This window comes from Mustela putorius, unplaced genomic scaffold (genome assembly GCF_011764305.1).
Source record: "Mustela putorius furo isolate JIRA1106 unplaced genomic scaffold, ASM1176430v1.1 tig00000281_pilon_pilon_pilon, whole genome shotgun sequence".
Classification (NCBI taxonomy): domain Eukaryota; kingdom Metazoa; phylum Chordata; class Mammalia; order Carnivora; family Mustelidae; genus Mustela; species Mustela putorius.
The window spans coordinates 16,151,335-16,215,635 of record NW_025421343.1 but is presented as its reverse complement, the minus strand read 5'-3'; the positions used below and the strand labels follow the sequence as shown (position 1 = coordinate 16,215,635).

Sequence of the window (64,301 nt, the reverse complement as noted above, 5' to 3'; positions counted from 1 at the left end):
GCCCCCTTTCCCTGGCACCAACCGCTAGTTTCATCAGCCTCCTCCCCTCCTTCTTAAGCTTTTCTCTTTCTCTTCCCTTCCTTTGGGGGCAGGGAGAGGGTGGGGGAATGAGTTTCCCATTCAGTCCATTCAGACCAAGCTCGCCCTTTTATGGACAATTTGTGTGTCCTGCTTGGGTGAAGTCCCCGGGGAGGCCTGTGGTAGACAGAGAAGATTGGGCCCAGGGAACCTTCTGCTCTCATCTCCCCAGGGGGGATATATCGGGGGGGGGGGGGGGGGAAACCCATGTGGGGAGGCAGGGGCAGGCCTGGAAAGAAGGCAGGAAGGTGAGAGGGTTTGTATGTGAGCTCCCCATCCACACTCACGGTGAGGCTGAGGTGGGGAGGGGCGCTGTATGCCTGGGGGCTGGAAGTTACAGCTTGCTACCAATCCCCTGTCCCCAAAGTAAACAAGCAAAAACCAAACAACAAAGATTTATTTGCCAGCCAACTGGGCTCCCGTTGGAGGCCGGCTCCGGGAGTGGGCCGCAGGCCGCAGTCCTGTGTGTGCGATTGTCTGTGTGCAGTGGGCTCTGCTCCCTGACGTGGGGGAGGGGGCCTGGGCTGCGGAGAAGGAGGAGGAGGTGGAAGTAGGGGGTCTCCGAGGGGGTGGGGACGGTGTTGGCTTCATGCTGGTACTAGTTTGATTTATCCCTAATGAGTTCTCAGCACATGGCTGCTCCCGGCTCACTCCAGGGGCCAGCGCGGCCTCCCGCGGGCCCCAGCCCGCCCCGACTCCAGAACAGCCGCCGCTCGCTCAGAAAAGAGCCAATTTCCACACTGCACAGTCCGCTTCACTCAAGGGGAAATCACATTTCCCTGGGAGAGCCGCAGGCAGCGCTCCACTCCACAACCTGGCCGGCTGCCACCAGGCACAGATGCGGAGGAGCTGGGGCCCACCTCCCCGCTCCCCTTCCCCTCACCCAGAGAGCCCTGCTTCCCGCCACCGCTGCCGCTGGGGAGCCCCTACTCCTGGTCCCCGAATTCCTGAATCCCCTTGCGCAGCCCTTTGCAAGAACAGGAGAAGGGGTGCCCTCGGGGGAGGGGAGAGGATGCTGGCCAGGAGGGGCCTGTCTTGCCCCTTCCTCCAGCTTCTTCGAAGGCCTGGCTGTGGGTTCTGTCCCAGGGCCTGTGATATTGCAGGTGGGGCGGAAAGGTGGTGGGGTGTGTGAGGGGGCTGTCAGCTGTGGGCCTGTGCACCCGCTGGGAGAGGGAGCCTCTACGCCTGTGTCCCTGAGTCCCCCAAAAGCAAGAGGAACAGAAGGTGGTAATGAGAAGAACAAGGGGCTGAATGGTGAGGAGACGGAGAGAGGAGAGTTGGTGGCATTTGTGGAGCCGGATGCAGGACCTCTAAGCCCTTCCTGAGCATTCGCCCACTCTCTCACAGGTCCACACCCCTGCGGACACCCACAAAGTGGGGGAGGTTCAGAGGCATCAAAGGAATAATTTCATCAGACCCCGAGGAGAAGGTACTGGAACAAAAACTAAGAGATGAAAGTGTCAGGACAAGGAGGTGAGAGAGGTAGAGGGACTTGACTTGTCCCAAGATTCACCTCGGTGGTGACTCCGCTGGCTCACTCCCTCTGGAGGGTGACTCAGAAGCTGCAGCAGAGGAACAAGGAATTCCCCTACCTACGCAAATGCTTTGTGACCCTAAAGGAAGGAGAACAGCAGCCAAGGGATGGCCTAAGGAGAAACTCAGGGCCAGGGACAGAAGGGAGCCGGGATCAACTCGGCCCTGCACTCCTCTACCTGTAGCCTGACGTCCAGGCTTTCCATCAGGGACTGCTGGCCCCGTCAGGAGTGCAAGGCAGGGCCCTAGGCGGTCACGGACCTTCTGACCCTCTGCACAAAGTCACAACTGCCTGAGGTCTCTGCAGAGGCCTGGCCACATCTGGGTATCCAAGCCTTGGATTCCACCCCAGAGTTGGCCTTGGACGAGGGGTTGGGCGGTGGTCCCTCCTCCTCTGAATGACATTGAAAAAGTTCAAGAAATCTTAAGTTCTCAGTTACTCCAAGTGCAAAATGGAGCCAATGTTCAGAATCAGGGACACAAATTGACACGAATGAGCTTTTTTATAAGCAGAAACTAAGCCTTTGTGAAGGGTTAGGACTCTTACTGAGGATGAGGGAAGATGAAGGTCGGAGTGAAGTAGGGATTGAGGGGGGCTGGGCAAGGAGCCCCAATCCTCATCGGCTTCCCTCTGCCCCTGAAGCTCAGTCCCACCCACTAGGGGCCTTGAGGTCTCTAGGCCTCTCCTCCGGCACCCCTGAAGGACCAGGACATCAGGAATCACCTGATGAGGACCCAGATAGGTACACACCTGAAAAAGTACGTGCTTTGGGGGAAGGAAGCAGGAGGATGAGGAGGGAAGGCAGGAGAGGGGCAACCCTAGCAAACCCCTCAATCTTGCTGGTCCCCTATTTCCTATCAGTAGACTGGCCACTGACTCCTCTTGCCTGAGCTTGTTGCCAGGATGGAGTGTACCCCCCTCCCCCATGGAAAACAGGCTCTTTTTGGTAACAACTCATGGCAAGAATATTGGAGGAGCCAGGGAGGTGAACCAGCCTGGGGCGGGCCTTGGAGGCAGGACTCCCAGCTGCCCCTGTCCCCACTCCTAGAGGCCTGAGGATCACACCAGCTCCAGCCCACCTTGGAAAGATGGGTTCTACTCCATCTCGTGGTCCAGGTGGTCTGAGCTGCTCTGGCTCCTAGCAGGAACTTTTACGGCCACCTGCAGGGGCTGCCTGGCCCGCTCAGACTTCTGTGAGCTCCTGACACTGGGCAGGCCTGGCCATGTTAGCAGGGGCAGGGGGTAGAGGTCACAGAAGGGGATGAGTGAAGATAAGGGAGCAGCAGGGAGAGCTGCCGGGAAAGCTGTGGAGGCCTCCTCACACGGGCTGTGACTGGGATTGTTGTAGCTGCTCTGCAGGGTGGGTGATGGTGGGCCCGTGGTGCCTTGGGAATCCTCAGGCCCAGGCCCCATCCCCCATTATCCTCCCCACACACTCAACTCCCTTCACAGAAACCTTGCTATGTGGTAACCCAACCCCTATGTCCCCCCATCCTCTTCATAGTCCTTTACCAAGCCCTGCCAGTGTGGCCCCGACTTCTCTCAACAGCGCCTCGCAATGCCGGGGGCACCTCAAATGGTCGCTTTCCCAGAATGCATAGATGACTGCATTTTCCAAAGGGGGACCGTGGTTTGACGGTCGAATTGACAGATCGAATGTCTGGGTAGGTACTGGCCAGCCATGCTGCCCTTGGCCCACACCACACACCACTCACCACACACCAACACTTGCTTGAGGCAAAGTGCCCAGGGATGCTCAGAGCACCTCAGAGAAAGGAAGGGGAGGTCTGAACCATGGTCACCCCGTAGCAAAAGCACAGCCTAAGTCCCTTTGCTGTTTGGGGTTTGGAGGAGGCCTGCCAGGGGCACCGCATATCTCAAAGTGATCTTGGATGGGGGCGGGTGGTTCGTTGCTCCTCAGAACCAGGTGGGGGGCTGCCTTAGGGCACTCAGGGACTCAGAGGTTTGAGATGATGAGGAGCCTGTGGCTAAGCTTGTTGTAGAGGGAAGCGCTGTTACTGGAAAATGAGCCTCAATTCGGGTCCTCTCAGACACGAGGCTGGTTTTCTCTATGGGATGGTCCCACGGCTCTACACTCATGCCATCCTTGGTGAGCATCCCCGGCTTCTCTTTAGGGAAGAGACGGGGGAGGGGGTGGATAGTAAGAGCCATATGTCTCTTCCTCAGCCCTCCTAGTCTTGGAGTCCATGGTGGCTGAGGAGTTCTCTCTTCATCTGACTCAACCTGAGTTGTCTGCCCTGCTGTCAGCATTCAACAGGGCGCGTTGCCCCTTGTTCCCGCTGCGCCCCACATGGAGAAGGTGCCTGCAGGCCAAGCGTCCTGGTGGGGGCAGAGTCCTCACAGCCACCATTTTATGTTGACCCATGTTCTCCTGCATTTCTCAGACAGGGATTGTCTGCAAGTCCCCACAGGCTCCCTCGGCTCCTCATGGCCCTGCACACCCAGGGCCTCCCATCACCCAGTCCTTCCAAGAGGACTTGATTGAACCCACTATTTCCCCCTTGAGCAAGTTATTTCATTTTGTCTGAGCTTCAGTTTCCTCAAATGTAAAATGGAGCTAATCCCAACTTATCTATTGGATGCCCTTCGCACCGACTCTGGCACACAGCACTGCCCAGGAGACGTCTTCACCCCTCCTCCTCTCCCGCTCCAGGAGGCACGGGAGCTGTTATGTAGGCCCCAGGTTATTGTGTTTCCAGAACCTTCTCCAGTCCTCCCTGCAGCTTTCTCTGGCTTCCTGTGAATAACGAGAGCGACTACTTGTGGGAAGTCTAAGACTGGCCCCGGGCACCGGGCCATGTGCTCATTTTGTCCTGGTGTTCACTCACAGTGGAAATCAAAGTTGAGGAGATGGGACTGCCCGGAGTTCAACGTCTAGCAACAGAGGGAGAGGGGGAATGCGAAGTCAGGGCTTCTGGGCAGCCCACGGTCCTTCAGCTCCCCGCCCCCCACCCCACAGTGAGCTCGTGGTCCATGGGGGCTCTGAAGTTCTCCGGAGAAAGCCCAGACCCAGGCTGCTTCCTTCCCCAGCCAACCCCAAAGCCTGAGACGAAGAGTAATGGTTTATTGAGTTATGTGGTAATGATGGGTTGTCTTTAAAAAAAAAAAAAAAAAAAAAAAAAAAAAAAAAAGAAAAGAAGCATCAAGGAGAGAAGCCCAACATGGCAGGGAGACAATTCACTGAGAGGCCAAAGTCTGGGGGTGGAATGAGGGAAGCTTGACCCAAACAGAGCTTCATTTATAGTATTTACAGTCAGGCTTTGGCGGGGGCAAGGGTTGCAGGGCAGGGAAGCCGGAGAGGGCACCTCCATGCTGGCTTGGGGGGTCGCCACGGGGACTCTTGAGTTGCTGTGGGCTGGGGCTGCAGGGGGCACACCTGGCAGGGCAGGGGCTGTCGGGGAAGGGAAGCGGGCCCCCAGCAATTGGGCCTCGCTCTACCCCAGGGCTGCAGGTGACTCCCCAGGAGCCAGGGTTGGGAGTGGGGTGCCTTTGGGAATGGTTGTCTCCTGCTGGAGTGGGCTGATCTGGCTGCGAGGGGGTGATCCACCGGAGAACTGGGGCGTGCTCACAGGTTCTCAGCGGCAGGCGGCAGGAAGGTCCCGGTGACCATCAGGAGGAGCTTCCGGCTTTGACCCAGCCCTCAGCCCTGGCCAGGAGGGAGGTGCAGAAATGCCAAGCAAGCTGAGCGGAGAAGGTGGACAGCCGGAGCCTCAGCTGTGGGGCAGGCGGGAGGCGGCTCTCCGAGGGGCCGTGACGGGAGCATTGGTGCCTGGCTGCGGGGTGTGGGCCGCACCTCCGAGAGCCTGTCGATGGAGGAGCCAGGGGGCCCCCATGGGGTCCTAAGCCCATCGTGGGGTCCTAAGCCCATCGTGGGCCCCTGTGCCATCCCTCTCGAGCTCTTCGACTGTTCCTTCTTCTCTCCGCATTTTTTCCGTTCCGTTCTCTTTTGGAACAGAACCTTTCTCTCTTTCCCTGGGACTCCTGCCCCTCCTTATGGAGTCTTAGAGGACAGTTTCGCCTTCTCCAAAGTTATCCTGTCTTTCATGGTTCATTAAAACAACCACACAGGGAGTGCGCCACAGTGCTGGACTTGTGGTTATTTTTCATGTAATAAATAAAGATTCCTTTGTGTGACTCTCTGAGGCCTGTCCCAGGCCAAGTCCTCCTGGTGCTCAGTTGCTCCCACTGTCCCCATAGCAACTACAGATGGTCAAAGGCCGTGGCGGTGGTGGGTGGCGCACTTGGCCTTGATGTGGAACTGTAATAATACGGGGAACCTGGACATGTTTAAAAAAAAAAAAACAACAACAACAACCACACCGCTGGTCAGAGTGGAAATTGCACCACACAGTCTCTCCTGCATCTGCTAACCTTGAAGACAACATAAGTTAATCATCTACTCCTTAGGCCTATCTGATCATCAAAGATTAACTCCTCTCTGGCCCTATTTCCTCCTTCTCCGGCCTCACCTTCGGGTTTCTGGCCAGAATGAGAACTGTGGCTTCTTGCCTCTCCTCCCAGGATCGCCTTGACCTTCAACACCCTCGTCTCAGGGAAAGGGCAATTGGCAGCAGTTACATCTGGAACCCCGAAGAACCAAGCACACTGGGGGATTCCTGAGGCCGTCCCAACCCTTGCCCAAACAGTGAGAGGTCAGAGAATCTTCCTCTTAGGGCCCAGAAGGACTAGAATCCCGAGTGCCCAGGGGAAATGTGCCTTTGAGGGCCTCCCTGGGGAGACTGTCCACCTGCAGGATAGGCAGCCCAGGTGGGGTTGGCAGGGAGGTGCCCTGCCCCCTGGCCCAGCTCAGCAGCCTCATCCTTTCTGGTAAAATCGAACAGAAAGGTGGCTTAGAGTTGAACCCATCTGGCAAACAGAGCCCAGGTGAGCCATCCTTCTGGTCGCTTCTGGAATGCCAGGGGGTCATGGCAGGAGAGGGAGACTTGGAGATGGATGGTCCTGCCAGGCCTATGACAGTGCCCATGGGGTGGGCCACACTGGCCTCATCGCTTTTCCTGGGCTCAGGTTTGCTCTGAGACCCTCAAGGTCATCGTTCGGGGAGACTCTAGCAGAATCCCTTGAGTTTCCATTTATGGGGCCTGGTTTCCTAAAAAGCTTCTGTATCTAGCCCATGGCCCTGGGTCAAGAGATGGGTGAAGGGGAACCCACGGCTCACTCTCTGGACCTTCCACGGAAGGGGGCATCTGCCTCTCAAGCCAGATATTGGGAATGTGAACAAAGGATCCCGTGTGAGGGTTTTGATCTGGAGTCATGAGCCCCCGTGCGACATTGAGATGGTTTATGTGTACAGCAGGATGGCCTCCGTTTGCCAACAGCGCACTCCCAGGGGCCAGAGGGCAGCTGGCATCCTGCTGGGCGCCCCTGTCTCAGAGTCACCGCGGCTGGACGCGGCTGCACTCTGAGCCCCGGAAGACGGGAAGTCCACTCTGAGACTTTTCTTGAGTCCACCCCTGCCCTCCCAAGGCCTGAGCTACGAATCTTACACCGGACACATGGCCTCAGGCGGCAGGAGGGAGCATGACAGGGAGAAGAAAGCCTCCCGCTTCTGTGCTTTCCCTCCAGACAACCCGGGGCTCTGGCTTCCCTCCACCCGCTTGGCCTGCCAAGAGCACCTGTCTCCCCAGACCCTCCATCTCCTCTGGGCCTCCGGCTGCCTTTCAGACGGATTTTTGGCCCAGCCCAGCCTTGTACCCCCACCCTACCCCATGCAGCAGAGGGCCTGGGAGGCCCCGAGCGGACTTACTCAGCAAGCTGGAGTTGGGGAAGCGCCAGGCCTCGCCGTAGGAGGAGTACGGGGTGTGGCTGTAGGCATTGCCAGAGTATTCGCTTCCTGTTGGAGGCACACAGGTGAGAGGCCTGTGAGGTGGACACACCACCGTAGGCTTGGGGGTGGGGAGAAGGGTCTGCAGGGCTGCCATTGGGTGAGCCCTGGGGCACAGGGGAAGCCGGGGCAGGACAAGGTGAGCTCAGAGGACCCACCTTTGGGGGTCCCTAGTCTGCATCACTTTGGACAGAGCCCTTTATTGCCAGGTACCAGAGGCACTGCCCTGACAAGCTCAGTCCTCCTGGCTACCCCAGGAGGGGCGTGATATTTTAAGGCCCATTTTTCAGGTAAAAAAGCTGAGGATTGGAGACCTGCAGAAGCACACGCAGCTGCAGGGCTTAGTGGTGTTTGGAAGCTGCACTGGGACTCTAGGGCCCAAGTTGTAGCCGCTTTTTCTGCTGCGTGGACCTCCGGCAGAAGGCCATTCCAGGAGGGGCCTTAGGGAGTGAGAGGGGCCAGAAACAGCCACAGAAAGAATCCTCAGGTCATACACTTGTTAGCCTCCCTAGGTCTGAGTTTGTTAGGGGCGGGGGTGAGGTGGCGGGGAGGGGAGGGGGTCCCGAGTGAGGATTAGAGGAAAGAGCAGAGGGAGGGAACGCCCTGTAGGGAAATCTGTCCTGGGACTTGCTCCGTGCATGAATTGAAACAAAGTTCATCAGATCACCTCCTTCTGTGAGTGGATTCTTGGCTTTACCAAAGGAGTGACTGACCAGAGAAATCGCAGACGACAGCAACAGACCCAAGCAGCCCTCTCCAGTACCATCCGTACTCCCCAGGGAGCTTAAAGACTGCAAAACGCTTTCCCACTCACTCATCCCCTTTATCCTCACCAGCTAGCTCTCAAGCCCCCATTAATACCGCCAATTTATAAGGGAAGATGTTGGGAGTGCCCCAGGATTAAGCAGTTTGCCTCAAATCCCACGTTGGCGTTGGCGGCAAATAGCAGAGCAGAACTTGACCTTAGGGCTCTAACTCTGAATTCCAGATAATTCCTTTACGTGCTTCTGAGCCGAGACAAAGCCAGGTTCCTGCCAACCCCGCCATCCCGTCAGTCCGCACGGCCTTTCAAAACCTCATCTGCTGTTGGGGTCTGAGGACCTTCTGTGGCTTCCCGTCTCTTTCACAGACTCTGGAAGGGAAGCTTGAAAGTGCAAGCGTTTCAGCTCCAGCTCCCCACCACCAGATCCACAGCTGGCCTGCCTGGAGTCAAATTTTTGCTCTCCACTCCTCAGCTGCGTACTCTGGCCAGTTACGTCTCCTCTCGGAGCCTTGATTTCCTCATCTGTAACATGGGGTGAATTATTGTCCCTGTCTCGTGGGGTTTAGGGACGATTAAATTAGATAATATTCATTAAATGGTGAGCCCCACACTTGCTATATAAAAAGCTCTCAAAACATGCTAACTTTGATTATTTTCCCATTAAGCAGGTGCTAGAATAAAGCTCAACAGAGGATCACGAATGAAGAAACCGCTCCCCAGAGAGGGAGAGACATTTACCCCAGGTCCCGTGTTCAGTTAGAGCCTGCACTAGAATCCCAGCCCCTCGCTCCTACTCCAGGGGTCTTCCTTGTGTCCCACAATGCTAACTGTTCCCCATTTATTGCTGGTGGACCCCAGAACAGCCTGGTATCAGAGCACCCTAGTGGGAAGCCAGGGGCCCAGTGCCTTTTCTTCCACCCGGTGCCAAACACTGCTGGCTCAGAAGCACGAGGAAGACATTGGTGGAAAATACACATTGCTTCCTCTCTCATTTTGTCACTTACCCATGCATTTCACTCACTCACACACTTACTTACTAAACACATATTCACCAAGTACCTATATGCTTTGGTTATATGGAGGCTGGTGTAGGGCTGGGGGCACAGGAGGGGGTACATGCCTGGGAGCAGCTTCTCCCCGCCACCAGATCCGTCCACCTGCCCCAGCCACATGGATGAAAGGCCCCTACACCCACGAAAGGCCTCGCTCTACCTCAGGGCTATCCCCTGTCCGCTTTACTCTGCATCCCAACCCACTCACCCTTCCAAGGTCTTGGCCCTACAATCTGTCCCTTCTTTTCTGCTCTGTCAATCTCTCCTTCCTAATTACCACTTCCTCCACCCAGCAAACATGCTCTGCCATCTTCTGCATTGTTTTTTTCTGCCCCAACTCTGGCTACCAGCCCCTTTCTGTGCTTCCTTCCTGGTTTCTGCCCTTACCTCTTATTCCCGACGGGAGTGCTGATCCCCGAAATCCCACAACTTCCACGCCAATCATTGCAATGGTCACTCCCCTATCCCCTCCCTATCCCCTCCTCCGACCTCCTAGCTGACCGTGATTCAGGTCATCGCTCCTTCTAACGCCTTTGGGTTTTGTGATGCCTCTGCTGCCGGATCCACTGTCCTTCCCCACTCACTCTCTTTGCTGGTTTCTTCTCTCCTTGAGCTCTAAATGCTGAAGGCCTGGTTTGTGAGCCTTCTGTGATTTTCCATCCACATTCTCTTTCTAGTGATCTTGTCTAATCCCTTGGCATTAAATAACAGCTCAGTACGATGGCTGAAATTTATGCCCTAGCCAGAATTCTTTCCTGACTTGAGACATATATCAGTGCTACTGCCTTATTAAACTGGGTATTTGGAGGTGTCTCAATCCTCTTGGGGCCTATAGAACTCTTAATTTCCACGTGCCACACGCTCTACCTCCTTCTCTCTTGGTCTCCCACATTTTTACTTGCCACCACCACCAGTCATGCATTTTCCCAAGCCCCAAGCCTAGGAGTCATCCTTGTAGCCTCTGTTTTGGAACCCCTACAGCCAAATCACCAGTAAGTATTGTTGGCTATCCCACTAACATAGCCTCAGTGTCTCTTTTCTCCTCCTTCATTGCTACCTCCCCAGCCCAAGCCCCATCTGTCTTTTTTTTTTTTTTTAAGATTTTATTTATTTATTTGAGAGAGAGAGAGAGAGAGAAAGCATGAACAAGGGCAGAGAGAGAGGCAGAAGCCACTCCCTGCTGAGCAGGGTGCCCCATGCGGGACATGATCCCTGGACCCTGGGATCATGACCTGAACTGAAGGCAGATTCTTAATCTATTGAGCCACCCAGGCGCCCATGGTCATGTCTTGAGTGAACTATTGCAATTGTCCCTCCCTTAACTGGTCTCTGTGTTTCTGCTTTTGACTAGCTACTCTCTGTTTTCCTAGAAGCCCAAGTAGTCTTAAAATTTGACCCAGCCACTCCCCAAATCCCCTCCTTTTGTAATGCTTTCCCCATTCACTTGCTGTTCTTAGATATACTCACCCCCTTTCCATGTGTGATCATGCTAAACTGGTTCTTGCCTCAGGGCCTTTGCACTTGCTGTTCTTTTGGGCTGGGGATGGCCTGCTCCAGTTCATCACTTGGCTAACCACTTTGAACACCTTCTCAGAGAGGTCTCCCCTGTTCACCAAATCTAAAGTAGTGATCTCCTCTCCCTGTGGCTCTTTGTGACATCATTCTACTTTATTATCTTCACGGCACTTAATCACTATCTGAAATTATCTTCTTTATTCATTCATTGACTTGTTTACTGTACTTTTCCCTCCACTATTAGGTCCTAAGCTCCATGAATAGAGGGACCTGCCTTGTTCACTGCTATAACCCCCCAGCATCCTATGCCACAGACATTCAACCGACATTTGTTAGGTGAAAAGGTGGTGAATGAATGGAAGGATGCAAGAATGGTTGAAAGGCTGGGTAATGGAGGATGGATGGCAGGAAGATGGATAGATGAAGGGATGGATGGATGGAAGGATATATGGATGGATGGATGGATGGATATGTGGATGGATGGATGGATGGATGGAAGGATATATGGATGGATGGATGGATGGATATATGGATGGATGGATGGATGGAAGGATATATGGATGGATGGATGGATGGATGGGTGGGTGGATAGAAGGATGGATGGCTCACTGAAAGGATGGATGTAAGAAAGGTTGGATAGATTAGTGCATAGAAGGAACAATGGATGGAAGGAAAGATGAATGGAAAGACGGAGGATGGAAGGAGGGATGAATGGGTAAGAAGAAGCACGGATAGGTGGAAAATGTGTACAAAGACACATGGTGGAAAGCTGAGTGGATGGATGAATGGATCCATCTGTCTGGAGTTGCCGGTCCGCACTAGAGCTGGTATGAGGGTCATCAACTCTGTTAATGGGGCAGGAACAACAACAACCATGAGAAAGCAAAACAGATGAGTGGATAAGAGAAGTCTGTCCTGGTCCTGTTCTTGTGTTGCTTTGTTAGAATATGTGTTGTTATTTCTGGTATTGTAGGAGGCAGTGCCATATAGTAGGAAGAGCCCTAGATTTGAAATCAGAAGACCTGTGTTTGAACAACTCAACCACCTAGTGCGGTTCATGGAGACCCTGAGCACACTAAACTTGTTTCCTTATCTATATTAAACTAGAATTATACCTGCCTCCTCGTCCTACGGTGAGGATTAAGCAAGAAAGTTGTATCTATGAATGACCAGGCACACAGAAGTGCATAATAAATGATCTTCACCTTCCTTCCATAGGTGATTGAAGACTTCACTGGTATGCCTTGCATTAAGCACATGTTCTGCACCTAGCACACAATAGATGCTCAGTGAAGGTTTATTTTTTATTTTTTTTAAGATTTTATTTATTTATTTGACAGACAGAGATCACAAGTAGGCAGAGAGGCAGGGAGAGAGAGAGAGAGGAGGAGGATCAGTGAAGGTTTATTAATTTTAATGGAAAGCATCACCATTCAGCCCACTGGAAGATTGTGGCTACTGGTAAGAGATGGACAAATAATATTTTATGGGGAAAAAAAAACACAACCTTCCTTAAGAATTCATTTGTACAGGGCGCCTGGGTGAGCTCAGTCCATTGAGCGTCTGCCTTCTTCTCAGGTCATGATTCCAGGGTTCTGTGATCTGAGCCCCACATCGGGCTCCCTACTCAGCAGGGAGCCTGCTTCTCCCTCTCCCTCTACTGCTCCCCTTGCTTGTACTCTTTCCCTCTCAATAAAATAAATTAAAAAAAAAAAAAAAAGACTTCATTTGTACCGTGGCATTCCTAGGACCCAGATGATGCATTAAATAGTATTCCATTTTCTGGAAACTTATTTACACACAACTGATTGGGGAGCCCCATGCAAGGCAAGGCCCATCCTTTTGCAATTCAATGGTAGTTCATCAACTGTATTGTATTTTTTTTTGTTCTTTTTTCTTTTTTTCCCACCACACTCACTCAGGATGAGATCTTTCTCGAAACACCTGGGGGCCTTTGATGAGCGGCCCAAACCTTCCAGCTACCTCCCAGGTCAGACTCCAGGCTCCTGGACCCCCTTGCCCTGGGCCTGGCCCTGGGGAATGATTCATAATTAAGAGAAAAGCCCTGTGCTTTCTGTTCCCTCCTCCTCCTCTAAGCAGGCGGCCTGGAAGGTGGAGAGGTTGGAAGGGGGATGGGGGAGCCGACTGGAGCCTGGGATTTTGATTGAGAGGCCCCATTATCCACACTCTTAAAAAAATAACCGAATCTTTTCCTTTTTTATCTTGACCAATCTCATTTCACGCTCCAGAAGAGGAAGGGAGGGAGGGAGGGAGTCCAGGGCCAGGAGGGAGAGAGGAGTCAGTATTCTGTATTTTCAACGCTGCATTAAGCACATCGCCACGGTAACCAGGCCGGCAACAAGTGCCAGCTCAGCAGGTTCCCAGGGAGCTCGGAGCCTCCTTCCTTCCCTCCAGTCTCCCTCCCCGCCCTCGGCCCAGGAGAGCCCAGCCCACCTGCCTCAGCACTGGGCACCCAGAGTGGGTGCCTGGCAAAGAACAGTCCCTGCCAGGGAGGGAGGGAAGCAGGCCTGGGTGTATCTGCTAAGGGTCTGGGGTCAGAGCCACAGAGGCTGGCATGGGGCTCACAGATGCTCTGATTCACAGCCCATTCAAGAAGCTCCAGGTCCTAGGACCTCTTGAGGCAGTAGAAATGGCTTGATTCTGCGCTATCCACCCTTGGGTTCTTCCCATAACTCCCTAACAGAGGGAATGTGACTCGCCCCTTGTCTTCCTCCCTCGCCTACACCTTGACACCCCGGGTTACTTTTGAGCAATGATCATGCTGGTAGATAAAGAAACCCAAAGGACTGGCACACAGGAATCCAGGACGGTTCGAATGATGGTGGAGAAATCCCAGCAAGTCTCCTGGGTACCCTGGGAGTCCCTAGAACATGGGTCCCACCCATACAGGGTTGAGTGGGGGTGGGGTGTAAAGGAAGGTATATGTCAACCATCATCATCATCATCATCACCAACACCATTCACACTCAGACTGTGCAGAAAGGGCATACAGATTCACCAGAGGGAAATGCCTGGAAGACCATGGATGGTTCAAGGGCCAGGCTGGTGTTCAGCTCACATCGCTCTGCGGACCTTTAAAGCACTCTCCATCAAGGCTCTCCGTCAAGGCTCACTGAGTCAATGGAGGAAGTGGCAGAGCTTGGATTTGAACACTGGTCTGTCTCCGCCCCGCCCATTTCATCATAGGGAGTCTGGGAGCATGTGGGAAGAAGGAGGTTGAGCAGGGGAGAGTTAAGGACCCAGAACTAACATCTTGCCTGGAGGCATTTACAACATGTGCCCTTTGGTGGGTCCTGCCATGCCCTTTGGGAAGTCTGTGCATGGGACACACCCTCCTGTCCCCTCACGCTCCACCTCTGGCCCACACCTCCTGTTTGTAGAACTCCCCTCCTGCCCAGCCCCCTGCCTCCTTACCTGCCACCATGCCCGCGATGGCAGAAGAGGCATAGCTGCCCTGTCCACTGGTGGGGATGTGGGGTGGGTATCCGGGCAGTGTGGGTCCCACCATCTCTCTCCCTGGAAAAATACAACGAGGAATCATTAGCTCAGCTACTGTGGGCTCTGGCACTTCCTGTCTTGCTTCCCTGAGGCTCAGCAAGTCTTTCCTCGTGCCAAGGCCAGCTCTCTCTCAAGCCACTCTCCAAACCCGCTTCCCCCTCCTCCCTTCTCCGAGTTCAGGGTGCAGGCCGCACTGTGCAGAGAGCACCTGCCTATTGCAGTCCTGTATTATCCAATGATTTCACTTGCATGAATCTTAATTCACTCACAAAAAGCTCATGCTGTTGGAGGGAGGCTGGAGGCTATGTCTTCTGGGTCCTTATTATCCCGCCAGCATCGAGAACAGCAGTGGGTGCAGCCGTAATAGGTCAGAGGCCACTGGACTCAGACTCATGGTCTCCCAGCCCCAGTTCTGAGGCTCAGGAGCAAGGGATGGCACAGGTGTGGCCTTTGGGCCACTACCTTTGACCACCCTTTTTCTGGATCCGAGGCAGACACTGCTAATCAATCGTTGTACTGTTTGCCAGGGGGCCAGAGAGGGTCTTCCTATCAGAGCTGTGAAGGACACAAAACCTACCGGTGATCCCTGACCTAGAAAGGAGATGTGGGCTGGGAGATACTCAGCGTTTACATGTGAACATGAACTAGACAACTGGTAACCCCATATCTGAGGGAGGGAAAACCCCACATTTTCAGTAAAACAGACACCCCCCTCTGTTTATAATGCCCTTGCCTCAGTGGCACTGAGGCAGCTCTGGAGACCTGTCTGATTGCCCTGGCTTTACTTCTTCCTTATACCCAGAAGTCAAGCCTTCCCGTTTTGAAGGCCCCCATCTGACTGGCTGTGTTTCTTCCGCAGCCACCATGTCCCACAGGCCCGGATGGAACTCTTCCCTCACCCAGGGATTCTTGGTAGCACATCCTGGCTTGCCCACTTCTGCCCAGGTTAGGACCCCCATGCCAGCATATGTATTAATAATGCCCATTTCACTCTCAAATGCCCAGTGTGAGTGATGAATTATTTGGTCAACCCAGTTCTTGGTGATGGTTATGGGATTTCCTCAACTCCAGCACTCTTGACATTTGGTGCCATCTTTGCGAGGGGGCTGTTCCTTGCATTGCGGGACATTCAGCAGCACCCGTGGTATCTACTCAGAAGGTGTCAGTAGCAGCAGCCCAGCACCCTCCCCCGCCCCCACCGTGTGACAACCCTAAATATCTCTAAATATTGCCCTATGTCCCCAGGGGGCAAAATCGTCCTGGGTTGAGAACCATTATGTTCGATTATGACCATTTCCCCCAAATGCCTCTGCCTCTTCCGCAAAGGGGCTGCTTCTTCTCCTAGGACTTGCATGGACACCCTGTGAGCCTGTCAACCAACTTGCCAAGGTCATTCTTTCTATATCCCTGCTTGTCCAACTTTTTTCCCCCCCAAGTTTCCCCCCCCCCTTGCCCCAGGTCCTGCATGCTTCAAACTCTCCAAGGGGTGGCCAGGAATGATGAAAGGGAAGGTACGTCCCATGGAACCTTATGAGTCGTCGATACCGGAAGGACTAACTCTTACCTTGATTTCTAGGGATTCCCTGACGACTGTTTGTGCATTCAGTAAAGATTTTTTGAGTAAGTATGATGTCCTAGGCACTTTTCTGAGTACTGGGAATACAGCAGTGAATAAGAATGCTAAATTAGCAGGGCCGCCATTAACTCAAGATGGGGCACGAGATCAGATGGACGTGTGGAGGCAAGCCTGGGGGTCAGCAGACAAGACCCAGCCTTCTGGGCCTCTGCCCTTTCTCTGGAGGGAATGGTGTGGGCACCAGAGGACCTCAGTCCTTAGTCTGCTGCTACAGCTAATTTTCCAAGTGCCCTTAGACCAGTCACCTATGTGCCCAAGCTTGTGTCTTCGTGTGCAAAGTGGGAGGAAAACAGGAAGAGTAGCCTTATGCACCTTATTACTACTGCTACAGTATGACCAGTATAACTCAGAGCCAGCATTCCATGCTACAGGTGGACACTGAGCAGGGCAATGGACACATTCTATAAATGACTACATGTCATGGGAACCATTACAGAACAAATTTGAATAAGCCATCAGTGTTTATTATCTAAAGCTATGTGAATGTTTTCATATACCACCTCCTAATTTGTTTGACTTTAGTACAATGTCCTGCTGTGGTTGATGCTGGACCAAACAGGGAAGAATCTACCCAAATTCTGCAGGTGGGTTCAGTTCACTTGACCCAGGGTCCAAACAGATGAGGGACTGGAAACCCAGGTGAGGCAAGGAAATTTCAGTATATTCAGAAGTAGAGGGAGAAATACGCAGAAGATATACCAAAGTAAAATCTGATCTCTCTTCCAAGAAGAGTGCAATACAATCAGCTATCAGACTCAGCCCCTTCAGCCCTCAGATGAAGCACCTGGCCAGGTACTGGAGCCCATGAGAGAAAGGGGTGACAAGAAGCCTGTGGGGTTGCAGGGGTACAGAGGGTAGACAGGTGCATGCAAAGGAGAGTGATGGAAAAGGGTGGTGGCTAATTCAAGCCTGATGCTTCTCTCTTTCCTCCTCCTGCTTAGAAGCCAGACTGTGGCTGAGTGACAAACCCCTTAATTGCTCTGAATTACATCTTCCTGTCTGTCTCGTGAAGAGCTAGGTTAAATAAGAGATTGCAAATTAGGTTCAGTTTACCCCTAAATTCTTTGGTAGGGGCTCCCTGGTGCACTGTGTTGAGCAGGATTCTGAGGCTGTATCTGTGTCTACCAAGACTGTGGCTGGAGGTGAGGAGGTCAGTCTTGGCTCTTAGGCCTCCTCTTTGCTGGTGCTGGCCTAGGTACTCTCCAGGCCTCTTGTGGTCCCGCATTCCCCTTTTTCCCACTCTCATCCACCCTGTCCCATCCTACTGCTTCTTGAGCTTGGAAGCTCCGTGGACCCAGCCCTGGGTCCTGGTCCCCTGAAGCCACAATTTAATTTAGCCGCAGTTGCCCTGTGGGACCCCATCCCACGAAACCAGCCCTTAGACTGCTCTTAGAAATACATTCATCAGTCTCACTCCCTTAAATTCTGAGATTTCAATCTTCACCTCTCCTCAGTCCCCATGTTTTCTCCCGGTGGGACAGAAGTTTCTGAATCAAATGCCAGAGGCATATCCCAAAGGCTTCCAGGAAACTTGGCCCTCCTGGGAAGTCTAGCAAGATTTTCTATAGGGTGGCTCTCACCCAGGCTGTGGCCCCTTTAACTTCCTTGTCAATCCCTCAAAACTCTGCTTCCGTTCCTTACATAAGTGCTTTCTTCCAGAAAGCCGCGAACCTTGCAAACTTCTCAGAAATGAAACCACAGAAACCATGAGGACATGAGTTCCAACGTGGCCTAACCATGAGCTTTAACTGACTTACTTATTTTTAAGGCTCTTCCTCATTGAGTTTTTCTGATTCGCATCTCCTCAGCACTCAAATATACTTCCAACACGGCCCTGTTTTTCAGAAGGTGATGTAGATATAGGCCCATGTTGGCTGGCTATGAAGTGGGGTTCTATAAGAAAACCCTAGCGCCCTAGAAATACTGGTAAAAGTTCTAAATATTGGTAGCATTCCTCCGAGGAATTCAGAGGGTAGAGGTGATTGCAGACAATTTTATTTGTCCACTTTGATGTCTGCCCTCTATGTGACCCCTTTTCAATTCCTTATCTTGTTCTGATAGCAAAGAAAATTTATAGCAATCCAGAAATCTCTTTGGCAGGACTAAATATAATTTCGCACAAAAGAATGGAGGCGGGTAATGGACTCTTTGATGATAAAACCAAACTCAGAGCTTTCTGATCAGCTGAGCTGGAATCAGCCCCAGGACAGGCAGGACAGGGATGGCCTTGATATCACTCTTGCAAGTGTGTGGGACCCAGACTGGGGCATCTGAAGGGAAACGACAGGAATATCAGGGGCAATCCTATTGTTCCCCAAACCCTGATGCTACTTTTTTGGCTAATTAGGGAGAAGCTGAGACCCAGAAGGACCGTCACCCTGGAAACCGCACAATCAGAGCCACTGAGCGAGGAGAGGAGAAGACCCCGGGGGGAGATGGAGATGCAGCTGGGAGGATCCTTCGGAAGCCACTCAGAGGAGGAGAGCCGGGAGGGCCACGCTGAATCTGGAAGGAAAACTCAGCTGTCCTGCCCCTTCCTCTGGTCTGCAGCACTCCCTCAGAATAATTCAGTCTGGGCTACCTTCCCTTCCTTTCAAGTTCACCTCTTTCTTCTTTGGGTCAATTTCTAGGTTCCTGGACTCTTGAGATCGTTCCTCCTAGCCTTCCTTCTCCCTGGGTCTCCTCACATCCCGATCACCACGGCTCAGCCACAGGTTACGCATTTAGGCCCATTCTTGACCAGAGGCCACAGGTGGATGGTCTTCAAGGAGCTGAGGGTCAACACCCTGGGCTCTGCATGAACACGCTGATCCTTAGCTACAGAGCTGGCCCAACTCTGTGAACCGCAGCCCTGACTTGCTTCCTGTTCTTAGCAACCTGCCTGGACCCAGTACCTCCAAGTCTGGGCACCTCTTGCTTTTCTGAGTCCCTGCCTCTGGTGCCACGTCTTCCGAGCCTTGCAGCCCCCCAATGGCTCTCGCAGGGCCATGCTCGGCACCCTGGCGTCTTCCTTACCCCATGTGGTGGATAACCTTCCCTTCCTGCCGTCGGTCTAGAGAGTCGGCATGGCCACTAGTCTAAGAACTGGCAGAGAGTGGAAGCGGCACCCGGTTTGACTGCGTGTTGACAGGAGGTGCTTGAAGCCCTCACAGGGTGACGGGAGGGGAGAAAGTTGTGGGGGGACTGTGGGGGAGCACTTTGCCCCGGGCTGTTCCAACTATACTTCATACGACTACCCGAGACCGCTTCCCATGGACACCTGCCCTTCCCTCTCCACTCCACTGGGCCTGCCAATCTCTGGGCGACTCACACAGTAACCAAAGTCCCGTTCCCCAGCATCACACGCTTCACCCACACCTCACCCCTTGCTGCCTTACTGCAGCCCTCCTGCTCCGGGCCTGCCATTCACACGAAGCGGGCAGCCTCACCCACGATCGGGCCTCTCCACCCTGCAGGGGATGGGAGTCCCTTTACTCCCTGGCTCGCCTCCCACCCTCCCTATCCCATTTTCTCTGGCTGACATCATCCCACTCAGCTCACGGATTTTTCTTCTTTAATCACTTTGGTCAAAACAAATGACCCATCTCCGCTGACTTCACCAGCTTTTGAAATTTTGAACTCTGAGTCAACGTTCGCTTCCTTGCTCCATGCCCCGAAACACTGTCTCTCAGCCCACACACTGGACTTCCTTTGTTAACCCTTTACCTCTGTGCCCACTTCTTCCAAGAGGGCCTCCCACATCAGACGGTGGGCATGCACAGAGAGTAAAAATCACAGGTGCCTGCCGGACAGAATATAGAGGCAGCTATCCGACAGGGTCTGTGGACGTGAATAAACGACCTTGTGGTCCTACTGGGCAGGCAGAGGTCTTGGTTTTCTAGTTTGGTGGTCCAAGGGCTTTCAGGGGCAGAGTTCCTGCTTCAAACAGAGTAGCTCTTCATTTGTCTGGTTTGGATACCTGGCTTCTGTAAAAGCTGTCACTTCAAGAGAGTGTTTTGAGGCCCAGAAAGTTGAAAACCACTGGCCCAGAAGGACTGCCTCACTTCTGGCTTCCTCCTTGGGTTCTAGTTCAATGCCTTGGGCCCATATCTCAAATAGTCCCATTGCTGGGGAAGCCCTTCCGATATCTGGAGATGATAATGGGTCTCTGCTCCCTTTGCTTATTCCACTCCAGGCCACCTGCCCAAGCTGGATACCCTGACTCTTTCGGCTACTGCCCAGGCCCTGGCTGGATAGGCTGATGTCCTTCTGCTGGGGAGACCCAGTTTGATTTATAACTTGGGGTGAACGCAGGTTGAGCCCTCACTCTGCCAGACACCACATGCCTATTCAGGGACCTTAACCAGGCCCTTCTCCTTCCTGGGTCTGTTTCCCATCAGTGTAAGGACAGATTTGCTGTAGATGCCCCGAAGTGCTTCCAGCTTTAAATGTTTTGAGCCAGTGAGGTTCCTGATGGAAGGTCCCTCTGTTCTCCCTTCTCTCAAGCTGGTGAGTAACTCTGCTTCAGTGTTCTCCAAGGGTGACACTGCTAAGTTGGGTATAAGAAGAGATACACTATGGAGACCCAATGGGGACAGACCTTGTTGTCTTTAGAAATTTGGTCCATTCATTGGCTACAAAAGCCAATGACTTTTTCCCCTCCAAAGTTCTTTTTTCCTTCTTTTTTATTTCTCACCCTAACCAAGCGTTCACTGCTTTATACTGCCCAGCTCCTGACCTTAACGTCCCTGCTTGTCCCTGGGGCTTTGGAGCAAGTTTCTAGAAATCAGCCAGGCACCCCTCTTCCGGGCATCGACTGCCCCTCCCGCCGCCTGATGCTGCCAGCACAGAGCTCCACATATGGGCATGTCCAAAAGTTGTGGGAAGATTTAGGGAATAGAGTGATGGCGGACAGAACTGGAGGCCAGAGAGGGGGCTGGACCCCAAAGCAGGGGACTGGTGGCCGGCCCTGAGATCCCTCCCCCGCTCCCACCCCCCGCAAGAGCTGCCCGGGACCTCCCTGTCGTACCTGAGAGGAGGGCCTGGCCCGTGAACTGCCCGTACACGGAGGCAGCATGGGGAAAGGCATTGAAGGGCGGGACCGAGGCACCGGCTGGGACCCCGGAGCCGACTTGCTGCAGATCCAAAAAGGCGGAGCTAGATAAAGAGGAAGGGGTGGAGCTAGAACTGGACACCTCGGGGGTTTCCTGCTTTATGGCGAAGGGTGAATGAGGATCTGCCGGAGGGAGGGAGACAACAAGGAGAGAGGGGTGTGAGATGATGGGGTGGGCACATGCACAAACCCAGCCATGAGATGTGGGGTTGGGGGAGAGCGGGCGGGGCGCTGGGGCAGACGGCTCCTCTCTGAGTCTGGGGGTGATGGGAGGGGCTGCGCGTGTTCCTCGGGGTGAGTGGGGGCTGGGGAGACAGAAGCTCTGCCTCCGTGCTGTGCCTCTGAGGTGCGGAAGGACTGTGTGTGCCCCCTCCCCTCCCCCACTGCAGTGGGGGAGCGCGGAGGAGGCGGTGGGCCACCGGGAGGCCGGACCCTCTGTACCCACCCGGAGGCCCAGCCGGCACAGCCCACCTCTCCTCAGCAGGCCCAGGACGCTAGCCACCTCCGCCTCAGGGCCGTCCACGCTCTGCCTTCCAGCCCCTCTGCGCAGCTGGGCCCACGTGGCCCAAGACATTCCAGGCATCGTACCTGCCACCACCGGGTAGGTCTGGTGAGTCGAGAGGTTGCGCCCCAAGGGTGTGTTGGAAGGGGTCAGGGTGGCCTTGCCGTCGTCCAGGGCGGCGCTGTTGAGCAAGGGCAGCGGGTAGAGACCCTGGGGAACAAAGAGAAGTCAGCGTGTGGGGGTCCCCTGGCCTCAGTCCTCGCCTGATCTGCGCAGAAAGGCTCCTTTCCTTTCTTCCTTCTTTGCACTCCAGCTGGACTCCACTTAGCCTGTTAATGGGTTCTTGGGTTTCTTATTCTCCCACTGGACTGGCAACCCCACTGTTCTCCCAATCCCCGGCTCCCAGCTTCTGCTAGTGCAGCCCCAGGATTCAAAGCCACCTGGTGGCTCCACGGCTTGGCTGACCCCACAGGGTCTGGACCCTCAGAGAACAGGCTGTAGGGCAGGAGCCGTCTCTCTGTGGCGGGTTTCAGAGTGCTTCACCCATTCATTGGTTTAAGCCTCTCCAGATGGGAAACACAGCCGCGGAGGCCACGAAACCTGGTAGGTTCCCCTATGGGGCAGAGGCAGGATGGAAACCTAGAGGTCTGGCTCTCCCGTCCATGCTCCCCAACCTTGCGCTCAACTGGATGACGTCATAACCACAGCCGTTTGCCAAGGGCGCACATTAGAGCTTTGCCCACATTAACCTGTCCGCTGACCCCCACAGCCCTGTGACATGAGCAGGCAATACTGTGTCTGTTTTATAGGTGGAGAGCCTGAAGCCCAGAGGCAAGTCCCCAGGCAAGAGTGACACAGGTGCTAGGCTGCCGCAGGTGCTCTTCCTTCAGGGAAGCAGCAGATATAACACCCCCACCCCCAACAGGTGGCTGTCTTCTTCCTCTCCTCTATATCCAAGTCAATTTAATTTGCTGCTTCTGCTGGAAGGTGATCCTTGGGGTTAATTTTGCTTAAACAAAATAAAACAAACAAAATCCTCTTTATTAAGTACCTGTGGGGTTTTCTTTCTCCCTTGTTCAGTTATAGGCTAGTGTGCACTACCCCTCACTGTCACTCCCTCCCTCGAGGGGGACAGGATAGCACACACAAGCACACACCTGTCCTCTGCTTGTGGGTCACACACGTCACAAACACACTCTGTGTGCAATGGTAAAAGCAACGAACGCTCCGTGGTTACATAATGGGTTCACTTCTAACGATTTCTATGGAGCTGGGTTCTCCAAAGGGCCACGGCATTTTTCAGGTTGCCTGCCAGGCACTTCTGGAAGCTGCAGGCATTTCTAGAGGCCACAAGGGCACCATTGTCATATGGCTGTGATTACTGACTGAATGGTTCTCTGGTTCCATGGTTTTCTGAGGCGGGCCTGCTTCGAGGTAGGGGGAAGCTGCTTAGAGTCAGGCTTAATGAAATTGAGCAAAATACCTAATTTCTAGAGAGTGTAAGAAAAGTTTAAAATGCCTTATGGTTGTGTTGATTTGATAACAAATACAAACTCAAAATCCCTAGCTTTCTCAAATCCAGACAGTTCAGTGGGGAAATAAAATGTCCCCCAGTTCCCCCCAAAGTCCCCAGTCATCCCAGTGATGGCCGGATTTCTTCCTGGGATTGAACTTGAATCCGGGTGCACAGGGACATAATGCTCTAGCACATGGGCCAGCTTGAGGCCTGGGTCTGCCATGATCAGCCACTCATCCCTTTAACAGGGAAAATTGAATCTGCGTCACCAGGCGGATGTAAGGACTATATGAGATTTTTTAATACATACATTAAATGCTTAGCACAGAATGCCCAGGACATTGCTCTAAAAGGTATTATTATTTCTGAATTCTGTGCAGAGTCATAAGCTGCAAAGTTCTCGGTGGCTGTCATAATATTCACATTTGGCTGATGTGTTCTTGTTGCCCTCGTGAAAGAGAGGACAAAGAACTGTTCCTCACTGTGACTCCTGGCTGTGCCTAGTGGTGAAACAGCAACCAGAACCAGGAGTGAGGCCACGTGGTGTTTCCGCTGAATGCTTTCCTCCTTGTCGATCTGATAGGGAAGATGGCTGTGCCTTCCCCCCCAATCCTGAGGTCGAGTGTGAGGACCTATGCTTCTCACTCTCAGCTCCCCAGGCCAGAGGGCCTACCTGGGGCCAGGTGAGAGTGCGCAGTGTCCTTGGATGACAAAGTCCGAGTCACCAAGGACAGGAGAGGCAGGGGCTCAGACACAGGGAGCCCTCGGCACAGGCTGGGCGCTCCCTGCCCCTTACCACCCAACCGGGTGAATGAATGAGTGAGCAGATTGACTGAGGGAGGAATGAATCGTGGATGGACACTGCCGAGCGTCCACTTTCTTATCTATAGGACAAGAGGTTGGAGCAGTTCCATGGTTTTCAAACTCTCTTTCTCTAGCCTTCGAGTGAGAACTGATGTGGAAGCACTGTATCTAAAACAGGGAGCCGGCAGGCCAGTCAGAAGGAAACCAAGGCTGGCAGACCTGAGCTCCACAACCGATCACTCCCCCAGGCTCTGTCTACCCCCCAGCCCTGGGTTATCGCCACACAAATGGAAAGACTGGGCTCCGTGGTCCCCAAGGTCCCTGTGGCTCCACGACTCTCTAAGACCCTGATTCCCTATGTGCATGGGCCAGCTTGATGCTGGTCTTGGTCTCCCTGTCATCATCAGGCAGGGCCCTCTGGGGGCTTAGCCATAGAGCCAGGAGGTGGCTTTGGGACCCAGCGGGTGCCCAGTGTCTAGGCAGCAGGATTTCTGCAGGAAAGCTGGTGCTTGCACACAGAGTGGGCTCCCTGTGAGGGAGCCCAGAGCTGCACGTCCCTTGGGGAGCTGTGTGCTGACTCTCAGATGAGCACTCGGGCCCTCTCCCCAGGTCTGCTGACGGCCAACTTTCTCTGCACCCCCTCGTGGTGGCCACAGCCCAGGCTGATAAAAATCGCTGACGCAGATTGCCTAGCCAGCTGCGATGCTGGCGTGGGCCCAGCAGCCCAGACGGTCACTGGCCGTGGTTCAGCCCCTTATTGGCCTCGTCCGCATTGTCCTGCTCAGACTTTCAAGGCGTAAGGCTTGCCTCACTGCCGGATCAAATGACAGCATGAGCAAAGTGGGGTGAGCGGACCCACCCTAAGGGAATTCCTCAGCTGGCTGACCTGGGGAGGGGACATGGGAGTGGGGACGGGAGCCGCTGCTACTGTGGACAGATACACATGAACAGAGGGGCCGGTGGTCCTAGAAGTTCTGTCAGAGCTCTGGAGTCTCTGCTGGCCTCGGGAGGGAGACCAGGGACGTCTCTGTTAGCTTTTCCCAGAAGTGGACCCACTGTAAACCATTTTACCTGTCCTGAGCACTAGACATCAAAACTCCCCCGCAACCTGCAATTTATTGTTCTGGATTTCTCAGCTCACTCACTAATACCGGTTTACTGAGTATCTCTTTTAAGAGGGGCACCACGTTGGTGCTGGAGATTAAAATAAAAAGAAAAAAATGCTTCTAGATGCTGCCTTGCCTTAGGAAACCCACTGTCTATACCTCTGCCCCCTGGGCAATTAGAGTAGGCCGTGAGAAGTTACTGGGGTGGCGTGCTGGTTGGATAGAAGCACGGACCAGGGAGACATGGAGCATGGCTGTGGGGCAGGGCTCGAATCGTGGGTAAGGGGTGCTTGAGCTGACTCGTGATGACAGCCAAGCAGTACTTTTCCAGGCAGGAAGGTGGAAGGCAAGGCGCTCCGTGGGGCGGGCATGCTGTGTGCCAGGGCAGAGAGGTGTGAACAGGAAGGACCTGCTTGGGAGCGTGAATAAAGCAGATCTTATGGTGTGCAGGTGTGAGTGGCCGGGGGTACGCTGGCGGTGCTCGTCAAGGTCATGGTGTAGGGCTTTGAGCTGCCGCTTCAGAGCTGTAGGACCTGACTGCTCTGGGAAAGCCGCAGAGGACAGAGGGAAGGCGAGGCCAGGGTGTGTCGCTCTTTGGGAAAGGGCAGAGCTCAGAGGCTAAGAGTGAGGGAAGCTGAGGGGGCTGGGGGCAGAAGGAGGAAGGTACCAGCATCTAGTAAAATAAAGGCTGACTTGCAAGGCGCCACAGGAAGCACGCACCCTGGGCCCACTGGTGCAACTTCTGGTTGATCGGGTGGCAAGCAGCAAGCAGCCTAGGAGTCTTCCCGAGACCGTGCTATTGGGCGGCCCCTGCCTGCCACTGCACCATCACTCACCTGGCTGCTCACCTGCTCGCCTTTGGTGTGGCTGGGGGAGGCATAGGCCTCCGGGTAGTGCTGCCGCTCAAAGGGGCACTCGAGCGGCTCCAGGTGGTGCTGGCTGAAGGCGTCCGTGCGCAGGTGCTTGCGGGGCCCACTGCTGCTGCTCTGGGAGTCGATGCTCAGCCGGCAGCTGTCCTGGTCACCTGGCATCCCCAGGCAGGGAGAAAGCATTCAGGGGACCCACCTACCCATGCCCCAGGCGGGACTGGAGGGGCAGACTCTGGGCTGCAGAGGGACGGGGAGGACCCGGCTCCAGGCTGGGGGACTGTGGCCAACTTAGGGGCAGGCCATGTGCTGTAGGTGGGAGTCACCAGCCTCTGCAAAGTCCGGAGCTACCAGTCCCCTTGGAGCCTGAGCAGACCACCCTCCTGCACCCCAAGCTGCCCTCTGGTTCCCTGACACTCACTGTCGTCTATTTTCCTCTTGCTGTCGCTGCCCGGCTGAGCGATCCCCAGGAGCCCGTTGATGGAGTAGGTGGAGCCCAGAGAGTCTGACTGGGGTGACTCTGGGGGGGTTACAGCCGAGCTGGGGACTGCAGTGGGATGAGAGGGAGAGGGTTAGCACATGGAGGGGGGACACCCCTCAGAGTCCCTTGTGGGAGGGGTTCTTGGAATGAAGGCTGCCTGAAATGTTGCTGCCCCTAAGTGTGTCAGCGCATCTTTCCCAGGACCCAGCGAAGCTTTGTCCTTGCAGAAGGGCTCAGTCCACGCCAGTGGGTTTGTCTGTGTGGGCGTGTGTGTGACTATGTGTTTGCACATGGGTGTTTGCATGCAAGGTTGAGCGTGCCAGCACATCAGCACTCACTCAGCGTATGTCCTGGGCTCAGGGACTTGGTGGCCACGCAGCTGTCCATGGGGAGGTTGAACGGTTGCTGCACTTTGGTCCGGATGATTCTGTAAGGAAGACCAGAAAGGCCATTAGAGAGAAGAGGAGGAAACAGGACTCACGAGGCCTGGGATCCCGTGCCTTTCTGAGTTTTTTTGGGTAACTTAGAGGTGCCTCAAGGACAACCTGTCTAAAACCAACCCCCTGACCTCACTCCTCACACCTGGTCCTTCCCAGTGTTCCTGTTTCATGATCAGTTCCACTGGAAACTCAAGATAGAAAGATCGGTGGGGCCTCACCTCTGCCTCCCTCCCTCCTCTATCAAAGCCATCATGAAGTTCTTGGGTTTGACCTTCTAAACCTCTCCAGCTTTGACTCCTCTCTGCATGTCACAGTCAGCAACTTCATTCAGGCCATTCAGGGATCCCTCACTGGCCCATCCCTACCTGCTCTTGACTTTTTCTGATCTGTTCTCCCTATTGTACCCGGAGTGGACATTTTGAAATGCAACTCAGCCTCCTGCTGACAGTCTGTCCCGTTTCTTACAGATCACAGGCAAGAATATGTGACATGGCCACCAGCCTCTAAAAGGCAGTCTTTGCTGATATTTCCACCTCAGCTTACCTTGTGCTCCCCTTCTGTCTGCTGGCTTCCTTTCAGCTTCTTGTCTAAGATCTGTGAGCCACAGGGCCTTTGCGTGTGTTGTTTCAGAGCATCTTTGGCTTCCCTTTTTACTTAGTTAACTCTTACTCATTGTTTCTTTCTCAGGGACATCGTTTTTTTCCTTCCTAAACCAAGCACCCCATGCTAGCTCATGTACCTCATGTTCCTCTCCCTAGGAGGACTGAGAGCTGCATTTTTACAATTGTGTGTGGCGGCACTCAGTACTTGATAGCATCTGTCTTCTCACTAGACTATAAGCTCCACAAGGACAAGGATTGTGTGTTCCCGGGGCCTAGCACATAATGAGTGAATTACGTATATGGGAATGAATGAGTGAGTAAATGATTGATTGAGGCTATGAGTGAATAATTGAATGACCAAACAATTGAGTGAATGCTTGAATGAGGGCCAGGTTAGGGGTCGTGTGGCCCAGGAAAGGGTCACTTCAGGATTCTTTTATCGAATGGAAGAGGATATAGCGTGTGAAGAAGGAAACTGGCAAAATACAACTAGGGGTGGGGTGGGGTGGGGTGGGGTGGGGACAGGAGTGTCGCAGAGCAGTGGGGAGGTGTGAATCCTGCTCTGTAGCACCTAGGGTGCTTCCTGCTTAGCTTTTCAGCAGGAGGACCCAAGCCAGCCCTCCTTTGGGTCTCTATCATGATTTCCCCAAAGCCCAGGTGCCCTGACTCTTCCACTCCCCCCAACCCGGTGGCTGTGTCCCTCTTACCTATTGATGGAGCTGACACTGGGCACAGTGTCATTGTCACAGACACCCTCCGCCAGGAGCCGGTCTCGGATCTCCCAGGCAAACATGGTGGGGTTCTGCCGCTTGTAGTCTCCAATCTTCTCCACCACCTTGGGGGTGGCCACCTTGGGCTTGGAGCCCCCTATCACTCCAGGCCGGATGCTGCCAGTCTCGTAGTACCTACTCCAATAGAGAACCCCAAAGAATTACCCAATAAGCAGGTGGTGTCTCCGGGCTGGGACTTAGCCAGAGACTCTTGTTCCTCCCCAAGGCTTCTGGGGGTAAGATGTACCCCCAGGGCTGGGCTCAGATACTTAATGTTCCTGGCACTGTCTGTTTCCCTTGCATGAGTAGGTTTATGCTGCTGCCAAACCAGAGCCCCCAGCTCAAGACTTCGCCCTGGACACCTGGCTTCTCCCTTTTTCCCTCCTGCCAGTATCCTGCATCTGAGTTCCCACAAGAGCCTCCTATGGCATATAGTCTCCCTTTAAGAAAGGAAGTTTTGCTGCGTATGTCTGTGCGTCCATAAAAGTTCACAGTAGTGGGTTTCTCTATGCAGCTTTCCGGGGTTAAAGCTTGACTCACCGTTCTTGGCCATCCTGGCTTTATGCCTCCCCAGGAGGCCAGCTTGGATTGTTGGGCCCTCGGCTCTGTCTTACCTTTGCTCCCCTACCTTCTCCCCCCGCCGTCCCCACCACCACCCTGGTTGGCCACTGGCTTTCTACCAGATTACATAGTTCAGGTGGAAGCTGTTCTTCCCGGACTCTGGAATGCCGGCCTGGCCTGGATCCCCAACCACGTCCAGCCCCTCAAGCCAAGCCTGCTCTCTCAGGCTGCCCACTTTTCCTCTCCTTTGAGCCCCAGACAGCTGCTTTGGTAGATTCGTAACTTAGGTCAGGATAACTTTCCCCTCTTTGTGGTGGAAACTCTCTGGTCTCTTCTGTCAGAGAATAAAGCTTGGTTTTTTAAAACTCTGCTTGTCCACCATAGCCATTCCAGACTCATCTCTTGAGGGCACTGCAGTCCATCCTAGGAGCCCCTCTCCTGACCCGAGGCAGAGGGGGTGGGACAGTGCCCTTGTCCTTGGCAACTTCAGTCAGGAAGCCAGAGCTCTCCACAGTTCAGCTACAGTCAGGTCCCTTTGGCTCTTTAAACCAGGACTGTTGCTGAATCTACCTATGAGCTGGGTGAGGGAGACAAGTACACTGAGCTGCTGCAAAGCCTCAAGTCCCCCAGGGAAGGGGCACTTTGGGAGTGGCTCTCCAGGCTATGCTCTGTCAGCCCAGAAGCAGGGCTTTGCTGCTCCTGGTCCCTCCTGAAACTTTGGGCCGGTGGTCCTCAACTCTGGGTATTGAAAACTGGAATCCCTTGAAGGAGCCTTAACACTATACAAACCTTTGGGCCTGTTCTCCTAAAGTTCTGCTTTAATAACGAGTGTGGGCTTGGGCCTAGACACACATGCCTATTTTTTAACTAGGTTTCCCCAGGAGACTCCCTCGTGCAGCCCTGGTGATGAACCACTGCTCTGGCATGAGTGTTCTTTTCTTTTCTTTTTTTTTTTTTTTTTTAAGATTTTATTTATTTGTCAGAGAGAGAGAGAGAGAGAGCGCAAGCACAGGCAGAGAGAGTGGCAGGCAGAGGCAGAGGGAGAAGCAGGCTCCCTGCGGAGCAAGGAGCCCGATGTAGGACTCGATCCCAGGACGCTGGGATCATGACCTGAGCCGAAGGCAGCTGCTTAACCAACTGAGCCACCCAGGCGTCCCTGGCATGAGTGTTCTTAACTGGTCCCTGGTCATCCCCTAAAAATCACAACACCCAGGTCTGGCTCCTGGAGAAGATGCTGTGATTTATATGTCGGTATGGACCAGGCTTAGGGCTGTGCAGCTCATCAAGGAACCCTGGTGCTCCTTTGCAGGTGCTCTGGGACTTAAGAGTTTAAGAAGCACACTCAAATATCCCTCATGCAGGGAGTGAGACCGCAGGAGCCACCTCTCCTCCTGTGTGTCCCCTCCCTGGCTGCTCCATTTCCCTTGGTCTCAGCCAGGGTGGGGCTGGGGTGCTTTGGGGAAGCATCTCCAGCTTTAGGAGTGGGGAGGCCCCTAAAAATGAGAGATGGGGCACAGGAGAAAGGGGGAGGGAGAAATGAAAGGAAGGAGAAATGGACAAAGAAAGAAGCAAGGACAGGAAAATTACAGAAGAGCAGTGGGTGGGGAGGCACCACCGGGAGGGAAGCTGGACGTGGGAGCTGACCTAGTGCGCCCAGAGGAAGGGGCGTGGTCGCAAGGTGGACCTCCCAAGGCAAACCCTGCGCGGAAGGTGGCTCGTGGTGAATTTCGTGCTTATGATGAATTTCGTGCTTACCTGCCGAGGATTTTGCTGACACAGCCATGGCTGACTCGGAGCTGGCGGGAGATGTCACAGGGCCGCACGCCCTGGTGGGCCAGGTCCACGATGCGTTGACGCACCACTTCCGGCAGGGGTCGGCCGTTCACAAAGGCTCCTCCCAGCTGGTTCAGCCCTCCGTGGCCTAAGAAGACAGTAGTCCCAGGAACAGCTGTCAAGGCCAGGCAGGGCAGGGCGGTGGGAATTAGCCCTTGCGTGTGGGTGCTGTGCGCACGTGCAAACTCCCACCAATCAGGCCCTCCAGTGCTCCTGCTGACATCTCCTCTCTCCCGTTGCAGGGGGAGGCTAGTTCCCGTTGGGAAGGGTGGTGTATGATGCAGGAGGGACACACGCCATCTGGGGACCTATTGGGCCTACTCAGTCTCCTCTCAGACCCTCAGCCCTTCACTCTGAATAAACCACCCCCCCCTTCTTCCCTCTTTCTGAGAAGTATCTAAAGATTGGAGATGCGGGGTCTTCCTACTCTGATGCTGAGCTGTGTGATGCTGGAGAACGTCCCCTCTCCTCTCTGGCTCCCCTTTCTTTATCTGTAAAATGAGGGCATAGACTAAATCAGTGGTCTTTACGTTTGTCTTTGTCTTTTTTCTTTTTAACACAGAGCCAGATTTTATCAGCACAAGTGCATCAAGAAACAGGAATGAATAAAAGCAGAGATTCTCTGGTTGAGCTGGGGCAGAGCGGCCCAGGCCTCATCTGTGGGCTCCCGGACCTAGTGATCCTATGGCTTCTTCTCCCTCTAATGGGCCAGAGAGCTGCAAGGCTGGACAGAGATCTCCACAGCACGTGTTCGTGGGGACTCCAGGGTCATGACATGCCGGGCTGCAGGCCATGATGCAGAATGTGGATGTGTGTGCGTGTTTCCTTAGCTGTCTTGCTAACTTGCCTTCGGCCCCAGCCTTTGTGTCATTCTGAGCCCATCTACCTAGTCAAGCACATATGTATTGAGCGCCTACCGTGTTCTGGGCACTGTACCAGGCCCTGCAGGTGCCTAGGTGAGTAAGGCAGATGCCATCTCTGCTCTTTTTTCATGGCGTTTACTAAAGTGAGGGCCCAGACCAACAAACAGCCAATCACCAGACCACGTGACCACTGCTGAGCCCAGGACCAGGCAGGGAGTTATGGGAACTACTGGAGGGGACCAAGCCCGGGCTTAGGGGACTCGAGAAGGGTTCCTGGAGAAGTCTACACTATAACTGAAGGTAAAGAGGTATTCGTCAAGGGAAGGAGAGAGGGAGAAAACTGTTCCAGGCAGTGCGAACAGCATGTGCAAAGGCTTAGAGTCAAGAAGGTGCTTGTCTGTTAGATTTACCAAACTTCTCAACTCTTGAAAATGCCAAGACCCACACTGGGCTCATTCTGGGGCTGAGATCACCCTTTTGCTGATGAAGACTGGGGGTTGGAGAGTGTGAGTGACCTGCTTTCCATGACTTACGTAATTCAGCGTATATGAGGAGCGCCCAGGCTCTACCCAAGGATTAAGGCTCCCTTCAGTTCTTGGGTTGAGCCCTGTCCTATGGCCAGAACCAACCCTGGCAGCTTGGCATTGGTCCTGCAGTCTGTGCTGAAGGTGCCATGATCTGGGCATAAAGGATATCATTTCACGCCAGGGGATGACTTGGTGATCTGGCTGGGATGGTAGAGCTCAGGGGTAGGAGTCAGGGAGAGCAGGCAGGCGAAGAGGAAGAGCCCACCCCAAGCCTTCTGTGTGAGCCCGTTAAGGACTATTTATGGGGAAGGGTGGGAAGTGCCTCCACTGGGCACACAGTACCCATTACCACCCACTGACTTAGCACATTCAGAACTGCCTTGCAATGTCTCCTCGGGGGCCCAAGCTGGCTTCAGCAGAACAGTCAATTTCTCTTAAATGAAAAAAGAAAGAGGCTATAAGTCTCTGGCCTGGGCACTAAGTCAGGAGGAACAGGCCTGCTGGCCAAATACCCAGCAGGAGGGACAAAGCGATCCATTTCCCCGGTAGAGGGAATTGGGTGAGCTTGGACACAATTTTCCACTGTACCCATACTAGGCAGCTTGTCCCAAAGAGTGCTTTTCCACCACGGCTGGGAGGACATCCCAGATAGCCCACTTTTGAACCCCTTTCACTGACTTCTGATGGCCATACGCCGTCCTTGGACAATGGCTTAGTGCTTTGACCCACACTCCATCCCCGTGGTCTTTTGGCTCATTGGGTGCAGACACTGAACACAAGGGGGCGCCAGACAGCCACCCAAACGCACACAAGACTTTGAGACAGTCCAGCTTTGTCCTCATTTTCCAGAACTTAGGCTTCTACCTCATCCACAAGGCTCAGGTGTTTGTCCTAGGACTGCTCTGTCTGGAAGCAAGGTTTCCTACACGTGGAGTTCTTCACCAGTAGAAATGTAACAGGTTTAAAAAACCAAGTGCCTTAAAAACAAAACAAAACAAAACAAAAAACAAAAAACAAACAAAAAAACCCACAAAAATAAAAACCCCCAAAAACCAAACCAAACAAAAAACCCCGTCTGTTTTTCTATTGAAGGAGCTATGTGGACTATTGTCCTAAATCTTCCTGAAGGACTTATCAGGATCCTTAGATCCTCAGGAGCCCTCCTTGAAAGCTTATTTATTAGATCATCTAACATCAGAGTGAAGAGGAAGTTGTTCTCATACTTCTGGTCCTTAAATTATAAATTCTCAAGTGCTTTCTCTTATTTTACTGACTTTTGAATGACTTTGTGTTGCTGTACAAAGAGCACTGGGCCAGATTCCTACACAGACTCTGCCTGTTTTAATTTTTTTTTTTTTTAAGATTTTATTTATTTATTTGACAGACAGAGATCACAAGTAGGCAGAGAGGCAGGCAGAGAGAGAGAGAGGAGGAAGCAGGCTCCCTGCTGAGCAGAGAGCCCGATGTGGGGCTCGATCCCAGGACCCTGGGATCATGACCTGAGCCGAAGGCAGAGGCTTTAACCCACTGAGCCACCCAGGCGCCCCTGCCTGTTTTAATTTTATCGTTTGAGAAAGTAGCTTTCTTTTTTCCCAGCTTTACTGTTCTCATCCATTGAATGGGACTTCGTGCTGTGTCTGCTGTTGACCTATAACAACAGTTATTAGAAGATGGGGGAACGAGGATGTAGGAGTGTTTGGTTTGCTGAAAATCTTGATTTTGTGCAAAATTTTTCTAATTTTTAATATTTACATGGTTGAATGTTGTGACCCCAAGCTCGGCCTTAGGGCTGGAACAGCGGTTCTCAAATTTGCGCATGCATCAGAATCACTTGGGGGGCTCGTTAAATCACAGGTTGATGAACCCGATGCCCTGAGTGTCTGAATTAGCAGTTCTGGGATGGAACCAAGTATTTGTTTCTAAGAAGTTCCCAGATACTGCTTGTCTGGGGCCACACGTTGCAAACCACTGGTTTAGGCTGGGCGATGGCTTGTAAAGAAAATCAAGAGAGGAACTAAATACTTGTACAGCTACCACCTTGTCCCCACCAGCTTCAAAGAATAATAATTCATACTGTTAGTATATCATAGTTTTCACTTCTTCATGTACGAGGTGCCTACCATGAAGGTGGAAACTATCTTGAAAAGGTCAAGAAATTGGCCCTCAAGAAACTTCAAATCTTTGGGAGACGCAATCACATATATTGGGAATCACTGTGTTAAGGGAGAAGTTTCTGGAAGAGGTTAAGTTCAGGTGCTAGGTGAGGCCATAAGTGGTCAGTTGGAGGTTGCTGGGAGGGATGACTAGGAGATAACCAGGTAAAGAAGTTTCCACAGGAAAATAAATCCCTGCAGGGGATTTAATAAATCCCTGAGGTCTTGATGCTCTGAAGACATTGGAAGACCTTTACTGTGGTGTAGGACAGGCGGAGTCTGGAAAGAGCCTGCTGGTGGAAGATGGAGATGGCCACTATGGTTTGAGGTTTTGAGCTGAGTCTTTGTAATGGAAGGACATTTGTCCTTCCTGTGTCCGGTGTGGGGGAGTGGGCTCCTTTGGGTGAGTCACCACCAACTGCCCAGAGGTGGGTGCAGACTTCCTTCCTGCCCTGGGAAGGGCTGGGCCACCCACTGTGCTGACCACCTTTCCATGACGCTGTGGACGGGGTGGGCTTTGAGGCCGGAAGCCAGGAATGAGTGGGAGCCCCTGGTTGGGCTGGGGGGAAGGTGTGAACCAGAAAGGGGTTTGAATGTTCCTAAGCAAGGGCCCTTTGCGTGGTCTGGAGCATCGTGGGTGGGGAGGGGTGGGTAAGGAAGAGGAAGATAAGCCTGTCCAGCTGGACACCAGCAGGTTCTAAGTGTGAAGGCCCTCAGACACAGGGTTGCCAACCTTCCCGGGACCAGAGAGGACTGTTCTATAGTGAGGGGTCTGGATGCCTGCAAAGCCTGATGTCCAGCAAGGTATACTTTGGAGAAATGACCATTTAGGGAAGCATTAGGGCTTTCTTTGGTCATTTCTTTACCCCTTATAGAGCTCTGAGGAGCAGGAACGGTGGAAGGAAAAGAGAGAGGCTCATCATGCAAAACTCCTGTTACAGGCACCAATCCCACATCCTTAAGGCCCACACAGAACTTTCCTGGGCCCCCCATAGTCCTTCTTACAAGTCGTCATCATAGTATCGATTACAGTGATCAGTCTCTGTTTCTTCTCCTCAAGTGCAGAGGCCCTATCTTTGCCCACCCAGCACCTACCACAAAAGTCTAATGCTTCCGTGTGCACATGCAACAGAAAAATGCTTTTCCCATGTGAGGGGCGGGTGGGCGGCCATTGTGATGGTTACTGCGCAGACTCCCTGCCGTGGGATCCCTAAATGGCGGACTCTACAACCGTCCCCTTTCTTTCTGTCCGGTTCCTCACGCCTCTGCCCAGTTCCAGAGTGACACTGATTCAATGGGTTGTTTTTGGAAAATTTCCCCTTAACTACCTGGGGGTTTTTGCTTTAGTTCCAAAGGGAGTCAAGGGGGCAGGCGGTGGCTGCTTTGGGATGTCCTTTAGACTCCTAGGTGCCTGCTCGCCTTCCACAAGGGAATGGCCTTGCTGATGCAGAGCAGGCTGTTCCCCAGCTCCCTCGCTTGCAGGCCCGTGGTATCCCACGGCAACTTTCCAGCGGCTCTCGTTGGCCCGGCGCCTTTCTGGAATAAAGGCCAGGGCCTGTGCCTCTTTCCGTTCTTAGAGAAGATGTTCCAGGACCACGGAAAACCTCGTTCCAACCTCTCGGTCCATCTGCCATTGCAAGTGCGCACCGTGGATGGTGCAGGCATCCCGCATCCGTGCGTCTCGCTCTAACACAAAAGACGCGGGCGCGGAGAAGCAGGTTTCCGCATCGGGCTTCAGCCTGCTGCATGGCCTTGGCATCTGTGCCTTGCACTTTGCCCCCCACCCCCACCCCCCAGGCTAACTAACTGGAGTGGCAGAGTCAGGGGCTGGCTAAAGCTGTGGGTTATACTTCATTTCACGTTAACCCCTCACCCTTCTACCTGTTCTGGAACGCTACTCCATACATGATCCTATTCCTTTTATGTTGTTTACGTCTCCCTTTCTACACCGTCTTTCCCCTGGACCTACAAGGAAATTCATCTATGCTGCTTCCTCACCCCCACCCCCTCCCCCCAATATTCTCCTCCTGACCATAAACTTTTTTCTTAGTATTGTTTTTGAACAGAGATCTCTCAAGAAGTAGTCCTACTTGCTGTTCCTATTTCTTTCCTTTCCCTCCTGGTTGCTCTGCTGCTTACCCTGCAGTGGGCCTCAGGCTGAGTGGGTACTCAGACACTCGGTACTGGATGGAAGGGGGTGGTGCTGGTACTAAGTTCTCCTCCTTGAGGGTGGTTCTGTGATGTGCTGTCTCCTGGCTCCTCAGACCTTCAGACCTGCTATTGTTTCTCCCTACTGGGATTCTCCTTTCCTATTGTTCTATGATATGGGTATTTTTTTTTAAAGATCTTTATTTATTTATTTATTTATTTGACAGACAGAGATCACAAGTAGGCAGAGAAGCAGGCAGAGAGAGAGAGAGAGAGAGGAGGAAGCAGGCTTCCTGCGGAGCAGAGAGCCTGACTCGGGGCTTGATCCCAGGAACCCGGGACCATGACCTGAGCTGAAGGCAGAAGCTTTAACCCACTGAGCCACCCAGGCGCCCCAATATGTGTGTATTTTTCAGGCTTCTCTCAAACTCCAGGGCTCTGCCCACTCTAGACAGTCATCCTTGGTGATCACCCCCACTCCTGCCATTTTACCTACTACCGATGCCCTGGTGGTCCTGCGGGCTTCCCCGGGACCTCCAGAGCGTTCCCCCTTCTCCTACGTTCAGTTTCCTATTGGAAATCTCCTGTTGGGTCACAAAGAAGCTTCTCACTAGTGTCATCTTGGTTGGGAGCAAAAGGAGCTGCTGCACAAGCAGAGGACCTACCCTTTGGCATCACCTCGTGCCCCCTTCACCACTCCGCCCTGCACCCTCGTGGGCCTTCTGCGTGACCCCAGAGCCAGCAACGCGTCCTTCTCCCTTGGGGCTTTTGCATGTGCTGTTCCCTCTGCCTGAACTGTTGTCTTCCCCTCTTTATTTTTTCCCCCATTACACAGAATTTTTTTAAATTAACATATAATGTATTATTTGTTTCAGGGGTACAGGTCTGTGATTCATCAGTCTCACACAACTCACAGCGCTCGCTGTAGCACATACGCTCCCCAGTGGCTATCCCTCAGCCACCCCATTCCTCCCCAGCCTCTCTACTCCTGCAACCCTCAGTTTGTTTCCTGAGATTAAGGGTCTCTTATGGTTTGTCTCCCTCTCCGGTTTTGTCCGTTCCATTTTTCCTTTCTTCTCACCATGATCTTCTGCCTTCTTTCTCAATTCCACATATGAGCATGATTGTATGATAATTTTCTTTCTCTGATTGACTTATTTCATTGTCTTCCCCTCTTAGCTCATTAACTCGGACTTGTCCCTTACAGTTTAGTGCAAAGCCACTTGGGCCAGGTGGCTTTGCTATCTCCTACGGAGAAGGTTAGGGCCTGTGTTTAGATGTTCTCCACCAACTTACCTTTCCTTTCCTGCCTGGTATTCATTCAAATTTAAATTTTACACTCATTGGCATGATTATACACCCGAGTAGCTCACCAGGTTGAAAGCTCCATGAAGGGGACAGGACCATGTCTGTTTTGTTTGTTATTAAATTGGATTAGGTACTCAATTAATATATGTCCCATGAATTAACTGAGCACCTTTAGCTTCTTCCATTCTCCCCAGATGGAGGACTCACCAAACTATGGCATTTTTGCCCCCTAAATGTTTACCTAACCGGTACCTTCCTAGCCATCCCTGCATTCACGCATCTGTGTATTTATGGATCGATTCGGTGTACATGTGCTGAATACCCACCACATGCCAAGCACTTTACTGGAACTGATCACAGAGAGCGGACGCCTGACCTCAGGGAGCCTCCAGTCTAGAAATGGGTAGATATTTACAAAGTGAACACACAAATAATGTGCGAGTCCTGCTTGGATGGTGCTAAGGACACAGAAGGGTACAGTACTAAAGCATAATGGTGCTAAGGACACAGAAGGGTACAGTACTAAAGCATAATGGGTGGAGGGTGAGAGATAGAATTAGTTCCTAAGTGATGTATAATCTGGGACAAAGGTGTGTAGGAATTAACGAGTCACGTGGACTCACCCGTGCCCGCATTCAGCGTGCACAAGTGACTTTTTCCTGCAGAGCCACACATCTAAAACCCAAGTCCAGCCGTGTCCCTACTGAAGGAGACTGCTGGGGCACAGCCTCATCTCCTACCTGGTAAGGTCACTACTTGGTGGTAGTGTCTGCCACTACACGTATTAGAGAACGTGTCTGTACTAAACCTGGAGGAGAGGGTCCTCATGAGCTGAGCCAGGCTTCCCTCTCCAGCCTCCATCCCTACCTGTCCGAGCCTTATTTCCAATGACCGAACACATCAGAATTGTTTGTTGGTCTTTCACAGCATCTGAATTCTTGCCTGTAGCTGTTTCTGCTGCCCTCCATGCCCGCAGTGACCTTTCTTCACCAGCTCTGGGTAAATCTGTACTTCGTACCTTGAGTCACTTCAGGAAGCTACCTCCTACAGGAAGTCTTCCCTGCCCTTCCTGCCTGCTGTTTCTGGTCCTTTCTTTGAAACATGCCAGGGCACGGTGTCTGCCACTACATGTATTAGAGAACATGTCTGTTTATATACTGGCTATGTCCCATGGCATCGACTATGGGCCCCTTGAGGGATGACGGGGCTTTTTTTTTTTTTAAATCTCTTAAAAGCCTGGATATCTAGTATAATGCTTGGTGCATAGTAGGTATCCAATAAGTGTTGGGTAATTACTAGAAGAACGGAAGGAAGGAGAGAAGGAAGGGAGGGGGGGGAGGGAGGGACAGAGAGACAGGGGGAGGAGAGGAAGTAAACAGACCTAAAACAAGCCTAGCGAAGCCCACACATTCTTTGCCCTGTGCAGAATTGTGTCTTCCAAAGTCACATTCTCTTAGACATGAGCTTTTTAAAAAAAGGGTCCGGGAAAAGAGAAGTTTGCCCTCCTCCAGGAGCCACGGGATGAAGGCAGAGGCCTTCCTTTACGCCCAGGCTTTGTCATCAGCACGAGATGTGTGAGTGCTTGTCATGAGCTTACAGCCTGTTTGGTTCTACAGGAGCTCTCTGTGGGAACAGAGCTACTGTGCCATGTCACCCACGTGAGGCAACTGTCACCAAGGTGGGTCTGCAGATTCTGAGGTGAGAAGCCTTTTCCTTCTAACCCTGGCCTGAGAGGGCCTTATGGAGAAAGACGAGGGGTGACCTACACAAGTTGACCTCCCTCCCCGGGGTTTATGGCTCTTTGGGGGAGACTTCAGTGTGCATCAAGGGAAAGAGCCACAAGAGACAGCTTGCATTAGGGATGACCACGGTGTAGTGTCAAAAACTGCCCTTCCAGGGACTTGGACATCCCAGGGTTAGGGGCTCCCTTGAGGAGAAGTTTCTGACTTGGGGCTGTGGGGCAGGGCTGCCCTTTTATGTCTAACAGGATCCAGCTGGTCAAAATGAAACTGGTTTCCCAGGTCTCGCTGCCAAGAAGCTCAGCATTGTGCTCTGTGTTCAAGGCCCGAGGGCACAACCAAGCCAGTCCTGGAGTCCTGTTTCCTCAGACCTCCTCTGACATTAAGTAGCATGTCTGTTGGAGTCCAGTCAGAAACAAGAAGCCTGTTCCTAGGCACTTTAGCAGGAGGCTTTGGTGTAGAAACTTGTTTCTCTGGGCTGGAGGGCTGTAAGAGCACAAAGGAACCCTGAGGTACCCCTGAGGTACCCTGAAGTATCCTGAGGTGGACATTGCAGGAAGAAGCCACTGGTCCCAGCAGGGAGCAAAAGGAAGAGGCCTATTCCTGCCTGTTCATTGTCTTGCTCTTGTAAGGTTCTAGAATGCCCTGGAGTCCCTATCTAAGTGGTTCTTCATTGATTCCTGGCCTTGTTCTTCTTGGTTTTCCCTCCTGGTCTGTTGGGCTCTGTTCCTCTTGTGGGGCCTCCCTGCACTTTAATGCAGCCCGAGGGTTCTCCAGGTTGAGGCCATGAGGTCAGGCTCAGCTCCCAGCCTCTCTTACTTGGAGTTCTGGCAAATCTGAGGGTCCCTGGAGGCCCCTGGAACAATAGGATAAGAAGTCCAGCTCCCTTGGAAGCTCTGCCTTCCTCTTTGCTCCTCAACAGGGAGAGAGGGCTGGGAGAGGCAGAGGGCGACCAAGGGTGGATAAAGAGATTTCCTCTGGATTAGTCTCTAGCTGGGAAAGAACCACATTTGGCGGGTCATTTGCCAATGTTGGACTTAAAAAGAAGAGGAAAGAGGGGAAGGAGGCAAGGAGCAAAGGCTGTTTTCAGGATTCAGCCTCCTTCCCCCATGAGTCAATGCTTAGGGATACCATGGAAAGCCAGCATGGCAGGAGGTACTGGCTCCTGAGCCAGGCAGAACACTCTGAAAGCATCCTTTCGTTAGCCCTCCTGACAGCCCGCTGAGGTAGGTACCCTGTTGTCCCCATTTTACAGATGAGGAGCTGAGGAGCAGAGGCCATACGTAACTTGCCCAAGGCCACACCATTACAAAGGGGCAGAAGTGAGAGGTGGGCTTCGGGCCTTCAAGATCCTGCTTGGGTCCATGTCCTCACCAGGCACGGCTCCTGGCAGCAGGATAGTCGGCCCCTTCTCTTGGAGCAACTGTGCCTTTCTGTCACCTACCAAACCCACTTTGGGGTCCTCCCCAGGTTTTCCTTTTCTTGAGGCCTAATCTTGTCTTTTCGATGGTTTTCTTCAGAGGACTCACTGAATTCGGTTCTCTTATACCTTCTTCCCCTGCATACTGGTGGTTCATTCTCCTGCATTCTGTTCCCCTCTGTCACTCCCAACCCTGCTTTGTGCCCAGTCTGTCTCCAATCCGGGTTTCATTCCTCTGCCCTCCCGTCCCTTGTCCCTGCCCTTTCCGATCGCCTCCCGCGTCTCTATTTCCAGCCTTCACTCGGGGCTCCTGCGTCTCCCTGTTCTCAGTCCTCCCAGCCCCTTCCCTGCCCCAGCCCCTGGGTCCTGTCCAAGATGGCAGAGCCCGCCCATCTGGCCCACCTCTCGCCTACCCTTCACCCCCAGCATTCTCTCCTCTCTGCCTCCCTCGCGCCTTTGGCCGCCCCCCCCCACACCATCTTTATTGCCCGCATGACTGCTCAGGTTCTTCATCCCATCTTCCCCTCAAAGGCATTCGCAGCTCGGCTGTTATTCTTGTATTAGCATTGAACCCATTAAAGCTAATTTGTTTGCCCTAATCTCCATTTATTTTTCCCTAGTTGATATTAGATTTCCCTTTCTATTGCTCCAGCATGATTTTCTCTTTGTCTTCCTAATGGTCTACCCCCCTCTCTCTTCCTCTATTAATCTGGTTGGCTTCCCTGTGTGTTTCAAGGCCTTTCTCCGCCCCCCCCCCCCCCAGCCCTTAGATTAACCCTGTCACCTCCCTCCCAGGAAGGGCCCCAGTGCGTGGATTTCCAGGGACGGAGCTGCTGTAAATGGCAAAAAAAAAAAAACCTCCAAGCTTCCCGGGAAAAGTCCTACCGGATGTGAGGTGCGGCCTTGTCCTGAAGCCAGTCTGGACACCCGGAGAGACCAGGGGCTGGTGAGCTGGAGGCGAGGGGGAGAACATGGGCTCTTCTGAGTCCTGGAGGGCCAGCAAGCGCAAGGGTTCCATGGCTAGGTTCCCCTCTGGGGCTGTCTCAGAGATTTCTGGAGGCCTCTACAAGCTTCCTCAGGTCTATAAACGATATCGGTAAGCCAAACAGTTGGATGGGCCACCCTCTCCCTGTGGTTAAGCTTGGGCACCGTTTCCCTTCCTTCCTTCATTCTCCAACTCGAGACACACTGCCTCTTCTCCCTGAAGGGGCGCAGCCTTGGAGTGGCTAATCTGCACCTCACACTCTGGCCTTCGTGTTCCCCCAAATAGAAGCCCCCCTGGGCCAGCTCTCAGAGACATTTACTATCCCCTCTCCGATTGCTCCGTCCCTAGCTCTCCACCTGGGGCTCATTATTAAGGCCTTTCTCAGGGTCCATGCTTTGCCTGCCCCCTAGCTGCCTAGCTGCTGGAAGGCAGGGGTAGCTTCCTACCTGGCCACATAAGCTTGCCTTGCAGGGGGACAGCCGTGCTCCTGCCCTGACTGCATGCTGGGATCGTCTGGGGCCTTTGGAACTTTCTACCTCCAGTCAGTTCGACCAGAGTTTCTTGGCAAGGTGTCCCTGAATCTGTATTTTTTAACAGTTCCTCTGCGATTGCCCAGAGTTTATATCCACTCAGTAGATGGTCAATAGATATTTATTGAAAGCATTAATTAATTGATTAAATTCTGGTCAGAGGCTTTGGTGGATGTTTCCAGGGCTGGTTGGAGGGTTCCCAGAGGCCATTCTTCTCGGCTCCTTCCCACTGAGCTCAGAGACCTCTAGACTCCCGACACCACACGCCATGGAGGACGTGAGGGGGATGATGCAGCAGAAAAGGCTTGAGCCTCTATCTCTCAGAGGAGAGAGGTGTGCGAGGTGGCGGCAAGGCCAGCAGCCCCTGGACACATACTTAGAATCCCAGAAGCCCCACAAATCACTGTGCTACACCTTCCAGCACCCTCCCTGGGGTCAGAGGCCTTGCGGATATTAATGCTGTTTTTTAAAATATGGGTCTATATTAAAGCAATTTTCAGTTCGTTAGATTTCAATTCCATGAGTACCCCCTCTATGTCTAATAACATTCCAGGCTGGGTGTGTGTGGGGAGATGGTTTCTGAGCAGAAGACACAGTTCTTGCCCTTGAGAAACTCACAAGTTAATAATCCCTGACACATTATAGAACCTTAAAATTTTAAAAATCCATTCACATGCACTGTCTCCTTCAGTTCTTTCGATGAGCCTGTGGAATGCTTATGGTGGTGGGGGGTGGTGTGTGTGTGTGTGTGTGTGTGTGTGTGTTGGGAATGAGGGTGAGTCATCAGAATTTGCGTCCTGATGTCGTATGTTATGGAACATTCTGCCAGGTTCTATAGCTGAAAGTTATAATGCTATAAATGTGGGTTTTGTGGATGTTGATTTAAAAGTCACCCAGCGATGGGGAGGGGAGAGAGTGGGGAGGTAGCTCGAAGGGTCCCTGGAGGGGAAGGGAGAACAGGGAGGGGGAGAGGGAAGGAAGCAGCAGTCTGCCCTCCCTGAGAGGCCACAGGCACTAGGGCATCCTGAAGAGACGTGAAATCATGTGACAAAGAGACGAGGGGAATCTTGCCTCACCGAGAAGGCTGAACTCAATGACCTCTGCTCTGAGATTCTCTCTAACTGGGATTCTGTGCTTCTGGATCTTAACTGAGATAAGAGGTGATTGACTAGCTCAGCACGGAGGTGGCTGGAAAGGGTGAGCTTTGGCCTGAACTTGAAGGTGAGCTTTGGCCTGAACTTAGAAAGGTTTGTGTCTGTGTGTATGTGTGTGGGGGGTGGGGGGCAGAACCCTCGGGGCTGGGGTGGGAGGGGAAGAAAGGAGGTCTGGCCTTCCTGAGGTGCGAAACAGGTAGGAACAAATGAAGAGGAACTGCTTTTTTGAGCCTGACGCACCGAGCCGAATCTGTGACAAAATGGCATGTCTGTGGTTGCCACACCTGACGATGGCTGGTTCCCCAGAACCCGGCACGGCACCGTAGCTGAGTGGATTACACACCCTAGAAGCCGCACTCGCTGCTGCATAAGGAACCAGCGAGGCACAGATGGGGATAGACTCAGCCTGCAGGTTATGGTTTCAGGGGTAGGAACGGGGTTGCTGAGACCCGGGTTCCACCCACTCTCTGACCTTGCCTGTTTGTGCCTCAGCATCCTCATCTGGTCTGAAAGCACCGATGATCTTTACTGTCCTCCCAGTCCAATCACTGCAACGCCAGGACTGCCCTCAGGCCCTTGGGTGCAGAGAGAGCTCTGTGGGGGACCTTGGACAACTTTTCCACACAGGAGACCTACCAGGGGGTGGCCCTGAGGCCACTTGTAGGAATGAAGGAAAGTAGCCCTCTGGGCCACCATGTGACCTGCATGATGGCAGAGTGAGACACTGTGGCTAAGTGAATATGGAGGGGGCCATGTGCTGTATCCTGATCAGCGACAGAGTGGTGGGCCCTTCTAGACTGTCCTTGGCCAGGAAGGGGGAGGCGACCTGTCTAGTGTCACCAACGTACTTCATGACCTCACCAAGGCTCACATTTTCTCACATAATTTTCTCACATTTCCTGACCTAATCCTTGTTCATTCCACATTCCAGGCGACCCTTTGGGACCTGATGGCTAGCGCCATCTTAGTGGACACTGGAGGAAGAAAATTGTAGGGATTGGGCAGAATGTGTTCTGAACCAAGGCACACCCTAAAGAGATTTCTGCTCCTCTTACTAGCTTGTTTGCTTATCATTCTTATTCACTTACATCATGAACCCAGACAGGAGGCTCTGCTCTGTGGGTTCTGGGTTTGGGAAGCAGATTCCTTTCCTCTGTGGGAACACTGGGTAGGCAAACAAGAAAGGCTCTACAGAACCCAGATTGGTTTCTCCTCCTCTTCTGTCAGTCCCAATAGAGGTTTCTACACTTGGTGCCATTTGGACCTAAAGCAGCTAAAGGTCCATTCAGAGCTGGGTGGGGGACTGACCCAGACTAACCACCCGCAACACTCAGATTGTTATGCATCAAATCGTGTCCCCTCAAAACTCAGACGTTGAGTCCCAACCCACGGGACCTCAGAATGTGACCTTATTTGGAAATAGGGTCTTTGTAAATGATCAAGATGCGGTCATTAGGGTGGGCCCTAATCCAACGTGACTGCGTCCTTCAGAAATGGGAAATGTGGACACCGAGGGGTGACATAGGGAGAATGTGATGCAAAGGTTGGAGTTATGTTGCTATAAGCCAAGGAACATCAAAGATGGCCAGCAAACCACCAGAAGTTGGAGGAGGGGCATGGGAAACAGATTTCCCCTCAGAGCCCTCAGAAAGAACCAATCCTGCCAACACCTTGATCTCAGACTTCCAGCCTCCAGAGCTGTGAGACAGTAACTTTCTGTTATTTCAGCCTCCTGTATCCCTGCCCAGTTTGTGGTGCTTTGGTAGGGCAGCGCCAGCAATTTAATGCACAGATCCATAGGGTTCTAGCTCTGAACTGGATCCAGAAGACTTGGGAGGCCCCTGGGGGCTACTCTTCTGGGATATTCACCTGTCCCTCCAAGTACTTTCCAGTCTAAGGCAGGCTCAGTCAAGCAGAGAGTGCTTTCTAACATCTGACCCTCTCTACATGCACCTGCTCTCTTGACATCGCTGTCATTACCATCTTGGTCTCCATTCCTGATCCTTCTATCACGTGGCAAATTCTTCTTTAATGCAAGGATGTCAACACACACAGCAGTATAGCAAAGCCTCGTGTAGGTGCCAATCACTCTTGCCTGGCCAGGCGGGGTTCCCCCCAAGTTAACCAGGAGTTCCGGGCTTCTCCTCCTTTCAAGAACTTTCTAGATTTTGCCTAAAGGTTGGTTATGGACTCACTTAGCATTTGTAGAGCCCTTTTAAAGTGCTGGCAAGTAAGTGATTCTTACATTTAAATAAATTCAACAAATATCAATGGGACCTTGATTGCACCAGGGACGGGTTTTCATAATTCTATGAGAGGTGGGGCTGGCATGTCGAGCCCATTTTCTAGATGAAGACACTTACTAGGAAGGTTAACTAACTTGTGCACAACCAGTTAAGAGAAGACCTGAGACTGCATGAGAGTCAGATCCACTCTCTCCCACAGCCAGAGGGGAAATCTCTGAGAGGCAGGGGTTCCATACAGAAAGAAGGTCTGTCTCCCCAGCAAATGTGGCATGCGAGTCTCCATGTGTGAGAGACCCCTGACGGGGCCTTGATTGGCAGACCCTAGATCTGGAGTTCTCAAATGCTAATCCACAGCAGAATTACTGGGCTCCTGTGATGGGGACAGGCTCCAGGGCCTTACATCTGTTCGCAGAGCCCTGGAAGCTTCTGAAGCTGGAATAAAGCCTACACTTGAGAAACACTTGTATAAAGCAAATTTCAAAGTGGTGATTTCATTTAGCAAATATTTATTAAGCATCTAGCCTATATCTATAATGTGCCAGATGAGTTTGGGGAATTCAGTTCTTGGAAGCACTGGTCCTCCCAGATAGCCCTGAATCTGGCCACCCACCCTGCCCAGCCGATGCCCAGCATCCATGAGGAAGGACACTGTTGGGTCAGTCTTGCCCAGCCTACCAGTGTTTGCTAATTCCAGTGGTCTCTACTACCCAAACTCAACACCCCACATCTGGGCTTAGGCCAGCAAGGTGCTTAAGGACTGAGGAGGGGTCCCTGAGACCCAGAGGTCTCAGGCTTCCTCAGTGGCCACATCAGGTTTCCCAGAAAAGCAACAATTCCTGGTCTCCTCAGTCCCATAGCGCCCCCTTATTATAAAGAAAATCAGACAGTGATTACAGCAATATCGTGTGAAAGGACCAAGTGGGCTCCACGGGGGGAAGACCTCACTCGAAAAGCTCAAATGGACAAGTTAGGTCAACTAGCCAAACAATAAAACATGCTATTGGAGATTTATGTCAAAAATCCCATCATGGGCCTTTGTGGAGCCCTCATCTGGTATAGGATTCTGTGTTCCAGTGCTGGGGAGGTAGAGAGAACGAAGAGTTCTCACTCTTGCCTAGCTCAGCAGGAATCAGACGGGGAATCAGACGGGGATGGTCGCAAAAGCTGAGGGAAGTGGAACATGGGCAGAACTCTGTCAAAAGAGTGGGAGTAGGGTTGACGGTCCCGGCCACTGCCATTGCACGGGCAAAGGTGCAGAGGTGGGACTGTACACACTGTGTTTTGGAAACAGAGACCAGTTGGCTGGAACACGGGTTTGCATATGGAAGTGGTGGGAAACAGCGTCAGGGAGGTGGGGTAGAATGTTCTCGAACTGTACACCAGCGGTTTGCCCACAAACGCCTGTTAATGATTGGACTGAAAGGAAGTGCAAACGGGACTCTGAGATGATTTTGGAAAATCACCAGGCTAAGATTCTCTGGAATAGGGCTGGGAAAGGAGAGAAATCAGAACATTTGAATAACGTGAGTCATCTAGCCATCCCGGACTACTGCCAAGCTGTTCCCCTTAATAAAAATACCGCAAAGCTCAAAGAGGATAAAATAGGTATATGGCTCTAGCTAGACAGCTAAAGGGAAGATGAAGATCAACAAGGGAAGTGCGAAGTCAAACCAGGGGAGGATGGAAGTTCTCATGCACAGTGAGTGAAACACTCCCAAACGCGTACATTGAGTGCACTTGACCTAGCCTTCCTGATGGCAGGGTTGGTATTGATGTCTTCGTCTGGCCTCTCTGGTCAAAGACCCCTGTCGTTTGTGGGAGTCCCAACCTGATGTTCCATTGCTGCACCCTTTGCCTGGAGCCGACTCTGGTCCCTGGAGCTGACACAGTCCTAGAACCCCACATTTCTGCTCCCACTGGTCCCTCCTCCAGACCCTGCTAGAATCCTGCCCCCTTCCTCAGGGTAGGGTCCCACCCTTGCCCCTCCCATCATAGCCCCGCCTCCCTCCCTCTCCCACTAGCTCTGCATTTTAGGTCTGTCTGAAAGGAAACTTTCCATTCTCTCTTCGCTTGTGGCTAAAAGTCCAACTTGTTTCCATTCTCTCTAGAATGTCAGCGTGTCTCCTGAGTTCTGCAGTCCGAGTCTAGCTCCACACCTGCCATGCTGAGGGGTTCTGTAGATGTTTACTTATTAAACTGAATGTTAGAGTACGAATTTCCTTTGAAACAATTTGGAGTTAGAGCTCAAGGCTTGTGTGGCCCCAGGGAGGTGTGATTGGGTGAGAGAGTGAGAGTGTGTCCTAGGACCCTGGAGTAACTAAGCATGGATGACGGTGGGGTGTAGTCAGGCATGTGGAGAGTCAGGAGGAGAGCAGAGGGACCCCAGATGCTTCTTGAGGAGCTGGAGTAAAATCTCAGGAAATCTGGGCACAGGGACCCAGAAGGGTACCCACTTAGGAGAGAAACAGGTCAGAAAGAAGGGAGACAGGTCTGTCTCAGGGCTGTAGAGGGTTGGGGACAGAAGCACCACTGGGTTAGCGGACCCAGTGGTCTGTGCACCTGAGGAGAAAAAGAAATGATATTTCTGTGGCTGGTGTCATGGGCTAGATGCTGGTGTCTTGGTATATGGGGGGGGGGGGCTTTGGGAGGTAATTAGGGTTAGATGAGGTCATGAGGGTGAGCCCTCATGATGGGGACAGTGCTTATCATTTGAGCTTATAATAATGCTTATTCTTATAAGAAGAGACACCCGTTCTCTCTCCTCAGGTGCCTGCATCAAGGAAAGGCCACGTGAGGACACAACGTGAAGGCCCCGCCTACACGCCTGGAAGGGCACCCTCACCAGACTTGAGCATGCTGGTACTCTGATCTCAGACTCTGCCTCCTGGACAGTGAGGAATAAATGTCTGTGGTTTAAGCCACCTGGCGAGTGTCACTGTTTTTTTTTTTTTTTTTTTTTTTTTTTTTTTTTAATATTTTATTTGAGAGAGAGAGAGCGCAAGCCCGTGTGGGGTGGGGAAAGGGGAGGGGGACAAGCGGACTCTGCACTGAGTACAGAGCCCACTGCAGGGCTGGATCCCACAACCCTGAGATCATGACCAGCACCAAAGTCAAGAGTCAGAGGCTTAATGAATGGAGCCCCCAGGCACCCTTGGCATTGTGTTTTAACAGCCTGAGCTGAATAAGTGGGGGGGGGGGGGCTGGGACAGAGAGTGTGTGTGGGGGTGCAGGATCTTTGGAGGAAAGCTCCAGGAGAGGTGTCTTAGCCCTAAGTCTGCTCCAGAGCAAGACAGGGGAGCAACCTGCACAAGTTGTGTGGGTGAGTGTCCTTACTTGGCCATGATCACTGATTCTCTTACATGACTGACCCACGCATGCTAGAGGTACCGCTTGCCTGGAAAGCAGGGGGCTTTTTGAGAAGGGAAAGGTGAGAGTGGTGGGGACTTGGGGACGGGGCTCCTTCCTGGATGGTGGTAAATGCAAATTCTCCATGGTACCTTCTGATGCAGGCCTGCGCAGCTCATCATTTCACAGAATGGGGGTGCTATGCCGACCAGGCAGACATCAGGCAGCCCTAGCCTCACATCAACACTATTGTGACACTCCTCAGGAAGGCCACACACGATTCCACCAAGAAGGCGTCTGAACAGCAAGCTCCACATAGCAAAAAGTATAACGTGCTGCCCAGTCGATCCAAGATCCCAAGGAATATACGAGGTAGTGGCCCTTAAATAGAAAAAAAAAATTACACCTTGAACTTGAAGGTGGTTTGTCCACAAATGCACTTTCTCTTGCCACTGTCGCTCATTTTCATTATTATCAGTGAGCACCTCTGCCTGTTCTGCAGGGACACGTGGTTTGAGAATCACTGATTTATGAAGGTGATACAAATATTTGTGGATCCAATGTACAAAGCATTCACGATGCCACCGCATTGTTGGTAATAATCGGTCCATGCAAGCGCTGTAGAACCCTTGTGCCTCCATGAGATTGTGAGGCACACTCCTGTGGTCCCTGAACGTTTCTGTAATCAGGGGCCTGTGTACTCACATACCCGCAGGCTGAGGGCAGAAGGGCTCACGGGGAGAGCTGCCGGGGAATTCTGAGCAAGGGTGAAAGATCGGACAGGATATTCTCATGGTCTGTGTGGAGGAAGGAGCCCACCAGTGACAACCCTCAGCTACCTGCCTTCAGTGCTGCCATCCTCAGGGCACCAAGAGGCCAGATTCTAGAATAAGCAGTTCCCACTGCTGTTGCTGCCTGCTTGGTAACAGTGTCCTCGTCTGGGAAGAGCCAATATGAACCCCAGGGGCAGAGTATTGCTAGTGATTCTGACACTGGTCTCCTGAGTGGCCCAAGTGAATGGCTGTCTTTTGGTCTCATTTGAAACCCAGGTCTCTGTAGGGCCCTCATGATTCCTCTGTCCTAGAACTTAAATGGGATTCCCGGGGAGGAGGGCATGGCTAGACAGCGGAGGTCCTCTGCTCACACCTCAAACCATAGGCTGCAAGAAAGGGGAGGTCACAAGCCAGGGACCTCATGTTTACATTGATCTGAGTTGACCCACAACACAGAGCAGATCCCCCGGATACCTTGGGCCTCTCTTCGTCTACCGTGTCTGTTACTGGTGCTTCTCAGCAATGTGGACTAGATTGGGACTTCGCAATGGCACCTGGGTTTTCCTGGCTGGATCTCTGGGGGTCTCTGAGAGCAGGGGATTTTTTGGCCTTTTTTTTTTTTTAAATCACCCACAGACCTAGGACAGTGTTCCGCACTGTAAAGGCCTCTTCCTAGTGTTTACACTTCCTAGTGAGACAGAGTAAGCATTGTATGTATGTGTATGAGCATTTGTCACCCACGTGTATATGAGTGTGGGTGTAACTGGCTATGTGAGCATGTGTATCATGTCCAGGGGACTGGGGCAGGACACCCTGCACCCAGGGTACAGAATTTAAGGAGGCCCTCACTCTCGGGGCCAGCCTTCCCCTTGCATGAGCCTGAGAGTGAGCGCGTCCTTAAATCTTGCCCTCCCAGTGCCTCGCCCTAGTCCCAACTCTGGCTGGGTGTGCCAGTGAGTGCGTATGTGTATGGTTCTGTACGTTTGTGTGTATGGGAGTGTGCGTGTTGTGTATATGTGTGTCTGTGTGTGTTGGTGCCTCTCCCTAGGCTTCAGCAGTCCCTGTCAGCAGGTGTGGGAGGCCTCCCTCCTCTGTTCCCTGGGTCAGTGTTCACTTAGAGCAGGCCGCAGCCAGCACTCTCTGGACTTGAGTCTGCCCTCACTCTACCCCAGCACATTCTGAAGGCAGCCCGGTGTCCCTGACCCGGCCCTGGTCGTAAGCATGGAGCCTCTGTTGTGCCACAAGGCTTGTGAGGTCTGGACCCAACTCTGGTCCAGGTAGATATTTGGTGTCACATAACCCTAGGGAGCTTCTGGGTGAGGCCCATAGCCTCAAAGGTGTTCAGGTAGCCCAGATCTAGAAGGGCAAGAACCACAGATAGAAATATTCCTTCACACAGTGGACTGCAAAACATGCCATAAAAAGAAAATGCTAGGGGGCCCTGGGGAGCTGGAGAGGAGGGAAGACTTTAGGGGAAGGTTGTATCTGAGCTGGGCCGGTGGGGGGTCGCTGGGTGGGGGAAGCACCCGACTAAGCTCTTCCTAAGCCGGAGGTCATCTAGTCCTCACAGCCACACCGAGGCGAGAGCCGTGTGTCTATTTTTCTGCAGGTGTAGGTGGTTGAATTTATAAGACCCCCGACACCAGCCCCTTTGGCACTCCCTTTTGTCCTCCAGCCAGGGGAAAGAGAGGCTCACCTGGCCTCAACAAGGGCGTTATCTACATGGAGCGGATTGGCAAACGCGCACCAAATTGTCTGCAAACAATAGAAAGCTGTGCACAATTGCGTCCTTGCTGTGGTACGGACAGTGACTTCCAGGGGGTGGGGGCAGAGAGCAGTGTGGGCAGCGGCACGATGCGCTCCTGGCCTCAGATCTCCCGGGGAGATGGATGCCTTCCAGCCAACAGGAGCCAGCCAGCCAGGGACGGAGCTGTGAGAAAGCCATCAAGACAGCCACCGTGTCACTGCCGGCAGGATTCTCGAGAGCAGGTCTCACCTGCAGAAGGGTGAGCCCTGAGGTCTGGGCCCACCTGTCACAGTTAGGGGCAGCTGTCCAGACAGCTCTGTGGCCATCAGGAGAGGGAGAGCTTGGGGGGCATGAGGATCTTCCTGGTGTGGGGCACTGTCATGTTATCACAGAATATGGGGACCGGAAGGACCTGCTCCTTGTCACACTGTCAAGGAGATGAGGGGTCTAGAAGGGAAATCCTATGAAGTTCGCACATCCCTGAAGGTGGGGGAAGGGAGGACGTGCATCAGAGGTGTCTGGCTAGGGTTTGATTTAGCAGATGTGGGCAGATCTCCATGGCATTTGTACCTACAGATTGGCAACATCTTGCCATGAGTCGGCCAGTCACCCCACTCTGGGGTCCCTGGTGTAGACCCCCACGAGCTGGCTGAGCCGGGCTCAGCCGGGCTCCACACGGGCTCCAATGCTGTCTTTCTAGAACAAGTGCTCCAAGGATCAACTAGACTCACGAAGGCCAGATGAGCTTTACACGCTGTCAGCAACGACGCGGTGGGGCCGGGGTGACTGATGGAGATAAATGAATGACCTTTGGTGTTCCTACTACCCAGGTTGTTAGTTTTCAGTCCTTGACTCGCCACTGAATTGTTTGGTCTGATTATTTCCCCTCCTCGTCAAGGGGTCTGTCCCCTTGACAGAGAATCCCAAGACTCCAGTGGCCCTGGGAAGGTGCTGCTCACCCCTGTCACCGGGTCAGCAAGTGCCACCTCGCTGCATGGCGCCCTGCACATGGTGGGTGGCCCACCATGAGGGCTTGTTACATTGAAGTAAACCGCTGACTCTCAGGGTCCTATCTTGGCTCCAGTACCTCTGAGCCAAGAGTACCTCTTCTTCCCTTCCTCATTCCTCAAGCCCCCTTCCCACCTCCTGAGTCAGAGCCAGATGCCCAAGGACCATTTTGAAAGAATGATCTCAGGGTTGGGGTAGAAGACCAAAACAGAGCTGGGGTCAGTGATTTGGGGCTCAGCTAATACTAAATGTCACCCAGGGTTTTTGGCCAAGACAGAGCTGGATTATTATTACGCAAAGTAAGAAAATGCAAGAAGGGGCAGGGTGGAGGCAGGGAGAGGGAAAGAGAGATTAGTGAATTTTAAAAACATAACCATACGGTCTTGTGTCAATTAAGAACAAGTACCAAGACGTGTCTTTGTGTGGTTCTCTCTTACTACACGCCCAGCGGAGCTCTACACCCACTTCCACGCACCTGTCCTCTAAGACACTACATTTTACCAAAGCCCTAGAATGCTCTGGGTTCCAACATAAAGCCCATGGATAGCCCGATCTAGTGTCTCCCCTATGACTGGGTTTTCTGGTAGAATGGAAGAAGGACTCACTTTGCAGAGTGCGCTGCTATAGCAGCTGACAGTGGCCACGGGAGTCTGAGCCAGCCCTTCCCCAGTGTGCTTTCACTTAATCCAACACTCCTAGACAGTAGGCCTCAATTTTAACTGGAACAAAGTTTGGATGCTGGGTTGTGAGTTACTCCTGCAGAGTTTCACAGGAAATGCTGAGACAATGTAATTTTCTCTAGGGCATCTGCCCTAGAGAATTTTTGGAGACTCTCCTCCCTGTGCCCAGTGGATGGAGCAGGACAAACAAACAAACAAACAAAAACCGAAAAATCCCAAACTCTTGAGTAGGAGCTATGTGCCAGGCGGGGATACTGGTCGTACTCCAGCACTTTCTAGAAGTCCTGCAACATTTTCGTATTCTAGGCGTGCACGCGCGCACACACACACACACACACACACACACACAAGGAAATTCAAGCCCAGAGAGACAACTGACTTGCCCTAGGTCACACAGGGAGAAAACAGCAAGGTCAGCACAGGCAGAGCCTCCAAGGCAAAGCCCCTCCTGCTGCCTGTGGGGGTGGGGAGGCTCCCATGGCCCTGGCTTCCCAGGGGCTGCAAAATCCCTTGCCTCCTGACACCTCCTGGCCCTAGAGTTTATTCTAGGAATAATAGTTCTGCTGTCCTCCTAGAGAGGCTGAGGGATAAAAAATGCAATGCACACAGAGGACCCTGGGTGCGCAAACATGCAGTTCACAAAATGACAGCAGATTAAGCTGTTTCTTGGATGCGTCACCCAACCAGCTCCCCGACCTCTCTGCTGTGCTGGTCTGACAGGGACAATATGTCCCAGGGGACTAATTAGCACTAACTACTCAGGTCACTCCAAGGCCACTTAGGAGAACAAGTGCAAAAGAAAAACTGATGAGCATTGTGGCTGAAGACAGGAGAAGAAAGACCAGAGTTAAAAGAAGTGAGAGAAAAGGAAATATATAAAATATTTAGGGTTTTTTTTTCCCTCTCTCTCTCACGCAGTCTCTCCGCTTAAACTACAGAAGGGTTTTCATCCGAGAAATGCAGCTCTCACAGCAAAGAGAGCAAACATTACCAGCTAATGTTACAAGTTGGACCACGGAGGATCTCTGAAGGAGGAGATGATTTGGTTTTGAAGCCCTGAGTGAGAGGGACTCTGCGGAAGCAGCAGAAGGAATGAGCCTAAACTCAGGGAAATGAGACTGGGTACCGGTGATGGCCCCTGACGTCGTGGATGGGTCTTCCCAGTAACTCGGAAACTTCCATCATACCCACTAACTCATTAGTTTCTGAAGTGGATGCACATAGGTAGGCCAAGTGCAGTTTGGAGCTGCCAAGGGACTGAGTTCCTTGCTGGCTTATGATAAATCGAGGTACCGGAGAATAGTTGTCCCCCTTTTTTGATACAGGTGGAAACATGGCAGCCTTGGGGGCATGCATTAAAAGAAAGTCTCCTAACTCTGCCTTTCCCGGTGGCTGATCACCTCTTTCTTCCTCACAGTGACCTCCAGGAGGGAAATCATCATGGGTGCTACTTCTCCCATTGTGCAGATGGGAAGGCCAAGGACTGGACTGAAAAGGGGTCTATTCTAAGGAGTGGGAGTGTTAGGGACCCAGATGAGGAGAACAAGCTGACAGACAGAAGGCCCTGCCTATTGCTGTCACGACTGCTGTCCCTGTAGGCCCTCACACCCTCTCTCATCGAGGGTTCTGGCCCGAATTCCCAGCGGAGCTGCAGGCGTGAACCATGCAGTGGTACAGGGAGTTTGAATGAGCTGGACTTTGGGAAAGAGGGCGGGTGGAAGAAAGGGGTTTGGAGTCACATCAGCCTCTCTTAGCATCCATTGTCTTCTCTTCTGCAAAAATGTCAAAAACAGTAGCTGCCTGGTTAGAGTCCTGAGAATTAAATTAGAAGCTGATGTGCCCTCTCCCGAGGAAAACCATCCCAAGAAGAGCCCGCCGAGATACTAAGCCAGCTTTCATTTACTGAGGGCTCACTAAGTGCCAAGGTGTGCTGAGCTCTTTCTTAACTCTAAAAGTGGCATCGGGAAAGCCAGCATAGCGTGGGGCTGGCTGTGTCGAGCCTTAGCAAGACTTGGCATCTTATTTGGTATTCGGGACTAGGGAGGGATCCTGAGGAATGAACACAGAAACAGAACCCACCCCTCCCTGGGGGACCTCCTGAACCTCCCTGCCCTTGACCTTGGACATGCCTCAAGGAAGGAGATGCTGGTTTCTGCCCAGCCCCATTCCTGGGGAAGGAGCCCCAGTCAGGGCAAAGCCTAGACTCATGACATGAATTGTGGGTTTAAAATAGAAAACTTCCTGGGAAGATTTTTCTAGCCCCTGGTCCATGGAAGAGACATTTGCTCATCGTGTCCCCACCTGGCCGAGGGAGAGACCTAGAGGGGCTTTCAAAAAACCCAAACAGGACTGTCAACCTTAACTCTGGACTTAAGGAAATAGTTATGACCCTCAAAGGTCCACTTAAAAGTGCGCTGACCACAGGTAAATGAGGAAGAGTGGATGCCTCTGCCCACCCACCCTACCAAGAGACTCCATCATGGAGTCACTCACTGATCACTGACTGAATGACCTGGGATTGGCCTGGGATAGTAGAGCTTTCAGGAACCGAGAGACCCCTGGATGGCTCTTCTCTCTTCCTCCCCGCAAAGAAGCAGGTGCGGTCCCTGCACATACTTCCTAGGCAGAATGTCTTCTAGCTCTTTCTCCAAAAGAACTCGGACTATTCCATTCTGAACCCAGAAAAGAATCACTCCCCCAAAGAACTCTGAGTATGGGGGTGCCTTCTCCTCTTTTTATATGATGTTTTATATCCCCGTGTCCTATCTCTGAAGGGAGCGGGGGCTTGTGGGGGCCAGTGATTCAGCCGGTCCCCAAGTTTCAACTGAAACAAAAGCCAATTGGATAGGGGTGCCTTCTCCTGTCCTCTCCTTTTAAAACCATCTTTTTTTTTTTTTTCCTTAAACGAAATTGTTTCTTTTATCTTTTGGCTCCTTGTGTCCTCAGAACCCCAGAGCTCAAAGCTTTCTGAGCGCAACTGAGAGCTCGGCCCCTCTTGGACTGATAAATAGAGCAGCTTTAAAATGCTTAGAACTGAAGACAGACCAACTGTGGCGAGAGAAAGTAAACACATCCATGCACCAGTCAACCCTAGCAAGCTCCTCGCTGAGATTACAAACTGCAGTTCCTGCCTGAGCTGGCGAGGATGCTAGAGCGGGCTGGCTGCGGAGGGTTGGGGGGGGAGGTGGGGGCGGGCAGAGCCACAAAGCAGGCTTCTCTGCCTCAGTTAGTCGTGCCCCAGAGGAGACAGGTCACCTGGGAGTCTGCTCAGTACCAGGCTTGGATGTTTCTGAGCATAACAGACCCTGCCAATGGGTTTCCCATTGGTTTCGTACTTGGAAATGTCCCAAGAGAAGAGGGGACCAGCTCCATTCTGATTTAAAAGGACTCCTCTCCCTCAACCCGCATTCTTTGTGGGCAGGTGAAATTCCCCCGTGAGAAAACTGAGATTTTTCACAAAATACGATATGATCACTCCATAATTTGATAGGAATATTTGAGGCACTTTTCCTATGAAAAATAAATACTTTAAATATCCTCCCCCGCCCCCGGAAACACACACGCAAATTGTTTTTTATGAGAACCAATTAATAAATGCTAATTCATTCAGGCATATCTCTACTAAATTACTGTTTCATTTAATTGCAGGGGAATTTTCCATTACTAAACTCTCCCTTGCTGATTTTTTTGGCATTATTTATGTATTTTTTCAGTTTCACTAATAGTGAGATTGGTATGTGATATTATCTGCTGTTTGTACGTCTTAAATTTCTTTTTTCATTTAGAATGTTTCCTCATTCCTGCAGCTCCACGTAATCCAGGAGAAACATCATTAAAAGCAGACAAGATTTTATACATAAATGAGAAAGGCACTGGCTGAAATTAACCTGGCAGGAGCGCATCTTGTCTGATCGTGCTTCTCTCATTGCAGTCGTGCGTGAGTGTGTGCGAGTATGTGTCTCCGCTCTGGGTTTGTGTGCAAACGTTTTTCTGTCAGTGAGTTGCAAGTCCATCTGTGGAAAGAGTGTGGGTGTACAGCTAGGAATGAAGATCCCAGGGGCTTTAATAATAAAAATAAACAACACTCACATCTCTTTACAAGCCCCCAGAGCACAATGCGTATTTTCTTGCTTCCTTTTTAGAGACACCACCAAATCAAGACCTTCATATCTAGACACCCAAGAGCCAGACCAGCTGGCTCCTGAAAATCCTGCCTCTTTTCATGCATAGAAAAGTGAGGAAGTTGCCTGTGGTGTATAGGGGTTGCTTAGGGCTATGGTAGAGATCTGTGTTCAAAAGGATGTGTTTTGAAGTAGAATTCCCATTTTAATATATTGAATGACAAAGGTCCTGTGCACCTGGCTACCTTTGCTTCTGTGATAAGTTCTTTCATTTTGATTCTCTCCAGCCACCTCCCCCCCCCTCACTCCCCTCCCCTTCCCTCTTGCCTCCTTTAAGGGTCTTTCTTTTGCTCTTTATTCTGTCCCTTCTTTCTCTTTCACAGTAACATATTCTGGAGGGTGTGAATGATTAAACTGTTTACTCCGAGGTTTAAGTATGAAAAGGCATGTCACCGAAGTAAAGTTTCACCTTCATACTCAACTCTATCAATAATTACAGAACAGGGATGATGATTAGTAAGTCTTTCTTACAATTAGCTCTTATGAAAATGATGCCATTTATTCTGAGCATATGGAGTTCTATTGATTTTACTTTTCACAAAAATTAATTACAAACCGTAGTAACCTTCAAAATGAAGTCAGCATCTGAAGGGGTTGGAAGTAGATCCATCGAAAAATATATACCCAATAAACAGGTACCCCCTTAAATTAGAGATTTGAAGCCATAAATTGAAAGTTTTGACATATTATTGTATTAGCAGATGATCTCCTTTCAAAAAAAATATCGCAGTAATTAAAATTTCATGAGACTGATTTTTTTGTTTTGTTTTTCCTCCATTTCCTTTGTCCTCTTCAGCAAAATTAGGCAGAGTCTTTTTGGGGAGAGACTGATGAAATTAATTAACTTTCCTTCCACTCCAAAAAAGTCCCAAATAAATGCTTCCAGTGGACATCAAAAAAGTGTCAATTAGAAATAATTACTTCTTATCAATCAGTGGGGCAATTAAAGTGACAAAGCTTGAAAAGATACTTATCTTAAAACTAATTCACAAGGTAGCTAAATTATCTCCTAATTAACTTGCATTGAGGAGGGTAGGAGGATGGACCCTCTTGAAACAAAGATGAATTGAGGAACCCCGATACCTCTTTATGTTCCTTGAGACTGTTTCCCATCCGGAGACCTTGTTTTCAACCCAGGCAAGAAAACTGGGAAGAAAATAGATCTCTCCAAACGCATTTGGTCCCCTTTCCTCCTTTCATAGACCAAGAGGAGGGAACAGGGCTTTGCATCTCAGATTTAGGACGTTAGAGGCATGTTCCTTCTCCATCTTAAGTCTCATTTGACCCCTTGAATAATCTATTTTCAGTAGCTGGGGAAGAGGGTTGCCGGCAAGTTCTGGCACATAACTTTTAATGACAACCTGCTTGCTTTTACTAAACTCTCTTCCTTGCTGATACGGAATTATTTTCATTTTAATATTTATGTGGCATTTATCTTTAAACATTAAAAAATGTGGTCTTGTGCTTTAAAGGATCTTTGTTCCCCGATGCTACAAAATTCCCAGCAGATTTTACAGAATGTTCGGCCCACTGCTGACCAGCACAATCAAAATAATTCCCCGTGTGCTCTCCGCAGCCCTTCAGAATAAAGCTTGTAGGGAAAAAATATATATATATATAAGACCTTTCTTCAAAGCAAGATCAAACGACAGTGAGAGTGAACCAGACCAGGGTGAGCTGCTCCGGCTGGTCGGGTGGGCAGGGCCGCGCAGGAAACTTTTCTCGGGCTTCTTGGGTTTTTGGGGCGAGCAGGAAACTTTTCTCGGGCTTCTTGGGTTTTTGGAAACGGTGGGTGCTCTCAGCCTCGGTCCCGCGAAAAGCCCCGTGACCGCCTAGCCTGCGCACGCCGGGATTCTGCTCCAGAGAAAACTTAAATAGAAGCTCTCCTGGCAAAAGACAACTCAAGAATGGAAGTGCCTGGGGAAAAGAGGGAAGCTGCTAAAAACTGATAGAAACGGGCTTATAAAAACGGGAGTCAGTTTATGAGTTTATCTTTAAATATAGGCAACGGTGTTAAGAAAACTGATTAGATAGAGGGAGGTCTCTGGCTCAGGTTTTTGTTAAGACAATTTAGAAAAGAAATGGGAGAGCCTTGAAATGTTTGAGCTGTGTTTTACAGTTTTCTTCTGTTTTATTAGCATTAAAGTAAACGAAAAGAGAAAGGCTCATTTTCCCTCCTTGCAGTTTTATTTCTTTATTTGTTGTGGGGGAAGGTTTAGAAGTAGACTCTGTGCCTTCCTTAAACGGAAAAATACCTCTGTCCTGGCCCTGCAGGGAGTGGACGGCTCTCTCTCCAAACCCAAGGACAATTTGCATCTGAGCCAGTCGGGAATGACCTCTCATCTTCTGGGCCAGTTGCTGATTAAAAATAAAGTAAAAATAAATGGTGTCTCCCCCCCCCCCTTTCTTCTTCCATCCCCATTTATTCTGAGTGCTTCTAGAATGAAAATAGGTAGCGAAAACAAAATCAAGCCAACCCAAGAGATCGTGACCTCGTCTTATTTCTAGCAGAACAGAGGGAAAGGGGTCTGGTGCAGCACCGTAAATTCGAGGTCCCAGGGCACCCAATCCTACCATTGCCTGAAAGGTCAGGGGAAGGTCGGGCTGCGGGCTGGGGGAGATGGAATCGGGAGCCCAGAGGAATTGGCCGGAACCAGGGGCACTAAGCTCGTCCTCGGAGACCGTTCTGATCCCGAGGCAGGGACGACGTTCGGTATTGTACCCCGGTTTGGCTAATGACCGAGGGGCGAAAACCTGTTCCCGGCCTCAGAAAGTGGTCAAGGAGCGTGCGCGGCGCGGGAGTGCTGCAGGGTAAGGGGAGCCAGGGAGGTCGGCTCGATTCCCTGGCTCGCCGACCCCGCGGCTCCCGGGAAGGGCCGCGAGGTCTCCACTCCGCGCGCGGAAAGCGGCCCCGCGCCCGCAGAGGTGGCCGGGACGGCTCGGACCACGCTCTTCTACGGGCACGGAGGTGGCGAGGCAAAGTACGGCTGACTCCTTCTCCCACCTTAGAGCAAGCCAAAAAGAGCAACCTTCCGGAGCCTCGCGGGGTTCCCCGCACCCCTCGTTGTGGAGCCTCGGCCCCCGGACCCGAGGCTGCGCGGCGAAGCTCGGACTCATGGCTTTCTCGGCTAAATAGAGATCTCAACCGCGCGCCGTGCCCGATCCGACCCTGCTTATTATAACAAATGTCCCGTTTGCCGAGCGGGACTTCATATTCGCCGAGAATTCATCTGAAATATTGATTTCCTCTCACTTCGCCGGCCCAAATCGATAGCGTTGCGCCCTGGCCCCATAAATCGCTTTCCCCGCGGCCCGCCCGGCTCCATCCATCACCGGGGGCCGGGCCGTGTCTCTGCCGGCTGTCCACACTTGCTGCGCGCCAGGCGACCGTGCCCACCGCGCACACCGTGCCCACCGCGCACACCGCGCCCGCCGGCCCAGACCCTGGGGCTCTTTCTCCGTAACACCTACCCCCACCCTCCCCGCCGCCCCCAACAACCCGGGCCTGGGCCAGGAGGCGGGGAAGAGCAGGCGCCCCGGCCAGGGAGGGACCCGCCCGGAGCGCTTTGGGAGGTTTTGGGCCGGGTCGCCGCTGGGGAGGGGGTTTTGGCCCCGCGGGCAGCCGGATGCTCGCAGGCCGGACGCCCCGCGCGCCTCTCTCCGCCTGCCCCAGGCTAGGCAAGGAGGAGTCCGAGAGCAGCTGAGGGCACTCAGAGGCCCCGCAGGCCCCGGACCACGGGCTTCTTTCCCGCCCGCTTGAGGGGTGCGCAGGGCTCACCTCCCACCAGGGCAGCCTGGAGCAAGAGCTGCGCGCACCCGCGCTCGAGGGCTTAGAGGTCGGGGGCGGCCCAGGGCCTGAGAGACGCAGGATGTCCTCCCCCATGGGACATGCAAGACGGGGATGCGGCGCGAGGGACACCCCCTCTGACCCGCACGGAGAGCTCCTCACCGCTCCGTGTGGTCCGCAGAAACCAAGGCCTGGGGAGGGCGGCTCGCCGGGCCGAGAGGGGGACCTCGGGGCCTGAGAACAGCGAGACGGCCGCAGCGGAGAGCTAGGCCAGCGGCGCCCCCGGCTGCGTCCCGGCGCAGGTGGGTCCCACGAGCCCGGAGCGTAAGCTCCCCAGCCCCACCGACCCGAGCGCACGCACGGACGCACGGCGACGCGGGGGCTCTGGGGTCCCGGCAGCGCCGCGTCCTTACCGGATCTGATGGAGTTGTGAGGCATCGCCGGGGAGTCGCTCGCAGCCCGCCGAGGGCTCAGGGCTTCCTTACGCAGGTCCCCGCCGCGCCCGTCGCCACGCCACTGCCCTGCACAGACCCAGGGGAAGGGGCATGAGATTCGATGTCCCTGTTTTATGCCTTCTCCCCGGGCCCTATCCCTCAGGCTCTCATCACGTGGCTGGAGTCAGAGGATTTTTAGGCGAAGGGTGGCCCACCTCGGCCTGGCTAACACACGTTTGCTGGGAGGATCCGGGATTGGGGGTCCTCTGAGGGAGCCCCAAACTCCAGCCCGGGGCCCTCTTCCTCTGTTGCCCCAGCCTTATCCAGTTTAACTTAAGAGGGGGAAACGCTGCCAGGCTCCCTGGGCCCCTCTCCCTTCTCGAATCACCGCTGTCCCCCAGTCACCTTTCAGCCAACCCCTGGGCAGCATACCTGGCCAGCCGGCCGCCGCAGGCCCTCACTGCCCGGGTCAGCCCGTGAGGGTGCCCTGGGCCCTGCGTCTCTCCTCGTTCTGAAGTTTGTTCCCATCCACCCGGCATCGCCTACCGGTTTTATCCCGCCAGGGCCCTGAGAGATGGGTCTGGAGAGACTCGCAGGCCGCGGATTGGCTGGCTGGGTGCAGGGGGGTGCGGGAAGGGGAGGATTTTGCAAGGGGGACATGGCTGAGTGGACTCAGGAGTTAGAAACATTCGCTGGAGCTTCTGTTTCCAGCGGAGAGAGGAGAGGGAGGCAGCTGAGCCCTACCTCATCAGGCCTGGATATATAGGAGGAGTGGGAGATGGAGGCCTCAGAGCCTGAGGATGAGGGTTTCTGGGTCCTCCTGGGGTCACTGACTACCAGAGGTGAGAGACACAGTTTCTCTGTGACACCTTGCATCCCTTCTCTCACGCCCCCTCCCCTCTGGGGAAGCAGTCTTTTCTTCTATAGGAGGGAACTTTTGTTTTTAAGCCTGTTTCTTAAGGTAGAAGCCTGCAAATAGGGCTGGAGACAGGAAGGCAGGAAAGTCCGACCTTCTCACCACTGGTGTGGACTTCTTCCAAGGCAGAACCCTGAATAGCCCCAGAACCCATTGCATCCATCTCTCCCAGACAAGAGCCACAAACTCATATTATTAGATTAACGAAAATGGTCCCATAACCTCATCAACAGGGCTTCTCCTCCTCCAAAACACACGCAGTCACCAGCCAGCCCTCATTCTTGCCCTTTGGGGGTTTTGAACTTGAAAGAACAGCTCAGAGGGCGGGCAGTAAGGGTCTAGATCTCACTTTAGCATGGAAAGGTGTCAGATGGGGATAGGACTGAGCTGACCTCTGGCCTAGTCTGGGGGAATCAGCAGCCTTGGGAGCTGGGGGTCCTAGGTAGGGAGAAGATGGGGTGTCTTGGGTAGGAATGAGCTGCCTTCTCTGTTGATCATAGGTTTATCTCTTCTGTCCAGGAGGCTGGGTCCAGGGAAAATCATGCATGTGAACAAATATGTTGGAGCACCTTGCAGGCTGGAGGCAGGGGGTGTGGGGGTGGGGGGTGGCACAGGGCCTGGATGCTCCCCAGTCTCAGACCAGATGGCCAAGCTCAGGAACACAACTCCTTGGCCTGAAGGGACTGCTGTGGGATACAGAGTCCAGAGATAGCAGAGTGAGAGGGGAGTGAAGGGGGAGAGGGAATGTCTTATTCAGGAGGATGTGCATGTGTGTACACGTGTGTGTGCCTGTGTGTGTAAAACCACACAGTTTTTCTTAATGAAAAAACAAAGTTTTGGGGGCACTTGGGTGGCTCAGTCATTAAGCATCTGCCTTTAGCTCAAGTCATGGTCCCTGGATCCTAGGATCGAGCCCCAGGTCAGGCTCCCTGCTCAACGGGGAGCCTGCTTCTCCCTCTCCCACTCTGCCTGCTTGTATTCCCTCTCCCTCTGTCAAATAAATAAATAAAATATTTTTTAAAAAGAAGTTTTATCTTTCAGGTTAATTCGCTTCTTCCTCTCTCCCAGGCTTTCTTGATTTCATAGAAATTAATCATTTTGTGAAAAGAAAGAGCAGAGAATATGCGTGTCCCCAAGTGGATCTTCCACATTTGTAACAATGGCCCTAAACAAAAACAGCAGGGGCCTTACTGTGTGAAAAGTTTCCCCAAAATTGTTATTTAAAATTGCTCTGTGGTTTCCAAATGTCCAGATCCTGTACTTCTCTGGTAAGACCACTGGAGAGGGAAGATCAAGGGTGTTGGGATGGAGGTGGACCTCAGCGCAGGTCCGATGGACACTGCCATGGGCCAGCTGATCACTCTGGTGCCCACCCTGCTTCCATAGGGGAGCTTTGGGGCAGTAGACATGGAGGCTGACTGTCCACTCAGGCTTCCCTCCACTAAGGAGGCAGTGCCCAGGTGAGCCCGCCAAGCTCTGACCCAAACAGTTCTGCAAACCTCAGAAGTTCTTCCCAAGCGAAGGGATTGATAGGTACCAATCACCATGGAAACTCACACATCCATTCTTGCTTTTCTCCCACTCGACAAAATAAATCCACCCCCCCCTTTTCTAGCAAACTCTTCTCAAAGGACAAAAACAGCCACTTGTCAAAATATTCCTGTCTCATTTGTGAGCTCATTTTAAAAAGTCATTTAAATATGAAAATGAAAGGTGCAAAAAGCCCATTTGCATGTCATGAGAGCATCCATTCCCCGGACTACAGGTGATAGCAGACAGCCAGGAGGAGACCTAGCAGAGTCCTAGAGCTAGCGAACAGTAAGA

The 64,301-nt window shown here is 52.5% G+C and overlaps 1 protein-coding gene and 1 long non-coding RNA gene across 8 annotated transcripts; one reads left to right on the top strand and one right to left on the bottom strand.

Annotated features, from left to right (window-relative positions):
• Nucleotides 1-4,676: 4,676 nt before the first annotated feature.
• Nucleotides 4,677-62,092, bottom strand: PAX8 (paired box 8). 7 transcript variants are annotated; one of them, XM_004742390.3, is made up of 12 exons: nucleotides 61,994-62,092; nucleotides 61,541-61,648; nucleotides 30,456-30,621; nucleotides 28,077-28,277; nucleotides 26,666-26,754; nucleotides 26,268-26,393; nucleotides 25,817-26,004; nucleotides 21,641-21,764; nucleotides 20,969-21,175; nucleotides 14,241-14,342; nucleotides 7,398-7,484; nucleotides 4,677-5,910 (listed from the first exon to the last, which is right to left on the bottom strand). In XM_004742390.3, the coding sequence occupies exons 2-12, from the start codon at nucleotides 61,563-61,565 to the stop codon at nucleotides 5,834-5,836; spliced, it is 1,392 nt and encodes a 463-aa protein (XP_004742447.1). In that variant the 5' UTR covers nucleotides 61,566-61,648; nucleotides 61,994-62,092; the 3' UTR covers nucleotides 4,677-5,833. The 7 variants fall into 7 exon arrangements, with proteins under 7 accessions (XP_004742447.1, XP_004742443.3, XP_012906689.2 ...); XM_004742386.3 differs by lacking the exons at nucleotides 61,541-61,648; nucleotides 61,994-62,092 and adding an exon at nucleotides 41,577-41,738 and having other exon boundaries at nucleotides 25,829-26,004; XM_013051235.2 differs by lacking the exons at nucleotides 61,541-61,648; nucleotides 61,994-62,092 and adding an exon at nucleotides 41,577-41,738 and having other exon boundaries at nucleotides 25,829-26,004; nucleotides 28,077-28,274.
• On the top strand, nucleotides 39,148-48,527 carry LOC123391754. Its single transcript, XR_006606460.1, has 2 exons — nucleotides 39,148-39,210; nucleotides 48,373-48,527. It is a non-coding gene; the product is annotated as an uncharacterized LOC123391754 (long non-coding RNA).
• Nucleotides 62,093-64,301: the final 2,209 nt, after the last annotated feature.

What these genes read in the sequence shown, in the direction of transcription:
- PAX8 (XM_045079126.1), bottom strand. Translation starts at nt 41,709, where the DNA reads ATGGAACCCTTGCGCTTGCTGGCCCTCCAGGACTCAGAAGAGCCCATG. An exon ending in GTCAGCAAAATCCTCGGCAG is followed by an intron (nt 28,275 to 30,455) that starts GTAAGCACGAAA and finishes CTATTGGAGTAG; the next exon opens with GTACTACGAGACTGGCAGCA. An exon ending in GCGAGCAGGTGAGCAGCCAG is followed by an intron (nt 21,765 to 25,816) that starts GTGAGTGATGGT and finishes TTTGTTCCCCAG; the next exon opens with GGTCTCTACCCGCTGCCCTT.